The 72089-nt window shown below is 46.5% G+C and overlaps 1 protein-coding gene across 1 annotated transcript; it reads right to left on the bottom strand.

Annotated features, from left to right (window-relative positions):
- Window positions 1–35738: 35738 nt before the first annotated feature.
- Window positions 35739–39664, bottom strand: LOC123395486 (F-box/FBD/LRR-repeat protein At1g13570-like). Its single transcript, XM_045090491.1, has 5 exons — window positions 39441–39664; window positions 38788–38888; window positions 36939–37811; window positions 36686–36835; window positions 35739–36601 (listed from the first exon to the last, which is right to left on the bottom strand). The coding sequence occupies exons 1-5, from the start codon at window positions 39496–39498 to the stop codon at window positions 36197–36199; spliced, it is 1587 nt and encodes a 528-aa protein (XP_044946426.1). The 5' UTR covers window positions 39499–39664; the 3' UTR covers window positions 35739–36196.
- Window positions 39665–72089: the final 32425 nt, after the last annotated feature.

Here is a 72089-nt window from a genome sequence, read left to right as displayed (position 1 = left end):
TGACATCTAGGTCTCAAGGTAAACTCATATCAATGGCATAATCAATTAGCGAGCAAATAATAATAAGCCTCAAACGTCAACACTTCAATCAAAACAACTTGAAGCAGTACGAATAGATGGTATCTCGATAGCTCTTTCTGAGACCGCAAAACATAAATGCAGAGCACCTTCAAAGACCAAGGGATGACTAAACATTGTAATTCATGGCAATGAAGATCCAGTCACAGCCATACTCAATCACAGTTAAAAGCAAAGCATAAAAATGAAAGAGGTGCTCTCTAATTGGTGCTTTTGTAAGAGGAGGATGACTCAACAGGAACATAAATAGACATGCCCTTCGCAGAGGGAAGCATTGATTTGCATAGGTGCCAGAGCTCAAGCTTTGAAAACAAAGATAATAATTTTGGGTGGCATGCTTTCATTGTCAACGCAATGACTAAGAGTTCTCAACATCTTCCACGCTACACATGCTATAGGCGGTTCCCAAACAGAAAAGTAAAGTTTTGACTGCCCCACCACCAATCAATCACACTCCACGGCTAGCCGAATCCTCGGGTACCGTCCATACCAACATCAATCCTGGGGGAGTTTTGTTTGCAATTATCTTTTTGATTTGAGCTTGGAACTGGGAATTCCAATTACCGACCCCTTTCTCGTGAATGATACTGAATAAACACATATCGAGGATAACACACTGTCGGTGAATACTCACAACATATGCCATAGGTAGGCTAAAGTCGGTGAGAACCGAAGGGACAAAGGAGGGCGCTGGGAACGAGGTTGGTACAAGCATGGAACGCCCGATGTACCCAGGTTCAGGGCTCTCCGTAGAGATAAGACCCCTAGTCCTGTTGGAGTGTTTGATGTGTATGAACAGATTACACAGTTGCTCCTGGAGCTGTGTTGGGAGGAGGAAGAGGGGAGCAGCCGGCTCATCTCTGCCTCTCTCTATGTGGTTGGTGAGTGTGTAGTGTTGTTCGTCCGTGGAATGATCGGCCCCCCTGCATGGAGGACGACCGGGCAGTTTTATAGACGAACCCGCCGGCCTACAATATGGATAAAGGGTACAAGTGTGGGACCCGGCTGGCAGCCTCGCCGGCTGGCCAAGGGCCCACTAGAGTCTTGTCTTGTCACTTGAGGGGCCCGCCGTCTGCATGGTCTCGATTGGTAGTGGGACCCGCCAGCTGGCCAATGAAGCTCTCGCGTAAGGTTGACACCGAGCACGCGCTGTACGTCGAGCGTCGTCCAGCGAGATTCGTCATGGGTAGGTAGTACGACCGCCTCCACTGTTCCCCACGCCGAGTGCAGTAATGGAGTGGGAGTGCGATGGTCCGACACTATGCTAGGTGATGGATCAGAGCCGGGGTAGGTCAGCGGCGTGGCCGCCGACGCTCGTTCCTGTCGGACGCCCCGATCCAGTACCTTTGCTGATGCGTAGCTACCTTTAATCGTAAGGTCTCATCCTGACCTACGATCTGATGTGACTAGTGATCCCCAGCCGGATAGCCTGCTTGGCCAACCGGCTTGGGCACGGCCGCCTCGTTCCTAGTTGGCTGGCTGGACCAGGCCGGCCCACAAGAGGTAACCGCCTTGACTCTAGCCGGCAGGGGTTGCCTGGCCGGCCAGAGAGATGGCCGCCTCGTCCTCTAGCCGGTAGGCGCAGCCTAGCCGGCCAGAAGACTAGGGCCTTAGGAAACTGTATATGTTCATGTCCTTTGAGCCGGAAATGAAGGAGCAGGCTTCATGAGCCTACCCCGGGGTTACCCCCCCGACAGTAGTCCCCGAAGCTGGAGAGGCCTGCCGCCTGCGGCCGGCCGGCCTCACCGGCTTGATGATTTGTCTTGGTATTTTTGCTGCTATTCGGGACGAGGAGCGCCGGCTCCGAAACCGGCTGGCTTCGAAACGACGCCTCGGCTTCGTCGTAGGTCGCCCAGAGAGCGCCACGTGCCAGGCCCCACCTGACGTAATGATGGTGATTACTGGTGACGGGACCGGGCGTGGGCCCTGGGTCCCGCCACGACACCCCCTCGGCCTCCGCGCGAGAGATCCTCTGCGGATTTACTCCGCGGTGGTTGGGCTTAGGGAAGCGTTACCGCCCATAATACACGGGGTTGGTGGGGGTCCCGCACACACCGGATCCCCTCCCCACGACGCTTCGAGGGGGTTTAAATGGGATGCGGGGGTTCCGAGGAGGCCATTCGCCCCTCTTCTCGCCCCGCATCCACGCTCTCTTCCTCCCTGTGCCCAAAGAGAAAGAGCTCATCTTCTTCGTCTTCCTTGCCTTCGTCACCGCAAAGCCACCAACCCCTTCGAGTTTCAGCCGCCCGCAGCCATGGCCGGCGGCTCTTCCTCGAAAAGGTCCTCGTCGCAGAAGGCATCATCGCAGGGAGCCTGGCTGGGCAGCGAGGTCGGCGAAGAGCACATCGAGGCGCTCCATCTTCACCGACTGCTACCCCCAGCCTCCCAGGTGTTGGTGCGACTCCCTGGCGCCCAGACCGCTCCCGCACCTGCCGTGGGAGAGGTCGTAGTCTTCACCGAGCATTTCTACCGGGGCTTCGGGCTTCCGGCCAGCCTTCTTCTCCGAGTGGCTTCGCTTCTTTGGCCTGCAGCCGCATCACCTGGCGCCGAACTCCATACTGCAGTTGTCGGCTTCGTGATCCTGTGCGAGGGCTTTGTGGGGATCGAGCCCCGCGTCGATCTGTGGCGCAGCTTGTTCTTCTTCAAGCAGCAATCCATCTCCATGGAGAAGTCCGAGGTGGAGAAGCTCAAGGGACCGCGCCCGATGACTCCGCGGAGCCGCGCTGGTGCATCACCACTCGAAGTCGGGCTTCCCCAGATGCCACTTCAGGAATCCATCAAGAAGTGGCAGAAGGGCATCTTCTATGTGAAGAACGCCGACCCCGCCCTGGACGCCCTCAACATGCCCCCGTTCAACATCGACCTGCCAACGCGGTTGAACTGGGCGGCGAAGACCCCCAAGCCAATTCCCGAGGTGGCGCTGATCTGCGCGCACCTCGAGACCTTGGAGAAGAGCGGCCTCCTCGGCCGCGGCCTGCTCACCACTATGGTGACCCGCCGGATCCTGCAGCTGCAAAGGCGGCCACACCTGGTTTGCCAGATGAGCGACCGGCATGATCCCTGCAGGCTGTCCACCAAGAGGTTCACCCCCGGTGCGGTAGCGCGCAGGGTGAACCTGATCTCCACCGCTCGCATGGACGACGGCGGGGAGTGGTCGTGGGGGATGACCCCCTTCAACAGGTCCCGTCCGCCTCCAATGGTAAGTGGCTTCTTCGTTCTTCGTTTTTTGTCTTGAAGTCGGCCGTCTTGCTGAGCCGGCGATCGAATCCCTTTTCTTGGCTGTTCGAGAGTCTGTAGGGATCCCTCCGTTCGCCCGCTCCCGACGTGGACATGTTCGACGCCTCGGAGATTGAGGACGAGGGCATGATCGAATCCCGCTCGGACTCCTCCGCGGGCTCGGAGAACCCCCTGGAGTCGGAAGGGACAGAGCCGTCTGGTGAGTACCCACGGCCCTCCGTTGCAGACTGGACGGATGACGACGAGACTCCCTCATTCTTCTCTGGTGCAGCCTTCGAGGAGGACTCCGACGGGGTGGAGGAGGTCACCAGCCCGCCATTGACGCGCGGCCGGCGTCGAAGGGCCGGAGCAACCGCCGCCGACGAGGCGGCCGGGAGGAAGGGCGAGGGTGCCACAGCATCCAGGCCGGCTCCTGAGTGGCCGGCGCCGGGTCCTCCAGCCGGAGTACGGGCCGGTGGCGTCAAGAAGCGCCGTGGCGCTGGCCGGAGGCAGGTGCCCATGGTCGTGGGGTAAGATTCCCTCCCCCTTTTCCTCGCCTATCTTGTGGGAAGCTTCATTCCTTAAATCTTCGCTTGACAGGGAGGCGGAGGATGTGGAGGAAGACACCACATCCGCACCCGAGCGGGCTGACTGGGCAGTAGCTGATGCTGCCCAGAGGGAGCTTGAGACGCAGTCCAAGCGCCGGTGGGACATGGCCGCGGAGAAGATGGCCGTGGGCCAGTCCCGCCCCAGCCGGACCGAGAAGCCGGCGGAGAGGCGTGCGAAGGCTAGACATGACCCCTCCGTGCATGCTCACGCGGAGGAGCCAGCTAGCGAAGCGTCTTCAAGGCACGCCCCGAGGGCCGAGGGGGCCTAGCCCTCCAAGCCGAATGCCTCGGCGCTAGTGGATCTGGAGACGATCCCTGACTCCCCCAGGGCCGACGCGGCGCCCAACGTGCCGGAGCTGATCCTGAACGCGCCGGACGCGGCCCTGATGCGCCAGGGGTGGCCATGGATGTGCCGGATGTGGCCCATCTACCTCTCGTTGAGGAGGCAGCGCCGGCCGGGATGATGGCAGAGCCGGCCGCCGAGCCGGCACCTGGAGCCGGCGCCATCGTCGTTCCCCGCCATGGCCCAGTCGCGCCGGGAGCTAGAGGCCGGGTCGGGAGCCGGCCCATGAAGACATGGCGGGCGGCCAACCTGGCGCGCCTGCGACTGCCCGCCGGCACCGCGCTCACCGGCGTCCCGGAGCTGGTGTCGCTGTTTACCAGCGGTCGGTCCAAGGTGGAGCAATCGGCCCGCGTGGTGTGCAGCGATATGGAGCGCCTGGAGGCCCGCACCCAGGTAAGTGCCTCCTCTTTGGGTTTTGAATTTCTCCCCTTTTTTGCGTCGGTGGGGGCGCGACACAGCGCAACCACTGGGTGTAGCCCCCGAGAATCGGGCCGGCCGATCGTCGGCCGGTCCGAATCTCTTAGAGCTTCTTTTCCTTGTTTTGCTTCTTTAGTGGGGGCGCGCTAGCGCACCCACTGGGTGTAGCCCCCAAGAATCGGGTTGGTTAAGTTTTAACTAGGCCGAATCTTAATCCTGCTTCTTTTTTGCTTTTTGGCAGGAGCTTTATGATGCTCAGGCGCAGGCTTATAATGAGCTGCGAACTCAGCATCTCGCAGCTGATGGCCAGATCGCCGAGCTCGAAGTCCGGCTGGGCGAAGTTGCCACGGAGCGGGACGCTCTACGTGGTGCCGGCAACCGGCTCCAGGAGCAGCTGGCCCTTCTCCAGACGGAGAAGAAGGAGCTCGAGGCGGCCAGCCGGGTGGAGCTGGAGCAGCTGCGCAGCACGCTGCAGGAGAAGGAGGCCTCCTACTCTGCCGATGTGGACCGCCTTGCGTCGCTTCATCTCAAGGAGATGACCCTCAAGGACGCCGCCTTGAGGGAGAAGGAGGAGGCCCTTGTCCAGAAGCAATCGCAGCTGGCCAAGGCCTTGGAGTCTGTGGCGGCTCTCCAAGAGGAGGTTGCCCGCCTTACTCATGCGAGCAAGGTGCGGGAGCTCGAGGTCCTCGAGAGCGCCCATGAGATCGATGGCGCCTTCCATCATGAGTCTCTCTCCTTTGTTTTGTCTTCAGCTTTTTGGATGTCTCCTTTTCTTACTGCACCCTTGTGCCCTGGTTTTTCTGTCTCAGGTCTCTTCCCTGTGACCCAGGTCGCAGCCGACACTGCCGTCGAGGTGAGCCGTGAGGAGCGCCGTGCGGCTGGGCAGGAGGTAGATACTACCTCCAGCTGGAGTGTGGAGGATATCGAGGTGGGCCTCCGGTCCTGCCTGCATGCCCTGGGCGAGTCTGTGGCTCAGCTTCAGGTTGCAGGCTCGTTGATGGTGGCGGCCCTGTGGCCGGAGGGCGTGGAGCCAGCGTCGATGAGCCAACTCGCTCGCTGGCTTGCAGCTGGCGAGGAACGCCTGGACGCCTGGCGCGCCTCTGCTGCGCACGCTTGAGCTTACATGGCCCTGCGCTTGGCCAAGTCTTAGGAAAACTCGCTGCTCAGCGTGGCGGCTCGGAGGCGGAGCTGCAGGGCGTGGACGAGGCGCTGCGTGTGAGGGCCAGCGGCATCGGCGACTACGCCGCTTGGGACGATTTTGTTTTGGAGCGGGGTGAAGATGGCGGTGTGATCCCTGAAGATCTGCACGGCCTTCAGCCCTATGACCCCGAAGGCAGCTCCGGCGAGGCGGCCCATGTTGTGCAATCTGCTGCCGCCTCCAGCAGTGCGGCGTACGCCGACTCCGATGAGGATGGAGCCGGGAGCCCTCGCGAAGGAGACGGCGCAACCGCCTCGGGAGCAGCCGGGGATGGTGAAACCACCACTTCAGGAGCAGCGGCCGGGGCGACCGATGAGGCCGCAGCCCCGTAGCCGGTGTCCTTTTTGTTTTGTTCCACCCACTGAGGGATGTAATGAACGTGGGCCGTGGGCCAATGCTTTTTTGCATGTATGTATTCAGCATTATATTCGTATTCCCATGCGTGTTGTTTTATATCTTTATCTTTTGATTCCTGGTTGACTCCTTTTTCTCCAATCCTTGTATTCCCAAGCTTCCACCCCGCCAGCCTGACAGCCGGGAGCCGGACTATGTCTGGGTCGAGGTTTCTGACCTTTAGAATACAAGACTCCGATTTTTCGAAGCCATCAAGACTTAAAGATTAAGACATAAACCAACAGAGGCCGGCTTGAATGAGATCGTAAATTTGATCGAGCCGGCCCGAGCCGGCGACCCTTTTGTAGTTGAACTTTGCATGCATCCGGCCTTACCTGGCGTCACCTCGCAAGCCAGACGGCCAGAGCCAGTCCGCAAGCTCGTACGAGGTGACCAGGGATCGGCCGTCTTACACTATGTGTTCTCCTACAATATAGGGAAGGCGTCCGAGCGGCTAGCGAGCCCCCTAGCTTGTTAAAGCCAGCAAGGGGCGTGCGCTGCGTAGCCCCCGAGCTTGATGAAGCCATCAAGAGGCGTACGCGGTGTAGCCCCCGAGCTTATTGAATCCGGCAAGGGGCGTACACGGAGTGAAAACTCTCAATAAAAAGAAACATGAGGCATGCTCTTTTTATTGCATTTTTTGAGGGTCCCTGAAGAGGGAGAAAGATACATATGCATGCTCTTTCCATTGTTTGATACTTGCCTTCTAGCAATAGAACGGGCGAAGCAACGCCGCGTTCCATGGACGTTCCGTCTCCTGGCCGGAGTCGTCCCTCTTGCGCTTCCTTGGCTTTTGGGCATCGATCAAGTAGTAAGCGTTGTTGTGCAACGCCCTAGTGATGACGAAGGGTCCCTCCCATGGGGATGAGAGCTTGTGCTGGCCGGAAGTGCGCAGGATTCTTCTGAGGACCAAGTCTCCCTCCCTGAAAGAGAGAGGCTTGATCTTTTTGTTGTGGTAGTATCTCAGCTTCTGTTGATAGATGGCCGTTCGGCTCAAGGCCAAGTCCCTTGCTTCTTCGAGGAGGTCCACACCGTCTTCTCTTGCCTCCTTCGCCTCCGTTTCCATGTATAGGGTGACCCGAGGCGAGTCGAACTCGATATCCGTGGGAATAATAGCCTCGGACCCGTATACAAGAAAGAATGGAGTGAAGCCGGTCGACCGGTTGGGCATGGTGCGGAGGCTCCATAACACAGCCGACAGTTCTTCAATCCAGCAGCCGGCCGATCTGACCAGTGGTGCCACCAGTCTTGGCTTGATGCCGGCCAGAATCAGGTCGTTGGCCCTCTTCGCTTGGCCATTCGACTGGGGATGTGCCACTGATGCCAAATCGAGCCGGATGCCTACCTTGGAATAGTAGAGCGCCAGAGCGCCTTTGGCGAAGTTGGTGCCGTTGTCGGTGATGATGATGTGGGGAACGCCATAACGAACAGAGATGTCTGTGATGAACTTGACGGCTGTGGGGCCATCAAGCTTCTTGATAGGTGTGGCTTCAATCCACTTGGTGAACTTGTCGACGGCTACCAAGAGGTGGATCATTCCACCACGAGCCATCTTGAAGGGCCCTACCGTGTCCAGTCCCCATACAGCGAATGGCCATGACAGGGGGATGGTTTTGAGGGCCGAAGGCGGCATATGGCTCTTCGCGCTAAAGAATTGGCAGCCTTCGCATTTGTCGACCAGATCCACGGCCTCCTCGAGGGCCGTGGGCCAGTAGAATCCATGGCGGAACGCCTTGGCCACCAGGGTTCTAGAGGCGGCATGATGCCCACACTCCCCCTGGTGAATGTCTCTGCGGATCTCCTGCCCCTTTTCTGATTCGACGCAGCGTTGGAACACGCGGTCACACTGCGCCGCACCAGCTCACGATTGATGATGGCGTAGGCTGCAGACCTGCGCTAGATCTACCTCGCCTCCGCCTCATCTTGAGGAAGCTCGCCGCGTAGGAGGAAGGCCAGGATAGTTTGAGCCCACGACGGAGCCGACACAAGGGTCGCCTACACCTCGACCTGACTGTTAGGGGCTTATGTAACCCCCGAGCTTGACGGAGCCGCGGTCGTGGACTCAAGACAAGGTGTCTCCGGTGTTGCTACGGCAGCTGGCTCGCTGTCTACCTCCATGACGTCCACCCACTGGGTGTCGAGACGACAAGATTCGAGGCAGGGCGGAGCCGGAGTTGTTGTTGTAGCCGGTGCCGCTATTGGAGTCGGCGTGGCGAGCATAGCCGGCACAGGAACTGTAGCCGGCGTAGTTGGTGGAGCCGATGGCGCTTGCACTGTGGACTCGCCCGGTGCCGCTATTGGAGTCGTTATAGCCAACGTAGTCGGCATAGGAGCTGCGGCCGGCATAGCTGGTGGAGCCGACGACGCTTGCACCAAAGAGTCAGACGGCACGAAAATCGATGTCGACTCGAGAGAAGGACTGATAGACGGCTTATGGAGTTGCTCGAGGGAGACACCGGCTAGAATAGCCTGTCTCGTGGAGCCGATCTTTGCAAGTGTATCAGCCGCCTCATTTTCTGCCCTGGGAACATGGTGGAACTCACAGCCCTCGAAGGGGCCGCTGAGCTGCTAGATGAGGAAGCGGTAGCTTGCCATGTTGGCGTCCCTGGCGTCCCATTCGCCAGAGACTTGCTGTACCACCAAGTCTGAATCGCCGAAGCATATGATCCGCCGGATGCCAATCTCCTTGGCGAGCCGGAGGCCGTGAGCAAGTCCTTCGTACTCGGCGACGTTGTTGGAGGCGGCGAAGTGGATCTGGAGAGCATACTTGAGCTGGTCCCCTTTCGGAGACGTCAAGACGATGCCGGCTCCCAGTCCTGTCCGCATCTTCAAGCCGTCGAAGTGCATCCGCCAATGCGTGGAGTCTGGAGGTGGTGGCTCAAACTGGGTCTCGGCCCAGTCGACTAAGAAGTCGGCCACCACCTGAGATTTGATGGCGGTGCGGGGCTTGGACCGAATATCATGGTCCGCCATAGCGATGGACCATTTGGCAATCCTACCCGTGGCGTCGCGGTTTCCCATGATCTCTGAAAGTGGAGCAGTGCTTACCACAGTGATGGCATGCTCTTGGAAGTATTGCTTCAACTTCTTTGCAGCAAGGTAAACACCATAACACATTTTTTGGTAATGTGGATAGTTCTGCTTGGAGACGGACAAGACCTCGCTAAGGTAGTAGACAGGGCGCTGCACTGGCAGTGCCTTGCCCTCCTCCTTGCGCTGAACTACCAACACTACGCTAACCACGCGAGTGGTCGCTGCAATGTATATGAGTATGGGTTCCCTTTCAGACGGCGCTGCCAAGATTGGCAGGCTCGAGATGACCCACTTGAGGTCGCGGAAGGCTTCGTCCGCCTGGTCGTTCCACTCGAACTTCGTTGTCTTCTTCATGAGCTCGTAGAGGGGAAGGGCCTTCTCGCCAAGCCGGCTGACGAACCGACTAAGGGACGCCAGGCAGCCGGCAAACTTCTGGACGTCAAGGATTCGAGCCGGCCGCACCATCCGCTCGATGGTGCCGATTTTCTCGGGGTTCGCCTCGATGCCACGGGCGGACATGAAGAACCCGAGGAGTTTGCCGCCTGGAACCCCAAAGACGCACTTCTCCGAGTTGAGCCGGATCTTGTACTCGTGCAGGTTGGCGAACGTCTCCCGCAAGTCGTCGAGGAGGCTGAAGTGCTGCTTCGTCTTGACGATGATGTCATCCACATAGACGTGGATGTTTCTGCCGATCTGTGGCAGTAAGCACTACTGCATGCAGCGTTGGAACGTCGCACCAGCGTTCTTCAGACCGAACGTCATGGTGGTGTAGCAGTAGGCCCCGAAGGGCGTGATGAAGGAGGTCTTCAGGCGATCAGCTGGGTCCAACTTGATTTGATGGTAGCCTGAATAAGCATCCAGAAACGACAGCAATTCGCAGCCTACACTGGAGTCGATCACTTGATCTATCCTAGGCAACGCGAAAGGGTCTTTTGGACAGGACTTATTCAGGCTAGTGTAGTCGATACACATTCGCAAGGTGTTGTTCTTCTTCAGCACCAGGACTGTATTAGCCAGCCAGTCCGGGTGGAAAACCTCCATGATGAAGCCGGCTGCAAGGAGCTGGGTGATCTCTTCTCCGATCGTGCGTCGCTTCCCCTCGGCGAAGCGGCGAAAAGGTTGTTTCACCGGCTTTCCATCCGGTCGCACATGAAGTTTGTGCTCGGCGTACTTCCTCGGAACACCCGACATGTCCTTGGGGGACCATGCAAAGATGTCCCGATTCTCACGGAGGAAGTCGATGAGCTTGCCTTCCTATTTGGGGCTGAGGCCAGCCCCGATGGTGACGCACTGCTTGGGGTTGGCAGGGTCGAGTGGGACCTGCTTGATCTCTTTGGCCGGCTTGAAAGAGCCCTCGCCGGCAGTCTGGGACGGAGGAGAGGAATCACCGGATGCTCAGTAGCCTGGGCCACGAGCCGGTCGATCTGTCACTTCTCCTCAGCAATCACCAAGGTGTCGGCGAGGCGGCTACTATGTTGGGCACACTCGAGCGACTTCTTGTAGTCGCCAGCAACAGTGATGATGCCCTTGGGACCCGGCATCTTCATCTTCAGGTAGGTGTAATGCGGAATAGCCATAAATTTGGCCAGAGCCGGTCTTCCCAGCAGCGCGTGATACGGGCTGCTGAGGTCCACTACCTCGAACCATATGGACTCTCAGCGGAAGTGAGCTTTGTCGCCGAAGAGGACGTCTAGCTGGATCTTACCAATGGGCGAGCAGGAGTGCCCAGGCACGATGCCATGGAAGACAGTACTGGTCGGCAGGACGTCCGTCTCCTTGAGCCCGAGCTTGAGGAGAGTGTCGAGATAGAGGACGTTGATGCTGCTGCCGCCATCGACCAGCACCCGGGAGAATCGGCAGGTGAGCCTCTTGGAGGCGAAGGTGGGGTCGAGGACGAGCGCGTATGACCCCGGGTTGGGCATCACCGCGGGATGGTCCACCCGGCTCCATGTGATTGGTTTGTCAGACCAATGCATGTACTGGGGAACCGGGGGAACCGTGGCATTCACCTCGCGCCGCCTCTGACGCAGGCTGTGCTTGTCGTCGCCTTCACTGGTGAAGACGACGAATGCTCCGTCTTGATGAGGGTAGTCATCATGGAGGTGGCCGTCGTCGCAAGGCGACGGCGGCAGAGCCGAAGCAGGACCAGGAGCCCGTGCACGAGGTGTCGCCTGCGCACCTGGGGGAGGCGGCAGGCCATCCCCTTGCGACAGCCGGCGTGCAAAGCTGCACTGTCGAAGGGTATGGGTGGACGGCTGCGCCCCAGAATGTATCTTGCAAGGGGCGTCGAGCAGTTGCTCGAAGGACTGCCTGGGCAGCCAGTTGGTGTTGTTCCTGTTGGAACGCTTCTGCAGAGGGCCGGCTTGAGGAGCCAACGTCTCGCCCTCCATGCTGGCTACCAACTTGATGTTGGAGAGCGAATCCATCTGATCCGCCTTGCGCTTGTTATTGTTCTAGCCACCTCAGTTGTCCCCAGCCGGCTTGGGAGTAGCCGGCGTAGGGACAGCCTTGTCCGAGGCGGTCACCTTGACGCGCATCGCCGAGTCGGCCGTGGCGTACTTGTCCGCCTTGGCCATGAGCACTACCAGGGAGGTGGGCTCGGAGCACATAAGCTTGTGCTTGAGGAGGGTGCCGTCTCGGCAACCGTCGATGAAGTACTGGATGGCTTGTACCTCATGCACCCCCTCGCAACAGTTGCGGAGCTCTGTCCACCGGGTGACGTAGTCGCGAAGGGGTTCATCGGGCTTCTGGACGCACATGGCCAGCTCGCGGGGCCGGCCAGGGCGCTTGTAGGTGCGAGTGAAGTTGCGGACGAACGCCTCCTCGAAGTCCACCCAGGAGTTGACGCTGCCGGTCGGAAGGCTGTTAGGCCAAGTCCGAGCCGAGCCAGCCAACATGAGTGGCACGTAGCAGACTGCTACGCGCTTGTTGCCCCTCGCAATGCCGACGGCCGTGGTGTAGTCAATCAGCCAGTCCTCCGGCTTGGTCGTGCCGTTTTATTTGGGCGTGTCCCGAGGCAAGGTGAAACCTCGGGGGAACGGCTCCCCTCGGATCCGGGGGCCGAAGCAGGCCGGACCGACGGGACCGTCTTCCTCTAGGAGGGCTGACTCGGCCAGGACGATGAGACGCCGGCGGGCATCCCAATCGTCCTCGAAAGTGTGAGCACCAATCCGAGTGGCAAGAGGGGAGGCGCCTCGCGAACCAGAGACATGAGTTCTTCGCGGGTGAAGAATCTCACACTTCGAATCGCCCTCGTCGCCTCTGCGATGCAAGCCCGAAGTGTGCTTGCTCTGGCGCTGGGAGCGCTGGTCTTGGCTTCCCTCGCCCCTCCGGCCGGAGGGGCGATGCGAGGAAGATCCTTCCGCATGATGCTGACCGCTAGGGTTGCGGCGTGCTCCGGGGTTGGGTCCCGGAGACTCTGACTGGGCTTGACCGGGGTCAAGCCGAGTGTGTTGCTGGCTGGCGGCGTCAAGGAGATCCTTGACCCGCTTCTCCTCGAAAGCGCGCTCCTCACCTTCCAGGCTTGCCATCTCCTCCATGGCCGCCTGCCTGCTCGCATGTTGGCTGCAGGGGTCTCGTAGGTGGGCAGATCGCCACCTAGGACTTCGGCAATGAACCGGCCGCGGCTGCGGACCGATCCAAGCCGGCTAGGGGCCTCAGAAATCGGAGTGATGCCATATACGGAGTTATACTCGCGCTGCATGGCCTCCATCCGACGCTTTGTCGAGGCGACGATGATGCCCTCCTCCAAGATACGCTTGCGAGCCTCCTCCAGTGAGGCCCGGGCGTCAGTAGGGTTTGCGGAAGCAGCGACGGGTGTCTTCATGCCGGCGATGGCGTCCCAAAGAGTATCTGCGGTGGCAGCAGCAGGCTCACCAACGTCTGCTGATACCTTGCCATGGGCCGCGCTGGTGCCAGCGCCGATAACCATCACCTCGATGACGTTGGAGACGGCAGCAACGTGGTATGGGGTGAAGAACCCCACCGACGGCGGGGGGGCATCGAAGACGAGGACGCTGCCAGGATATACGTCATGGACACGCGTCTCAGCGATAGAGAGCGTGCTGAAGCTGGCACAGAGCGCCTCAACGTAGAAGTCCTCGCCGAAGTAGCGCGGACCGTCGTTGAGACGTAGGTCGCTGAAGAGAACGCTGAGGTTCTCCATAGCAGCGACGACGACGCTAGGAAGCGCCTCATCATCAGAATCTTCGTCCAAATCCACATGGCGGATGGGGACGTCGAACATCATCGATGTTGCCTCGTCGAAAGCGGGCTCCACGGGCACACAAACTGATCTGGACGTGATGCATCCGGTGGTGTAGGTGCGGGGCCCCGCCCAGCGTGTAAAGCCAGCCGATGCCGCAATCGGCCCCATGGTGGGCACCAAATGTCGGTGAATACTCACAACATATGCCATAGGTAGGCTAAAGTCGGTGAGAACCGAAGGGACAAAGGAGGGCGTTGGGAACGAGGTTGGTACAAGCATGGAACGCACGATGTACCCAGGTTCAGGGCTCTCCATAGAGATAAGACCCCTAGTCCTGCCGGAGTGTTTGATGTGTATGAACAGATTACAGAGTTGCTCCAGGAGTTGTGTTGGGAGGAGGAAGAGGGGAGCAGCCGGCTCGACTCTGCCTCTCTCTATGTGGTTGGTGAGTGTGTAGTGTTGTTCGTCTGTGGAATGATCGGCCCCCCTGCATGGAGGGCAGCCGGGGGGTTTTATAGACGAACCCGCCGGCCTACAATATGGATAAAGGGTACAAGTGTGGGACCCGGCTGGCAGCCTCGCCGGCTGGCCAGGGGCCCACTAGAGTCTTGTATTGTCGCTTGAGGGGCCCGCCGGCTGCATGCTCTCGATTGGCAGTGGGACCCGCCGGCTGGCCAATGAAGCTCTCGCGTAAGGTTGACGCCGAGCACGCGTTGTACGTCGAGCGTCGTCCAGCGATATTCGTCATGGGCGGGTAGTACGACCGCCTCCACTGTTCGCCACGCCGAGTGCAGTAATGGAATGGGAGTGCGACGGTCCGGCACTATACTAGGTGATGGATTAGAGCCGGGGTAGGTCAGTGGCGTGGCCGCCGACGCTCGTACTTGCCGGACGCCCCGATCCAGTGCCTTTGCTGACGCATAGCTACCTTTAATCGTAAGGTCTCATCCTGACCTACGATCTGATGTGACTTGTGATCCCAGGCCGGCTAGCCTGCTTGGCCAGCCGGCTTGGGCGCGGCTGCCTCGTTCCTAGCCGGCTGGCTAGACCAGGCCGGCCGAGAAGAGGTAATCGCCTCGACTCTAGCCGGCAGGGGTTGCCTGGATGGCGAGAGAGATTGCCGCATCGTCCTCTAGCCGGTAGGCGCAGCCTAGCCGGCCAGAAGACTTGGGCCTTAGGAAACTGTATATGTCCATGTCCTTTGAGCCGGAAATGAAGGAGAAGGCTTGATGAGCCTACCCCGGGGTTATCCCCCCGACACACGCCTAGCTTGGAAGATACCAATAGCCCCCTGTCACCACATGAGCAGTTCAGGCATGCAAAACAGATTATTTCTTTAAGATTTAGAGCGTGGCACATGCAAATTTACTTGGAACGGCAGGTAGATACCGCACATAGGTAGGTATGGTGGACTCATATGGCACAACTTTGGGTTTATGGGAGTGGATGCACAAGCGGTATTCCCGCTTAGAACAAGTGAAGGCTAGCAAAAGACTGGGAAGCGACCAACTAGTGAGCGACAACAGTCATAAAAATGCATTGAGATTAACTAACATTTAGTGCAACCATGAGTAGGACATAAATCACCATGAACATGAACATCATAGAGGCTATGTTGATTTTGTTTCAACTAGATGCATGAACATGCGCCAAGTCAAGCCACTTGAAACATTCAAAGGAGGATACCATCCTATCATACTACATCATAGTCATCTCAACATTGATGTTGGCAACCAAGAAAAACCATTATAAGCTCCTAGCTAAGTAAGCATGGCATAAGAAACTATGATCTCTAAGTTGTCATTGCAAACATGTTTCCCTCACAACAAAGCTGAACTACGCATAGTGAGCTAGTCATATTTACAAAAACAAAATAGATCGAGTTCATACCAGCTTTTCCAGGCTCAGTCACTTCATCATATATCGTCATTATTGCCTTTCACTTGCACGATCGAACGATGTGAACAATAATAAGAGTGCTCGTGCATTGGACTAAAGCTGGAATCTGCAGGCAAACACAAAGGAGAAGACAAAGTAATATGGCTCTTTGAAAGCTAAACAGGTATGCATGCAAGAGCCACTAAACAGTTTAACCAATATCTTCTACCTTGACCCAAAGAAAAAGAAAACTATCTATACGGGAAAGCTCCCAACAAGCAAAAGAAGAAAAAGAAAATATTTTTGGGTTTTCTCAAACTAGACAGACACACGAAAAGAAAACGAGAAAAAGAAAATAAAACTAGCATGGATGATATAGTGGCAAAGTGTGAACACCGACGAACAAATTGAAAGAATAAGCAAGAATGTAAAGTCGGTGAGAAACACGTACTCCCCCAAGCTTAGGCTTTTGGCCTAAGTTGGTCTACTCCCAAGGATGGTCCTGGCGAAACCCAAAATCATAATGGGGGTTATACGGGAGCGCTGCAGCCACTGCCTGAATAGCTGCCTCACGGAGACTAGCAGCCTTTGACTCCCTCTCATACTCCTCTGCCTCTCCTCTGGTTATGTAATTTCTCTGTTTTACCTAAAAGTCAAAGAAGGCAGGAGCAGGAAGGGTAATATGGAAAACACGATGTCGGTTAAATATCAAACGGTATAGGAGGGATTCCTCATCCCTCTCAAGGAACTGGTAGCGTGTCAAAGCGACGCGGTTAAGGAAAGTTGTATGGAGCGGGGGATCTCCTTCGCGGATGGGTACTCCAAGAAAATTTTCTATGCGAGTGGCATAGATGCCACCAAAGAAATCCCCTTCAATAGCATTCTTATTCAGCCTCCTTGCTATAATAGCTCCCATGTTGAAGCTTTTGTCACCCGTCACTGCGCTCTTAAGGATACTAAGGTCGGGTGCCCAGAGGTGACAATGCTCAATCTTGCCATTAATGCATCTGCCTATGAAGAGGGCAAAGTAATGCAAGGCAGGAAAATGAATACTCCCCATGGTAGCTTGCGTAATGTCTCTAGTTTCTCCAACCGTAATACCAGCGCAAAAATCTCTAACCGAAGATTTAGGAGGATCATTGAGGTTACCCCAAATAGGTATTTTGCAAATTCTACTGAAATCCTCTAAATCCATGGTATACGATTTATCATAGAGATCAAACAGTACCGATGGCTCTCGGCGAGCTGTAAATTTGAATCTACGAACAAAAGAGGCAGTGAGAGCAACATACTGTTCACATTTATTGGAGATGAATTCTTCGAGTCCGACGTTGTGAACAAGTGCATCAAACTCATCTTTGAAGCCTGCCTCAATCATAAATTCATCGCATGGCCATTCACATGGTTGTACCTGCGCGTCCCTAGGTTGGTAAGGATCAGGCTCCCGAATCGCAAGATGGGGACCTCTCTTGCTTGAGGAACCACCATGAAATTTTCTCCTGAACATCTTCCTTTTCTGAAATTTTCAATGACCCAAAGGAAAGGTGAACAAGGTTCAACTAAACTAGTCGCAACTACTCCAACAAGTGCCTAGAGACCATATGACGCATCAAAACTACTTGGAAGTGTAATTGGCAAGCATGGCGGAAATCTCAATCTCAGGTATCCTCCTCTTATTAGTCACAATATCTTTCATGTACTTAGCATACGGAGACGTCTTGAGCATATCAGTCAAACGCATCTGCAGAAAGACACGACTGGTCATTTCAACAAATCGCTCAAAATCCTCATCATCCTTTTTCTTGGATGGTTTTGGAGGAAAGGGCATAGGTTTCTGAACCCATGGCTCCCTTTCTTTACCATGCTTCCTAGCAGCAAAGTCATTCTTATCGTATCTTCTAGTCTTAGGCTGTGGGTTATCAAGATCAACACTAGGTTCAGTCTCCACATCCTTTTCATTGCTAGGTTGAGCATCTTCATGAACATCACTATTGATATTATCATTAGGCTCATGTTCATCACCAGATTGTGTTTCAGCATCAGAGACAGAGACGTCGTGTGGACTCTCAGGTGTAGCAGCAACAGGGTTGCCAGCGTGCAGGTTCCTATCATCTTTCTTCTTCTTTCTAGGATGACTAGGTCCATCAGTGCTAACTCCTTGAGAATCTTGTTCAATTCTCTTCGGATGACCTTCAGGATACAAAGGTTCCTGTGTCATTCTACCGCCTCTAGTGAGGACTCTGACAAAATTGTCATTCAACTCATTGAGCAAGTCATTTTGAGCTTTAAGTACTTGTTCTACCTGAGTAGTAACCATAGAGGCATGTTTACTCAGAAATTTAAGATTGTTGACGTTTCTGTCCACACAAGCACTTAAATGACTAAGCATGCGAGCATTCTGTTCCAATTGGCTGCTAACATAATCATTGAAACTCTGTTGTTTGGCAACGAAGTTATCAAATTCATCCATGCATAAGCTAGCAGGTTTATCAAAAGGAATATCACTCTCATCAAACCTACGCAGAGAATTTACTTCTACTACCTGTATCGGGTTATCGAGACCATGGATATCTTCGACAGGTGGTAGATTTTTGACATCTTCAGATTTAATGCCTTTCTCTCGCATAGATTTCTTGGCTTCTTGCATATCTTCACGATTGAGGAATAGAGTACCTCTTTTCTTCAGAGTTGTCTTAGGAGGTGGTTCAGGAATAGTCCAAGCATTCTCATTGCACAAGATGTTATTCAATAGAATCTCAGCTTGTTCTACAGTTCGTTCCCTAAAAACACTACCGGCACAACTATCTAAGTGGTCTTTGGAAGCATTGGCAAGTCCATTATAGAAGATATCAAGTATTTCATTCTTCTTAAGAGGGTGATCAGGAAAAGCATTCAGTAGTTGGATGAGCCTCCACCAAGCTTGTGGGAGACTCTCTTCTTCGGCTTGAGCAAAGTTGTATATTTCCTGCAAGGCAGCTTGCTTCTTATGGGCAGGGAAATATTTTTCAGAGAAGTAGTAGACCATATTCTGGGGGCTACGCACACAACCAGGAGAAAGAGAAGTGAACCAGGTCTTAGAATCATCCTTTAGCGAGAAAGGAAACAGCTTGAGCATGTAGTAGTGGCGGATCTTTTCCTCACTAGTGAATAGGGTGGCTATATCGTGTAGTTTGGTAAGATGGGCTACAACCGTTTCAGACTCGTAACCGTGAAAGGGATCAAATTCGACCAGAGTGATTAACTCAGGATCGACAGAGAATTCATAATCCTTATCGATCACAAAGATAGATGAAGTGGAAAACTTCGGGTTGTATTTCATCCTAGCGTTCAGAGATTTTTCTTTCCACTTGCGCAGAAGTTTCTCAACATCATAGCTATCCTTACACGCAAGAAAATCCTCAGCTATCTCTCCCTCCATAACATTGCGCGTATCAGGCATAACAGGCATAGTAGCATGTTCTACTTCAATAGTATCAGCAGTCTCAGAAGTATCATCACATCTAGCAGCAACTCTAGCAATTTGTGCATCAAGGGCACCTAGTGGCAAAGCACTATCAGGCATAGCATCATCAGGCATAGTATCAAGCATAGCATCATCAGGCATAGTATCAAGCATAGCATCATCAGGCATAGTATCAAGCATAGCATCATGGGCAGCAGAAGTAGCATCATCAAGCACAGGCGACATATCAAGATTTCTAGTAGGAGGCGAAGTCGCAAACTTACTCAAAACTGAAGGTGAATCAAGTGCAAATATAGATGGCAGTTCCTTACCTCTCCTCGTAGTGGAGGCAGGATTTTAGTTCTTGGATCTTTCGGATTCCTCACAGTGATCAGCGGACGAAAATCCCAAGTGACTCAGAGAATATAGATGTGCTTCCCTGGCAACGGTGCCAGAAAAAGCCTTGATGTCCCACAAGCATATGGGATCGCAACAGTTTTTGAGGGTAGAGTATTCAACCCAAATTTATTGATTCACACGACGGGAAGCGAAAGAATATTCTCAAGTATTAGCAGCTGAATGTGTCATATTCAACCACACCTGAAAGATTAGTGTCTGCAAGCAAATATCAGTAGCAAGGTAGTATGATACCAACGGTGCCAGAAACAGTCTAGTGACAAGGCAGACTATTCCTAACTGTTGTATCAATGGCGCCAACACGTTGACGGGGGATTATTATTGAGAAGAATGCTTCCCCGGCTACGGCTCAAACAAAGTCTTGCAACAAGTAACAGCGGAGTAGTAAGGAACAACAGTAGCAGCAGCGGCAAAGTAACAAGTAACAGCAGTAGTGATAGCAGCAGCACAGTAACAAGTAGCGGCAGTAGTGACAGCAACAGCAAAGTGGCCCAATCCCTTTTGTAGCAAGGGACAAGCCTAGGCAAAGTAACGTAGCGAGAACCAGTAGTAAAAGACTCGTAGGCAGTGGATCGGTGATGGATGAGTGTGACTGATGTGATTCATCATGTAACGGCTATAACACGCAGAGATATGTAACTAGCTCCCGTTCATCAATCTAATGTAGGCATGTAATCCGTATGTAGTCATACGTGCTTAGGGAAAAGAACTTGCATGACATCTATTGTCCATCCCACCCGTGGCAGTGGGGTCCTAATGGAAACTACGGGATATTAAGGTTCTCCTTTTAATAAAGAACCGAACCAACGCATTAACACGTGGTGAATACATGAACTCCTCATATTATGGTCATCTCCGGGAGTGGTTCTGGCTATTGTCACTCCGGGGTTGCCGGGTCATAACACATAGTAGGTGACTACAACTTGCAAGATAGGATCTAAAACACACATATATTGCCGACAACATAATAGGTTCAAATCTGAAATCATGGCACTCGGGCCCTACTGACAAGCATTAAGCATTGCCAAGTAGTAGCAACATCAATCTAGAACATAGTGGATACTAGGGATCAATCCCCGTCAAGAACTAACTCGATTACATGATAGATCTCATCCAACTCATCACCGTCCAGTAAGCCTACGATGAGATTACTCACGAACGATGAAGAACATCATGGAATTGTCGATGGAGAAAGGTTGATGATGACGATGGCAACGATTTCCCCTCTCCGGAGCCCGAAACGGACTCCAGATCTGCCCTCCAGATGAAGAACAGGATGTGGCGGCGCCTCCGTATCACAAAACGCGATGAAACCTTCTCTCCGATTTTTTTTTCCAGGCGAAACAGAAGATATAGAGCTGAGTTTGGGGGCGGTGGTGCCATGTGGGCCCCACAAGCCTGCACGGCGCGGCCATAGGGGGTGGCCGCGGCCTGTGGGCTTGTGGCCCACTGGCACGCCCCCTCAGGTGGATCTTTGTGCAGGTATTTTTATTTTATTCCAGAAAAAATATCCGTAAATTTTCAGGACATTCCGAGAACTTTTATTTCTGCACAAAAACAACACCATGGCAATTCTGCTGAAAACAGCGTCGGTCCGGGTTAGTTCCATTCAAATCATGCAAATTGGAGTCCAAAACAAGGGCAAAAGAGTTCGGAAAAGTGGATACGACGGAGACGTATCAAAGCCCTCTGTATCCGAATCCCCCCTCCGGCAGGGCACCAGAACGTGCCCCAGATGGGATCTTGTGGAGACAGAAGCTTGCGGCGGCGGAAAAGTACTTTCGATGATCTCCTGATTTTTTCTGAGATTTTAGGGAATATATAGGCGGAAGACCTAGGGCAGAGGTGGCCCAGGGAGCCCACAAGCCTGGGAGGCGCGGGTCCCCTGGTCGTGGCTAGGGGGCTTGTGGGGTCCCTGGTGGCCCCCTGCCCTGATTCTCAGGTTCCCCGATCTTTTTCTGTTTCGGAAAAAATCTATTTGGAAGTTTCGTTCCGTTTGGACTCCGTTTAAAATCCTCCTCTGAAAAGGGTCAAAAATACGGAAAAAACAGGAACTGGCACTTGGCACTGAGTTAATAAGTTAGTCCCAAAAAAGATATAAAAGGCATACAAAACATCCAAAGTTTGACAAGATAATAGCATGAAACCATCAAAAATTATAGATACGTTGGAGACGTATCACATCTCATCTCCAAACCCTAGTTCATCTCTTGTAACCAATCTCCGTCTCGCGACTCCGATTGGTACTTGTAAGGTTGCTAGTAGTGTTAATTACTCTTTGTAGTTGATGCTAGTTGGATTACTCGGTGGAAGATCATATGTTCATATCCTTAATGCTATTCAATACCTCTCTGGTCATGAACATAATTATGCTTTGTGAGTAGTCACTTTTGTTCCTGAGGACATGGGATAAGTCTTGCTATAAGTAGTCATGTGAATTTGGTATTCGTTCGATATTTTGATGCGATGTATGTTGTCTTTCCTCTAGTGGTGTTATGTGAACGTCGACTACATAACACTTCACCATTATTTGGGCCTGGAGGAAGGCATTGGGAAGTAATAAGTAGATGATGGGTTGCTAGAGTGATAGAAGCTTAAACCCTAGTTTATGCGTTGCTTCGTAAGGGGCTGATTTGGATCCACTAGTTTAATGTTATGGTTAGACTTTGTCTTAATTCTTCTTTCGTAGTTGCGGATGCTGGCGAGAGGGGTTAATCATAAGTGGGATGTTTGTCCAAGTAAGGGCAGCACCCAAGCACCGGTCCACCCACATATCAAAATATCAAAGTAGCGAACGTGAATCATATGAACATGATGAAAACTAGCTTGACAGAAATTCCTATGTGTCCTCGGGAGCGCTTCACCTCATATAAGAGTTCGTCCAGGCTTGTCCCTTGCTACAAAAGGGATTGGGCCATCTTGCTGCACCTTTGTTACTATTGTTACTTGCTACTCGCTACGAATTATCTTATCAGACAACTATCTGTTACCGATAATTTCAGTGCGTGCAGAGAATACCTTGCTGGAAACCACTTGTCAGTTCCTTCTGCTCCTCGTTGGGTTCGACACTCTTACTTATTGAAAGTACTACGATAGATCCCCTACACTTGTGGGTCATCACTTACCACTGAAACTACTCTCAACTCACGTGATGATCGGACTTGAGTTAGTGAATTTGGATCATGTACCACCCAAATGACTAGAGAGATGTACTTTTTGAGTGGGAGTTTATCACTAATTTGATTAGTTAAACTCTAATTATCATGAAAATTGTCAAAAGGTATTTGCGAATTATGATGTAGCTTGTGCTATAGCTCTACTGTTTTTTATATGTTCCTAGAGAAAATTTAGTTGAAAGATGATAGTAGCAACTTTGCGGACTGAGTCCATAAAACTGAGGATTGTCCTCATTGCTGCGTAGAAGGCTTATGTCCTTAATGCACCACTCGGTGTGCTGCACCTCAAGCGTCGTCTGTGGATGTTGCGAACATCTGACATACACGTTTTTGATGACTACATGATAGTTTAGTGCGTAATACTTAATGGCTTAGAAGCAAGGCGCCAAAGACGTTTTGAAACGTCACGGAACATAAGAGATGTTCTAAGAGATGAAATTGAGATTTCATGCTCGTGCCCTTGTTGAGAGGTATGAGACTTCCGACAAGATTCTTTGTCTACAAAGTAAAGGATAAAAGCTCAAGCGTTGAGCATGTTCTCAGATTGTCTGAGTACAACAATCGCTTGAATCAAGTGGGAGTTAATCTTCCAGATGAGATAGTGATGGTTCTTCAAAGTCACTGCCACTAAGCTGCTAGAGCTTTGTGGTGAAGTATAACATATCAAGGATAGATATGATGATCCTTGAGCAATTCGCAATGTTTGACACTGCGAAAGTAGAAATCAAGAAGGAGCATCAATTGTTGATGGTTAGTAAAACCACTAGTTTCAAGAAGGGCAAGGGCTAGAAGGGATACTTCATGAAACGGCAAACCAGTTGTTGCTCTAATGAAGAAACCTAAGATTGAACCCAAACCCGAGACTAAGTGCTTTTGTTATGAGGGGAACGGTCACTGAGGTGGAGCTACCCTAGATACTTGGTAGATGAGAAGGCTGGCTAAGTCAACAGAAGTATATTTGATATACATGATATTGATGTGTACTTTACTAGTACTCCTAGTAGCACGAGGGTATAAGATACCGGTTCGATTGCTAAGTGATTAGTAACTCGAAATAAAAGCTACGGAATAAACGGAGACTAGCTAAAGGCAAGGTGAGGAAAAGTATTGGAAGTGTTTCCAAGGTTGATGTGATCAAACATCGCACACTCCCTCTACCATCGGGATTGGTGTCAAACCTAAATAATTGTTATTTGGTGTTTGCATTGAGCATGAACATGATTGGATCGTGTTTATTGCAATACGATTATTCATTTAAGAGAATAATGGTTATTCTATTTGCTTGAATAATTACCTTCAATGGTTTATTGAATCTCGATCGTAGTGTTACACATGTAAATAATATTGGTGCCAAAAGATACAAAGTAATAATGATAGTACCACTTACTTGTGGCACTGCCGCTTGAGTCATGTTGGTGTAAAATGCATGAAGAAGCTCCATGCTGATGGATCTTTGTACTCACTCATTTTTGAAACGTTTGAGACATGCAAACCATACCTGTTGGTATAAACGCATGAAGAAACTCCATGCAGATGGATCATTTGGACTCACTTGATTTTGAATCACTTGAGACATGCAAAATCATACCACATGGAACAAGAAAGTAACTTGTTGGATGCAATACATTTTTTATGTGTGCAGTCCAATGAGTGCCGAGGCACACGATGGATATTGTTATGTTCTTACTTCACTGACGACTTGAGTAGATACAGGAGTATTTACTTGATGAATCACAAGTATGAAATATTGAAAGGTTCAAAGCTATTTCAGAGTAAAGATCGTCGTGACAAGAGGATAAACTGTCTACATATGATCATAGAGATGAATATCTGAGTTGCGAGTTTTGGTACACACTTGAGACAATTTGGAAATTGTTTCGCAATTCATGCCACCTGGAACACCATAGTGTGATGGTGTGTCCGAACGTCATAGCCACGCCCTATTTGATATGGTGCATACTATGATGTCTCTTATCGAATTACCACTATCGTTTATGGGTTATGCATTAGAGACAACCACATTCACTTTAAATAGGGCACCGCATATTTCCGTTGAGATGACACAGTATGAACTATGGTTTGGAGAAACCTAAGCTGTCGTTTCTTGAAAGTTTGGGGTTGCGATGCTTATGTGAAAAAGTTTCAGCCTGATAAGCTTGAACCCAAAGGGGATACATGCATCTTAATAGGATATCCAAAACGGTTGGGTACATCTCCTATCTCAGATCCGGAAGCAAAGTGTTTGTCTCTAGAAACGGTTCCTTTCTCGAGGAAAGGTTTCTCTCGAAATAGTTGAGTGGGAGGGTGGTGGAACTTCATGATGTTAGTGAACCGTCACTTCAACCAGTGTGTACCAGGGCGCAGGAAGTTGTTCCTGTGGTGCCTACACCAATTGAAGTGGAAATCAATGATGGTGATCATTGAGCTTCAGATCAAGTTACTACAAACCTCATAGGTCGACAAGGTCGCGTACTACTACAGAGTGGTACGATAACCTTGTCTTGGAGGTCATGTTGTTGAACAACAATGAATCTACGAGCTATGGAGAAGCGATGGTGGGCCTTGATTCCGACAAATGGTTGGAGGTAATGAAATCCGAGAGAGGATCCATGTATGAAAACAAGGTGTAGACTTTGGAAGAACTACTTGATGGTCGTAGAACTGTTAAGTAAAGATGGATATTTAAAACGAAGACAGATGATGATGGTGAAAAGTCACCATTAAGAAAAGCTCGACTTCTCGCAAAGATGTTTCCGACAAGTTCAAAGAGTTGACTATGATGAGACTTTCTCACTCGTAGCGATGCTAAAAATCTGTTGGAATTATGTTAGCAATTGTTGCATTGTTTGTGAAATATTGCACATAGGATGTCAAAACATTGTTTCCTCGACGGTTTCCTTGAGGAAAGGTTGTATGTGATACAACCAGAAGGTTATGTCAATCCTAAGGATGCTAACAAGTAAGCAAGCTCCAGCGATCCTTCTATGGACTGGTGCAAGCATCTCGGAGTTGGAATATACGCTTTGATGAGATGATCAAAGCTTTTGGGTTTGTACAAGGTTTATGAGAAACTTGTATTTCCAAAGAAGTGAGTGGGAGCACTATAAAATTTCTGATAAGTATATGTGGTTGACATATTGAAGATCGGAAGTAATGTAGAATTTCTGTGAAGCATAAAGGGTTGTTTGGAAGGAGTTTTTCAAAGGAAAACCTGGATAGAGCTACTTGAACATTGAGCATCAAGATCTATAGAGATAGATCAAAACGCTTAATAGAACTTTCAATGAAATGCATGCCTTGACAAGTTTTTGAAGGAGTTCAAAATAGATCAACAAAGAAGGAGTTCTTGGATGTGTTGTAAGGTGTGAATTTGAGTAAGACTCAAAGCCCGACCACGATAGAAGAAAGAGAAAGGACGAAGGTCATCCCCTATGCCTTAGCCGTAGACTCTAAAGTATGCCATGTTGTGTGCCGCACATGATGAGTGCCTTTGCCATGAGTGTGTAAAGGAGTACAAAGAGTGGTCCAGGATTGAATCACTAAACATCGGTCAAAGTTATCCTTAGTAACTAATGGACTAAGGAATTTTTATTGATTATGGAGGTGGTTGAAGTGTTCGTCGTAAAGGGTTGCGTCGATGCAAGCTTTGACACTAATCCGAATAACTCTGAGTAGTAAAACGGATTCGTATAGTAGAGTAGATATTTGGAGTATTTCTGAATAGCACGTAGTAGCATCATCCATAAGATGACATAAAGATTTGTAAAGCACACACGGATCTAAAAGATTCAGAACCGCTGACTAAAACCTCTCTCACGAGAAAGACGTGATCAAACCCCAGAACTGTATGGGTGTTGGATTCGTTAAAATCACATGGTGATGTGAACTAGATTATTGACTCTAGTGCAAGTGGGAGACTGTTGGAAATATGCCCTAGAGGCAATGATAAATTAGTTATTATTATATTTCTTTGTTCATGATAATCGTTTATTATCCATGCTATAATTGTATTGATTGGAAACACAAATACATGTGTGCATACATAGACAAAACACTGTCCCTAGTAAGCCTCTAGTTGACAAGCTCGTTGATCAAATATGGTCAAGGTTTCCTGACCATAGAAAAGTGTCGTCACTTGATAACGGGATCAAATCATTAGGAGAATCATGTGATGGACTAGACCCAAACTATGAACGTAGCATATTGATCGTGTCATTTTATTGCTATTGTTTTCTGCGTGACAAGTATTTATTCCTATGACCATGAGATCATATAACTCACTGGCACCGGAGGAATACCTTGTGTGTATCAAGCATCGCAACGTAACTGGGTGACTATAGAGGTGCTCTACAGGTATCTCCGAAGGTGTCCGTTGAGTTAGTATGGATCAAGACTGGGATTTGTCACTCCATGTGACAGAGAGGTATCTCGGGGCCCACTCGGTAATACAACATCACACACAAGCCTTGCAAGCAATGTGACTAAGTGTAAGTCACGGGATCTTGTATTATAGAATGAGTAAAGAGACTTGCCGGTAACGAGATTGAAATAGGTATGCGGATACCGACGATCGAATATCGGGCAAGTAACATACCGAAGGACAAAGGGAATGACATACGGGATTATATGAATCCTTGGCACTGAGGTTCAACCGATAAGATCTTCGTAGAATATGTAGGATCCAATATGGGCATCCAGGTCACGCTATTGGATATTGACCGAGAGGTGTCTCGGGTCATGTCTACATAGTTCTCGAACCCGCAGGGTGTGCACACTTAAGGATCGATGATGTTTTCGTATAGTTGAGTTATATGTGGTGGTGACGAAGGTTGTTCGGAGTCCCGGATGAGATCACGGACGTCACGAGGGTTTCCTGAATGGTCCGGAAATGAAGATTGATATATAGGAAGTTGGTGTTTGGATTCCGGAAAGTTTTCGGGCATTGTCGGTAGTGTACCGGGAGTGACGAATGGGTTCTGGGGGCCCACTAGGTGGGCCCGCCACGCCCTAAGGGGTCCACGTGGGTTTATTGGATGTACAATAAGGTATAATGGGCTGACAAAGTCATCCAAGGAAATCCCATGAGGAAAATGTGGAAAATCCAAAAGAGGTGGGAAAATAAGGAAGGAGTCCTAATCCAAGTGGGATTGGAGAAGGACTCCTCCCTTCCCCAAGTCAGCCAACCCAAGGAGGCCTCCTTGGCCGGCGCCATAGGGCTTTTCCCCACCCCTTGGCTCCTCCTATATATACTAGAGGTTTAGGGCTGATTTGAGACAACTTTGTCACGTGCAACTCAGACCTACACCTCGTAGTTCTTCCTCCAGATTCGATTTCTACGGAGCTCGGGCGGAGCCCTGTAGGAATAGATCATCACCAACACCGGCGCGCCGTCACGCTGTCGGAGAACTCATCTACTTCTCCGTCTCTCTTGCTGGATCAAGAAGGCCGAGATCGTCATCGAGCTGTCCGTGTGCTGAACGCGGAGGTACCGTCCATTCGGCGCTAGATCGGAACGGGTCGTGGGACGGATCGCGAGACGGTTTGTGAGACGGATCGTGGGACGGTTCGAGGGACGGATCGTGAAGACGTACCACTACATCAACCGCGTTTCTTAACGCTTCCCGCTGAGCGATCTACAAGGGTACGTAGATCTAATCTCCTCTCGTAGATGGACATCACCATGATAGGTCTTCGTGTGCGTAGGAAATTTTTTGTTTTCCATGCAACGTTACCCAACAGTGTGGTGGCACCCTCGTGTGGCCTCCGGTCTCCTCCAAAATCTTTCACATATTCTTTTGGTCCTGAAAAAACATAAAAAAGTTTCGAGGCAATTGGACTTCATTTGGTAATGTAAACCTGAAAAGCCAAAAACATATAGAAAACAACAACTCGCACTGGACACTGTGTTAATAGGTTAGTGCTCAAAATTAACTAGTAAATAAATACCCAAAAAGTATCCTAGAATGATAATATTATACCATGGAACACTCAATAATTATAGATACGGTGGAGACGTATTAGGAAGATACGTCACCATTTAGAGAGGTGGATGTTACCATGAAGGCACACAAACACCATGAAGGCTCACCCTATTCTCTTCTTGACACAACACCACGAAGGCGTTTATCAACCACTAGTGGTAAACCTTGGGGTGGTCCCTAAACCCTCACAAACTTACCGGGGGTAATCACAATGATTAGATTCCTCTCTGAATAACTCCAACACCTAGGAGTCTCCAACCTCCAATGGTAACAAGATCAAGGGAACGGCTCAAAACTTGCTCAAATCACATATTACATTGGTTGAAGGGGGGAGATGATCTATCTTTTAATTGGAGCAACACTCAACAATCCTCACAAATACACTCGGGATCTAGGATTTGGTGTAAGAACAAGAGAGTGAGAGAAATGGTGTTCACTATGAAATATAGTAATGCTTGGAGCAAGGTGACATGATGTAGAAAAAGTAAGACAAGAAATATGTTCATACCCTATTGTTTTATCCTTAAAGGCAACAATGCAAATACATGTCATGTCCCTTTCTATCACTGGGAGTGAGCACTACAAGATTGAATACAGACTTGTGGTGGTGGAGAAAGTGTTTCTGGTGGCTGTGTGTTGGTTTCCCAATTTTAGAGAATTTATGGAGGTGGAATTAGGTTATACGGAGCCACGAGGGGCCCACAAGGCAATAGGGCGTGCATACCAACCTGGGCGCGCCCTATTGCCTTGTCATCCCCTCCTATGTCTTCTGGTCTCCGTTCGAAACTTCTAGGGTCTCTTTTGTCTACAAAAAATCATCAATTTTTTTTGTAGCATTTGGACTTCGTTTGGTACTGTTTTCCTGGAAAAAAAACAAGCAAAAAACAAGAACTGGCGCTTGGCACTGGGTTAATATGTTTGTTCCAAAAAAGATATAAAATCACATATAATTTCATATAAAGGATCCAAGATTGATAATATAATAGCATGGAACAATAAAAAAATTATCAATACATTGGAGACGTACCAGCATCCCCAAGCTTAATTCATGCTCGTCCTTGAGTAGCTAAATGATAAAAACTGAATTTTTGATGTGACATGCTACCCGACATGTAATATCCTTTAAGTATGATCTTGAGAAATGATGAACTAATTGATATCAACATAATATCCATAAACAAAGAAGCATAATCATTCATATTCAAAACATACGATCCTTAAAGAATGTTATTCCCTACTCATTTTATCATATTAGCATGGCATGACTTCGTCTTCACTGCATAAGTAAAAATCATGAGCGCCTCAGTGTCAATTCAGGAAATTGGATCGTACTTCTAACACGCTTCAGCATTTTCAACTTCACTCGATAAATGAGTGTGAACCATGGATATAACATATGGGTGGAATATAGTATGGTGCTAGAGATCAAAAGGAGTCAAAGTGGAAAGAAATTCTTGCATCAACTAGGAGGATCAACGGGCTATGGAGATGCCCATCAATCGATATCAATGAGAGGAGTAGAGATTCCCATGCAATAGATGCACAGAGCTATGATTGTATGAAAGCTCAACGGAAGCTAAGTGGGTGTGCATTCAACTTGCTTGCTCATGAAGACTTTGGGCATTTGAGGAAGCCCATCAACGGAATATACAAGGCAAGTTTTATAACAAAAAATTTCCAATAGCATATGCAAATGACAACTCATGAGACTCTCTATATGAAGAACATGGTGCTCCCTCTAAGCACAAAGTGTGGAAAAGATATAGTAACACGACCCCTTCTCTCTTTTCTATCTTTTTTTTTGCTTTTTCTCTCTTTTATTTTCTTTTTCTTTTTTCATCTGTAGTCTCTTCCCGACTTGTGGGGGAATCATAGGGTGTGTTTGGTTGGAGGGATAGGATAGGGTGGTTGTGGGTATCCCCAACCAGGTGGCTGGGGATAGCCCTTTTTTTGTTTGGTTGTAAGGGTAGGGTTATCCCTTTTTTTGTTTGGCTAGGGTGGTTGGGAGGATGGACAACCAGGTGGCTGGGGAAACCGCGCCGGCCACCTCCCGCGCCGGCCGCCTCCCGCGCCAGCCGCGCCGGCCACCTCCTGCGTCGGCCGCCCTGCCGCGCCGGCCGCCTCCCGCCCTGCCGCGTCGGCTGCCCCAGAGTGGTTGCCACCGCCCGCCCGTTTTTGGCGGTTGGCCACATCCCTTATTTTGAGAATATTCCCAGCATCTGGTTGACTCTGTCCCTCCTCGCCCCAGATCCAAACGCATGGCAATCACAGAAAAAAGTGGTTATCCATGTCCCTGGGAGGATATCCCTCCAACCAAACACACACATAGTCTCCATCATCCTTTCCTCATTCGGATAGTGCTCTCATAATGTTGATCATCATACTTTTATTACCTTAGAATTCGATATGAAAAACTATACAAGATGACTCTATAATAATGTCTATGCCGTCGGCGTAGCCATGTGCCAGGAGACACCGCAAACTGCCACATGGCATATCTATGCCGACGACCTCTCCGTCGGCTCAGCTCCAGAGGTATGCCGACGGCCGCACCGTCGGCATAGGTGCGCCAGGCGTCTCGGTCTGGTTCGAAAGGCGCCCACCGACGGCGCCTTCATCTACCGTCATGTGGGAAGGTTTGCCGACGGGCTACCTGTGTTGGATGTACGGCGGCTGGCGTCGTAGGTGCCTATGCTGACGACATTCCTATGCCGACGAAACCAGCCACATACGCTGACGTTCACGATCCTGACGGCCCTATGCTAACGGTGGCCGTCGGCATACCCCTACGCCAACGCGATATAGACCTACGCTGGCCGTCGGCATATCCCTTCAGTCCCGTAGTGAATATAACATCTTATATTGTGGGACGGTGAGAGTACATGGACATCTAATTGTGCTTTAACAAAACTGATATAGATAGTCACATTTCAATGCACCAAACGAGATTCACAAACAAATAAAAACGCTACAAGTAAAAATGAAGAAAAATCATCCTCAGATTCATGTAAACCTCTTTCTAAGAATCGATTCAATCCACAGGGCCTTTCATTCATGACTCAATCAACGGGCCCTTTCATTCACTAAATAAAAAGGAGGATTCGACAGCCACAAATGTCGAACCACCTGCAAAGAACAGCCACATTCTGTAGACTTCCATGACGAAACAGCACCTTCTTCAAGGGGCAGCGTGCATCAATCGCCAAATGTTAATTTTTTTCACTGGATGACGGGTACAATTGAGCATCAAAAAACCTGAACAATGTGCAGTTGTCTTACTAAAGTAACATTAACATATCCATAACTCAGATAACAGACATTGCACAGCTAAGACAACTTGGCAGTTGACACCAAAGATTCAATGGCATGGCATCGGCTGCAAGGCTTCAGGATATTTAACTTGACCATAGAAGGTACTTTCCCGACAACGTATCTTCTGATGTCCAAGAGCACTTTCTGTGCCTCCACCAGGCTATCCCCATCCATGAGGGGTTGACACTTGTCAAATTTTGTGACACAGCAACTAGGACGACATGTGGTGTCCAAAGGGAGTGGAGTGATGTGGTGTCCAACGTAAGCCAGTGATCGTCACACTCTTGAGCTTGTCATAGCGCTGCTGCGGGATCTGCCTCAGATCATGTGAGGGCTCTCCCAGAATCCAAGCATGCCCCATGCTATGCTGGGATATCTGCATAGGAGCAATATATCAATGCCACTGCCCTCCAAAGAAACCAAGGTACCAAATACTTACGAAGGAAGGATGGAACAGCTTACAGCTAATAAGAAATTCCCCATGCAAGGAGAAGCATCGAGAAAAGAAACCAGAGAAAGATAATCATAAGCTCCGCAAAAAGCCATTCCCACTTATGAAATCTGCAAGAGCTTGAGGTGGAGAAACTTGCTAGATAGCATCGGTGTGTTCACCATCTGCATAAAGACATCTGAGACCTTAATTGCATTCCAATGTATCACATGTTTTATCGGCAGGCATAGCAAGTCCATAATAATCATTTAAAGTTTCAGAGTATACCTCATTCGATGATGATATAGTAAGTGTTTCAACATTTGGCGCAATAGACACAAGACTTTGCCGAGCATAACAGACAATGTTGGTCTGGCGGAGGCATATCATGCATAGGGTTTTCACTTGCAGTGAGCCCCCAAGTGAGATTTCACCTATGAAACCTTCAAAGTAAAAAGTGGTGAGATTTGGAGCATTGCTCTCTACCACCTGCAGCCTATCGCACTCGGCCACCTCCAGAAAACGGAGTCCCTGCAGCAGAGAAGGTATCTTCAAGGAAATTATCTCCTTGCAGTACCAGAGTTTCAAGCACACCAAAGCAGGAGAATTTAAAAGGAGACACCATAACTCATCGATCCCCAGTAATCCGCGTGTAATACATATGCAGTCTTGTCAGGCTTCTATGGCTCTAATGCCAATTGTCAAGCTATCCAGGGAGATCGCTCGTGTCCTCTCTCGCTCTGGATGAACTCAGGAAGGAGGACTTAGACAAGGCTTTTGCGCAGCGCATAACTTGCTGCTTTTCTCGTTTTTTCATTCTCTTTTATTCTGTTCGATCCTAACAAAAGCGTCCGGTTCTCAGTCCGCGGCCCCGCTTATGTTCAACGTGCCATCCAACGTCCGCGAGGTGGGCGTGCTCACCGCGGCCACCACCTAGACCTCGTGGCGCATAAGTCGCAGCCTCTGCGCCTTATTACCCGCGGGAGCAAAAGAACCGGGTCCAACTATGTTCAGAGTTTAACCACATATTTTCAACATGAATTTTCTCTGCGGCCTGAACTAAGCATTACTTGTAAGCAGGAGCAGACATTGATCTGAATAAGCCGAGGAAAGAGGCCTTTGTAATAGAGCATTGGGGAAAAGTTGGTTCCATGGTTGATTATAAAGAACCCTGACTAGGATAAGTATACCTTCAGTAGTACGTACCATGCAAATGCATGTCCTTGATCTCCAACCGGCCGGTTCATAAAGTTTCTGAATGCGGTAATCAGACCTCTATTGATATTACCATTGCTTTTGTCAGCGGCAGCAGCAATCAAGTTCAAATCCCCCATCTCGCAAAAAAAGGGGGGAAAAAAGTTGAAATCACCCACTAAAACCAGTGGGTCAGGGGAGTTCATGCAAAGCAGTTGCAAGTCATTTAGGAAAGAAATCTTGTACACAATAATCACGGTAATCTTATTTGAGCACATGAGGGAAATGAAATTTGTTGAGCATTGCACAGAGGTGTCATCAACATCATCAGACAAAGTAACTAGCAGGTGGCAGTGGCACCACAAATCTCATCTCAGATACTAGAGCGGGAATGGGAGCAACACTTGATAGCTTGATCTCTCTTGTAGTTGTAGACATACGACTCTGACAACATTTTTTGCATACTAATGAGCGACCGAACAGCTAGCGGTCCTCCTCACAGACGAATTTAGGCCTCTGATATTCCAAACTAGTGTAAGAAGTTGCAACGAACTACTGTAGAACATGCTCTTAATTAACTCAACACAACCGATCGAGAGACTCCTGGTCCTAGGACTAGCACGGCCGGATAGGAGCACGCTGGCCGCGTCGCCAAGTGCGCCGGCGATACGCTGCCCTGCCGGCCTCGATCGGCCTATAAAAATAGGCACGGAGGTAGGGGACCACCTCCACAAACACAAACCAAAACCCAAACCCAAACCTCCCGCCCGCAGCAATGGCGTCGATGGCTCTCGCCTCCCTGGATGCCATCCGCCTCTTCGTCGAGGCCAACGGCCGGGCCATCTTCTACGACAGCGTGGAGATCACGTCTGTGCGCGTGCGGGATGCGCGGGATGCGCTCATGCTTCTGCCAGAGCCGCGGCCTCAAGGTGCGGCGAGGCTTCTTCCGCCGTCGCCGCCGCGTGACGATGCGCCGAGGCCCATCAACGTCAGCAACCGCCCCCGCGTCAGCCACCGCGGGCTTCATGCTCGAGTCCACGGACATGATCCTGGACGATCTGCTCCGAGAGGTGGAAGCGCGACGCGTCGTCCAGGAGCACGTCGAGGGGCTGCGCCGCAACGCGCAATTCATCATCGACCGCGACGTCCGCCACGACCCTGCCTTCTTCTCCTTCGTCGACGATGTCGCCAAGGAGATGCGCGGCGTTGCCGACAAGCTCAAGCCGCCCTGCCGCAACTTCGCGCAGCTTCGCTACGCGCTCCAGTCGCTCAAGACGGACGTCAACGCGCTTCGAGACCGAGACGTCGTGCTCTCGACCCCGAGGACCGACCTGCCATCGCCTGGCCCCGCCGTGATCCTGGCCACCGGCGCAGGCCCCTCCGTCGAGCCGCTCACCGTGGACGAGGAGGAGGAGGTGCCCGCGTACGAGAAGACGCTCGCCCTGGACGAGGACGACGAGGAGGTGGCCGCGTCCGAGAAGACGCTCGCCCTGGAGGAGAAGGCGGCCGCATCGGAGAAGCAGAAGGCGCCTGCGCTAGAGGAGAAGGCCGCCGCCTCCGAGAACGAGATGACGCTCACCAACGCCGACCCGGAGGCACACGCCGCCTCCGTCGCCACCGCAGACGCGTTCCTCCCAGGCTCAACCGATGGACCCGCTCCAGACGCCGCCGGCGTGGACGATGATGACGTGGCGTAGTTCTCTACGATGCGACACGAGGTAGGCGAGAGAACGAATTTTATCGGATTCCATTTACAATCTGGTGAGTACATTGGCTTTAGGATTAGGATGTGGAACTTTATTTCTGCAATTCGAGGTGCATTGGCTTTAGGAGATGTCATAGATTGGAACTCTGTTTCTACTAAAGAGGTACATTGGATTAGGATGTGCATATTAAAACTCAGTTGTTTGGTTGTGGATTGAAACAAATCAGCAATTGTGCATGTTTGGTCTTTCTTTTTGTATGATCAGAATGCAAGTTTTTCAACTTGCAACATGATTGACAGACTGCTTGTCTGCACAATCACAAATAGAATTGTGCTTGTCTGATATGCAATTCTTACAACTTTTTTTTGGTTGATTATGTATTGGAACACATCAGTAGGTGTCCTTGTTTGGTCTTTGTTCTTGTGTTGTTGTGGGTCACAACAGCAAGTTTTTTAACTTGCAAGCTGATTGACGAAGTGCATGAAATAAATTTCTCATGCACAATCACTTTGACAAATACACCTGTCTGTCCTATGGCTACATGTCGTGTGTCACTGTACAATTGGATTTCAGTTTGTTGCATACTCTCAATGTTCTCCTGTATTATGTTTTGTTTATCTTCTTTTTCCCACCAAGCAGCATAGTTGTAAATTGTAATGTTTGTAACATAAAAGTTTAGCCTCCGTGACAATATTGCTCTCACACTCCCTCCAACCAACAATGTAACATCTTATATTATGGGACGGTAGGGAGTACATGGACAAACAGAGAGATTCACAGATATAGATACTCACATTTTGATGCACCAGACGAGATTCACAAACAAACAAAAACGCTACAAGTAAAAATGAAGAAAAATCATCCTCAGATTCATGTCAACATCTTTCTGAGAATCGGTTCAATCAACAGGGCCTTTCATTCACTAGATAAAAAAGGAGGATACGACACCCACAAATGTCAAACCACCTGCAAAGAACAGCCACGGCCTGTAGACTTCCTTGGCGAAACAGCACCTTCTTCAAGGGGCAGCGTGCATCAATCGCCAAACGTTGGAAGCATGCACTGGATGACGGGTACAATTGAGCATCAGAAAACCTGAACAATGTGCACTTGTCTTACTAAAGTAACATTAACATATGCATAACTCAGATAACAGACATTGCACAGCTAAGACAACTTGGCAGTTGACACCAAAGATTCAACAACATGGCATCGGCTGCAAGGCTCCAGGATATTTAACTTGACCATAGAGGGGACTTTCCCCGCAACATATCTTCTGATGGCCAAGAGCGCTTTCTGTGCCTCCACCAGGCTATCCCCATCCATGAGGGGGTGACACTTGTCAGATTTTGTGACAGAGCAACTAGGATGACATGTGGTGTCCAAAGTAAGGCAGTCGAGTGATGTTGTATTCTCGAGGATATGACATGTTAGCTCAACCAAGCTCTTTGCTGAGCAAAAGCCAGTGATCGTCACACTCTTGAGCTTGTCATGGCGCTGCTGTGGGATCTGCCTCAGATCATGTGAGGGCTCTCCGAGAATCGAAGCATGCCCCATGCGATGCTGGGATATCTGCATACGACCAATATCAATGCCACTGCCCTCCAGAGAAACCAAGATACCAAATACTTACGAAGGAAGGATGGAACAACTTACAGCTAATATAAAATTCTCCAAGCAAGGAGAAGCATCGAGAAAAGAAACGAGAGAAAGATAATCATAAACTCCGGAAAAAGCCATTCCCATTGAAATCTGCAAGAGCTTGAGGTGTAGAAACTTGCTAGATAGCATTGGTGTGTTCACCATCTGCATAAAGACATCTGAGACCTTAATTGCATTCCAGTGTATCACATCTTTTATCAGCAGGCATAGCAAGTCCATAATAATCATTTAAAGCTTCAGAGTATACCTCATTCGGTGATGATATGGTAAGTGTTTCAACATTTGGCGCAATAGACACAAGACTTTGCCGAGCATAACAGACAATGTTGGTCTGGCGGAGGCATATCATGCATAGGGTTTTCACTTGCAGTGAGCCCCCAAGTGAGATTTCACCTATGAAACCTTCAAAGTAAAAAGTGGTGAGATTTGGAGCATTGCTCTCTACCACCTGCAGCCTATCGCACTCGGCCACCTCCAGAAAACGGAGTCCCTGCAGCAGAGAAGGTATCTTCAAGGAAATTATCTCCTCGCAGTACCAGATTTTCAAGCACACCAAAGCAGGAGAATTTAAAAGGAGACACCATAATTCATCCCCAGTAATCTGTGTGCAATACATATGCAGTCTTGTCAGGCTTCTTAAGCAACCAAGACCAGCCGTGGGACGCAAGGTACAGTAACACAGGTTGAGATATTGAATTGAGTTTCCGCTCCCGTTAGATAATAGTGAACATGGAAAGTTATACACTGAAACGATGGGTGGAGCAGTCTCGAAAACAATGCTGGGTAGAGGCAGAGTCAGGATCAGTTCTTCAATCCCTGGAGTAACAGCAATACGAAGCCAGCTATCAAGATAGGCGAAGTCAATGTTCTCACAACTATAGAGATTAAGGTCTAGTGCCTTCATGCTGATGCCTGAGCGATTTTGCATAATCAGGTCAATCTTGCTGATAAGATCTCTTGTTATTACATCCCTAGACGCATTTCTATTCAAGCCAAGTGTTTCCAGACTGAATTTAAGGTTGGGACGGCTTATCCAGTTGTGTCGGAATGTGTGCGATGCGCAAGCGGCACGAGCAGCATCTCTAAGTGTCATTTTGGCATGAATATGCCGCAAGATATCCTGCATGCAGCAGACATAGGAGAATACACACATTAGAATTATAGATGCAAGAAAATAGATTGAAAACCCTCAAATAAAATCATAAAATAGCAATCCCTAAGAACAAATGGTGATTTAGTCTGCCTATTTGAATTAGACATCATAAAGGGAACAGTGCAACCAGTGATAGTGCGAAGACATACATGGAAGCATGGGTACATTTTTTTTTCTTTTTGAGAAAGGAAAGCCCTGATCCGGGCTGGTCAACGCCTCGGGAAGGTAATGAAGTATTCAGAGGAAATGATTATGTAGTAAAAAGTGTTTATACCCCTATCTTTCTAGTCCGAATGTGCACCCTCCGTATTTTAAGCTTGGCTATAATTCTGGGTATACTCTATTAGTTTGTATCTTCCTACCTCTACTCCAGGAGAGGTATATAACATAGGTTCCCAGGTTTTTGGATGTTGTGTCTTTCAACTGAACTCTTGTATGCCAGCACCACGAGCCTGATGCTTGCACCATAGCCAAATGCGTCTTAATTTTAGAAAGAAGGAATTTCCTCTTATTACAAATTGCAGAGGTAGAAAATTAGAAACATCTTGTTTAGACATAATTGGGTTTTTAATGGAGATTATTGGTCAAGTTGGCTGGAGAAATTCAAGGCACATCCTGCCATCCTCTTCCCTGTGAGGACATGAGGAACCTAGTAATTCTACATGAATTTAACTTCAATAGTAGATTTCCTCTTAAACTCTCATGTACTTTTTTACTCCCTGAATATAAGTCTTTTTAAAGGTTTCACTAGAGGACTACATACGGATGTATATAGACATACTTTTGAGTATAGATTCACTCATTTTGCTTCGTATGTAGTCACCTTGTGGAATCTCTAAAAAGACTTATACGGAGTATTTAGGAACGGAGGGAGTATAAGATTCCCTCCAAGTGACATTGACAGAAATTATGAGCTAATTCTTTAAGTATCAGCATCATGTACCTCTGGGAGATCGGGACATGATATTCCTGTGTCAACATCATAGTTATCATCTTGCTGGCAGTGCAGACTCTTTCTTTTGGCCACCAAAGCAACCGGTCCACCTGCAATAGACCACAGTTATGGCGAGAACAGGCTTTCGAATGCAAGCTCAAGGATACCGCGTCTTGCACATCAGAGATCCTATTTCTGAAAATAAAGAAGATTTCCCTCTAGGTGCTGGTTATCCGAGAGGATTGCATCTTAGACTCAACACACTTAATGGATGCAGCCTTCTTCCCCTCCAGTAAAAATAGCTTTTGAATTATTTCTACTCTAATTTCTTGGCAAGGCATTCTCTTCAAGCAGAAAGCCACCATTGGCACTTAAGAGGGGACGAGGACAGAGATTTGGTGGCCAGTTTACGTTCATATTCCCCAATTTTGTGCCCAAGTAAACATAGGCTGGCCGACTTAGTAGATCATCCATCCAAGTGATGGAGCTTCATCCAATTCCCACCCAAACAGAATCCCCACCTATACTGCCACACACACAAATCAACAGTTCTTCCTCTACCAATAGATCTATGTAACACACTAAGAGAATGTATACAAAACAAAAGCAAATAAATAACTGAGAGGCAGAAAGAGGGAGGGAGTGCAAGCAGGAGCCTTTACGGTCTTGGATTCGCCGGCGGCAGCGCTGCCTCTGTCCCTTCCTGGACATGAGCCTCATCAGTGTCGAATCCCGCGCGAAACGACGTTTAGCGGCCGAGACAGCAGGGGGCACGGAGGGCAATCGAGATTTTTCAAGCCCGGGCCTCGACCCAAGACGCGAGGAGATCGCGCCGGCAGGGCTAGGGTGGAGTTTGGTCCGGGGTCTTCTAAAGTGGCTTCAAAGAGTCCAGTATTTTGGCAAGCCAATATCAAAGGCTCATAATAAACCGAAATATTCTGTCCGGGTCTATACAATTCAAGTTTTTCACTTGAATATCAAATTTACAACATCATTACTATTCATTACAATAGTAGTGTATTTCTGTTGAGTATGATGTATTACGGAATGTATGTTTCTTCATGTTCGTTACATGTCGAGATTAATACATTTATTTGCAATTGAGATTTTCAATTTCTTGCAAATATTGATGCAAAATTCAAAGTGAATTCTTCAAATTGATGTTTTGGGATCACAAGGTAGTGTGTAGATCTACTGCTTTGCAAATTATCACCACTATTGACAAAATGCTCTCCCACACATTTTACTAAGTCATGACATAAGGCACTACGAGTGAGTCTACTGACTTCATCAGATTATACTCCCCTAGTGCTGCGAGATCTACTCCATTTTGGAGATTATCTTCGAGGTGTCATATTTAACAATTTGAGATTCACATTAATGGTTTCAAGATAACTTCTTGAAATACCCATTAATTTTACTAAGTTCATTACAACATCAACCATGATGGTCTTAAATTTACTGTAGGTAAATTAATTATCTCTGGTTTACCCATAGAGGTAACATATGGCTATAAGGCATCAGCCGTACTAGTATTTGCTCCTCCGAAGCATTTATTGTTGTTGTTCACTAAAATATTTTACTCTCATAGTAAATATTGTTCTTGCACACTTTGCTTGAATATGTAATAGCAAACTACGAAAATATTTGCATATACGTATGATTACCTTCTATTACATTGGTAAAACACATGGCAATGATTGAGTGTCTCAACACTTTCGCAAGGTCCACACCACATCGTGGTTGTAGTTTCATAGTGACTAACCAATGTTAAGAATGCAAGTCTGTACGTTTTGGCAGTGGCTCTAAAGTCATAAAATGAAGTCCAAAATATTAGCAATAATTTCATCACATCTGTTGTACTGAAGGATACACCAAGGTTCACCAAGGATCACCTTGGCCATGATTGTTCCCAAACAAATCATTTATTCATTGATGCCACTTACTCCTAGTAGTAAATTAAATAAATGCATTAGCATTCTCAAGTAACACATGGCTAACATTTCCAAATACACCAAATGCATGATTTGGTGGGAGTATTTATTTTAAGATGATTCATGACATCAGTCATTATATCCACATGTGGCATTGTTGCCACTATAACTCCACCTTGAGAAAATGTGACATGGCTATTATCTTAATAGCTAATATATGCATATGCATTTTATAAATCACCAACTTCACTTAGTTATCAAACTAAGTACATAATGGATGAATATTTATTCACCTTGAATATTTCCCTTAAGAGAAACATGTTGCCATGAGCACATTTGGAATGATCACCCAATAACTTTTCAAGGCCTCAAGCCTATCGCAACTTACAAATTTGGTAATTATAAAATCAACTTGAAGTTGAGATCTCATGATCTGACATTTTCATATGCAGATCCGGTTGAAAAGCCCTTGATACACTTTATATCTCCTTATGATGGTATTACCATTTTCATGGTAAAGAAACATGTTATTTCTTCAAATCATCAGATTCATCCAACGGGTGCTTCAAATATTTGCTTGTATTGAGAATACTATGCAAGTTAGTGGTCACAAAATAGAACCATGAGGAATTCAAAGTAAAGTGGAGGCTAAAGACAACCAATGACAGAATTATCTTTTAATTGGGAATTGATCATTTCCAAATGATCACAAAGACAACTCTTAAGTTTGTCAAATGTGTGGTTACATAAATATCGTACATATGATTACCAAACCCTCAAACATATGGTCAAACCACACCATGAGTTTATTAAAAGGCAAATAAGTTCATTGGGGTATATGAAAATTTGCAAACATACGACCATAAACTATTCTCGTAAATGATGTTCTCAAATCTTCATCAGAAGGAGAACCAAAAATATAGTGCAACAAAAGACTGGTCAATTCGATTGCGCCTATGATATGTTTGCATAATTCATTTTTCAATAATATGGGAGATCTCATGTAATATCCCGATTATTCCCAAAATATTGTTTGCTTATAGTTGTACTACTACATGTAGTATAATGTCCAACATCCTATTTCTTGGACATCATGTTTGATAAATTTTGAATGTATGAATCAATTCATACTTAGTTTTGTTGCGTACAAAATAATTTTCTAAATCTTACAAAATATTTGGTTATAAGCCTTACAATCCTGGTTTGGGGTTGATTAGAAAATTATGGACAATTCTATTGGTCACAACTGAACAGGTTGCAAAATTTCCAAAATCATCAGATTTTATGTGCACCACATGTGTGATAGGGGAAATTAATTTAAGGCACTCTCACCTTACAATTCTAAATGAGCAACTCATTCTTCCCTGAACACATTCAGAAGATATGTGGATTACTCAAACATTATGTGGTATTATATAGATACTTCATGGTACTCATTGAAACATTTATAAAATGATTTTCACTGTGTCTCTTCTGTCACACAAAACCATGAATGATATAACTAAATCAGTTGCTCAAATTCTCAAAGTAAGAGCAAGTTATCCTAAACAAGGGATAAATCCACTCGAATGGACAACTTTGTTGAACTCATTTCACAAGCAATGCCTGATTATACATAATACTTTATGTACATACCCAAAATGGTTTAGTTCAAAATCTTATCAAAGATAATGAAATTAATAATATGACCAAACTTATAGAATCATAATTTACTAGCCTCATGCTAGACAAATACGGCATTACACACCGTAAGTATGATATAAATCATACCAACTGCGTAGCATACTACTTTCCCCTTGTAATAATTACGTGGAAATCAACAAAGTATTTCCTATCTGTGATAATTCGGTTACATACCGATATCACCACTCCAGCATACATCAATGGGCTCTCACAGAAAATTAGGGATCTATGTGAGGAATAAAAAAATTATTCGTCAATCAAAATTATTCATAACCCGTATGCTGATTGCATCAGCAATAAGGACATTTCTGGCATTAGGGGGAGATAAGTACCACAAAGAATGCCAAGAAATAAATTTGAAAGGTTATTCACATTCAGTCCTTATATCCACGTACTCAAAGAATCTGAACTCGAAGTTTAGAATCACATATTTGCAACGCATTGCAAATCTGCCACATACATTTACTGATGACAAAGGTGTCACTCAATTTTATATTCCTGCAGTAAAGTGTCGCAAAGAGTGGAGGTACCTGATAAACCACTCTTCTCCCCAAATGAGAGAAAGAGGGGGAGAAATCTGACCACATGAGATATAATCTCGCATATGCTTCCGCGAAAACAGAGGAAATCAAATCCTCAACTAGTAAATGTAATTCAACATCAAGTTGAAAGACACCTCACTGGATGCTCATCATCCAAAGCCCGACATAAATGTGCACAAATGTTTTGGTGTTGGGACATCGAAACACATTGACTCCATTGTTGTAGGAAATCGCAAGGAGTTAAAAGGAATAAATACATTTCTACAAATTTCATTGATTCCTCCAGAATCATATAACATAAGTCTACATTTGTTGACATATATTTCTTCTCAAAAATGCTAAAACCTTTTGGGCCCTGAACCAAAATCCATGGTAGAGTGCCTCTTGTACTCATATTGGTTCACGTAAAAGGAAGCAAGTAATGAAGAATAGCACTCGCTCTGCAAACGAGTGGTATTTACCACAGTAATACCTACTCCACATAAGTATCTTTCTTATAGAATACTAAAACTTCTCATTCATAGACAAAGTAAATGAGGTGGTGAGAAAGCGAGGGTTGTAGCAAAAGGGTTCACACAGAGACCCGACATCGATTATGATGTAACATACACTCCTGGTATGAGTGGAATTAAGTTTCGATAATAAATATCATTGGCAGTACAAATAATATTATCCATGCAGTTAATGGATGCAGTAACTACGTACTCATATGAGTTACTCATTTTGAAAATTTATAAAGAAGTCCCTGATGGGCTTACAATTCCAAATCCAAAATAAATCGCAACATATTTGTGTAAAAATTTAGAAGTCACTCTATGGCTCAAAATAGTCGGAAATCATATGGTACTACCGACTAAATGATTATCTTCTTCCAAAGGATTACTCAATGATGATTGTTTATGTGTTAACAAAGGAATACCAAATTTGAATTCCTTATATCACCTCAGTGTATATGATGATTTCATCATCAATGTCTCTACAAGACCTAAACAAACATAAAATCATCTCAAGACGGAAAATTTGGATTCAACCAAATTTAGCTTAAGTTTACAACTTGAGCATTCTCTCAAGAATACATATCAGTCTACATATATCCAAACATATACGAGAAGTTCAATTTGGATATATCATATCAACAAAAGACATGTATGGTCATACTACCTTTGATAAGGTACAAACCATTCATACCTAGGGGTGATAATGAAGTGATACTAGGACCTGAAGTTCTATATATCACTAATGTCAAAGAACTCATATACTTGCAAACTACGTCAGGCCTAACACTATATTTGCTATCTTTATTCAGAGTGCAACCCTCAACAAAAGGTATATGGTTGATATAAGTAATATCATCTTATATCTGAAGATTACAGTAAATCTTGGATATTTCCATCAGGAAATAGAAGATATGATGTAATGATATTGGCTCTTTATTTGATCTCAACGATGCCATATCAATGACTAAATTTGCTGGAATAGCCTTCACATGGAAGTCATATAAATGGATTTTAGTGGTTATTTCCAGTTATCATTCTAACATAATTGCTTTATCTAAAGGCATTGCAAAATATGCATAACTTAGTAGAATGGTTAACCACACTCAAAATCATGTGGTTGAGATTCGTCAGAATCACATAACTTGATTTATCAAGATACTTCCATTTGTGTTACTCAATACCTATAGGTTATATGAAGAGCAATATCATAAATCACATTGCTCGGAAATTACTTAGCCTCACGGATTATAGAAAAGTGAGGAAATAATTTGCAAACAAACTACTGTTATAATCCAACAGATTATACACAATCTCATGTTCATGTAAATGGAATTGGTATGAGACATCCTTCATATTTGCAAAGTTCAGGGGGAGTAATCTCCCAAACTATAACCTATTAACAATCATCAGATTGCATATATTGTACTCTTTTTCCCTTGATGATTTTTCCCTATTGGTTTCTCATAAAAGGTTTTTAACGAGACAATATAAACACAAGTGTCTTTATATGCCATATCATTTTCTCTTTGTATTTTTCCCATTGGGTTTTAAAGGAGTTTTCAATGGCATGTACGATTGCACTCTTTTCCCTTATGAGTTTTCTCTCAAAGTTTCTCATAATGGTTTTTAGTGAGGCAATATCTTCTCAAAGATCATATGTCATACTTTCTATTTTCCCTACCAGGGTTTTTAAAGGAAGTACTCAAGACATATTAATTGTTCTCTAAACTTATCAATGAGTTTTCTCCTTCTTCAAAGGTTTTTCTCATATGAGTTATCAAGAGACAATAATCATCATATGTTGCATCATTTTCTCCTTATTTTTCCCCACTGGGTTTAAAGGAGTTTTAGCAACATATCTACTATATTCTCCTCATATTTTTCCCACAGGGTTTTTGGGGGAGACTCTCAAGATTATCTGGAAGATTTCTCAAGATGGAAGATCTATATGCAAGAAGCTTTCAACGATGAAACATTCAAGGAGCGGTGTTGTACAAGGGGGAGTGTTAGAAATTAATTAGTAGATTAATTTAAGGGATATGTCCAACCCGAACAGTCGTGTCTCCTCTTTGTGTCTATTGCCAACAGGCACCTGTTCTGGAGGGATGCCTCCGAACAGACACCTCTTCTTTGCACCTCTTCCAGATGTATATATACTTGAGAATCAATAGAAAGAGGACTGCTGGTCCATTCACTTTCATTCAATCTCGTTTTCGTTTAACAAAACCAAGGGAGGGCGATGGATGTCGGTGGTCTATGGACCACAAGAGGATAATGAGAAAATCCAATTCATGGAGGAGCTTTACGCACGGCGCATGTTTTGCCCTGGCCGTGGCTTGTTATTGGAGATTTTATAATCTCATTTTGAATGTGGCAGACAAAAGCAATGCCAACCTGGATAGGAGAATGATGGGCAGATTCAGGGTTTGTGGACTCAAATGGCCTCAAGGAGCTTTTTTGCATGGTCGTGTTTTCACTTGGAGCAATGAGGGGGAGGTGCCTACGCTCACGAAGATTGATAGAGCTTTTGTCTCGGTAGACTAGGAGCTTGACCACCCGAACGACATGTTGGTGGCTTCGCTCGAGCGTAGGATAGCGAGACAACGGTCGCGAATCAGATGGCTTGTTGAAGGAGACGCCAACACTAAATTGTTTCACCTTGTGGCCAATGGTAGAAAGCTGAGGAACTTTATACCGGCGCTGCAGCATGGAGACATGGTCATAACCGAGCAAAGTGGCAAAGAAGAGGCATTCTATAATGCTTACAAGGAGCTTTTGGGCACGTATCAGGTGAGAGAGCACTCGATTGATCTAGATTTCCTGGGCATAGTTCTGCTGGACCTCTAAGAGCTGGATGCTATCTATACGAAGGAGGAGGTCTACTCGGTCATCAAGAGCATGCCGGCTGTGCGGGCGTTAGGTTCGGATGGCTTCATCGGACTATTCTTTCATAGAGCTTGGACCATAATTAAAGAAGATATCATGGCAGCGATTCACAAATTCCAACTTGGAAATGGGAGAGGATTTGGGAGATTGAATCAGGCTATCATAACTCTCATTCCTAAAAGGGCTGATGCATGCCGGATTGGAGACTTACGTCTGATTAGTGTCTTACATTGTATTTCGAAGATTATGGCTAAATGATGGCCTCGAGAATTTGCCCGCGGATGGGTGAGCTGGTTAGTATCAATCAATTGGCATACATTCAAGGAAGGAACATACATGATAACTTCATGCTTGTACGACAAGTGGCCAGAAATCTGCATAGGAGAAAAGCTAAAGGAGTGATGGCGAAACTTGACATCTCTCGTGCTTTTGACTCTCTATCATGGTCGTTCTTGCTCGAGGTGCTTAGGGCGAAAGGGTTCTCTTCGCACGGGTCTTTCTCGACTAGCGATCATCCTGTCTACAGCTAGCTCGCGAGTTCTAGTGAATGGTTCTCCTGGGAAGAAGTTCACACATGTCAAGGGGCTGCACCAAGGAGATTTGGTATCCCCCTTGCTCTTTGTTATTGCGATAGACGCACTTACTGCTATGGTAGTGAAAGCACAAGAGTGGGGAGCGATCAGTGCCATGCCAGGTTGCTCTCCTTACCAGAGATTGTCGATTTATGCTGATGATGTCATCCTTTTCATCAGACCTACCACCGCTGACCTGAGCTTTGCCAGATTAGCTTTGCAAATGTTGGGCACCGCTTCGGGATTGCATGTCAACTTCGCCAAGTCTTCTGCCATTATGATATGCTGTGATGAGACAGACACAGAGAGAGTTGCGGGTGCTCTGCCGTGGCGCATGGATACTTTTTCGTGCAAATATCTTGGCATGCAGCTCTCCATCAAGCAGCTCACCCGCTCAGACTAGCAGCCAGTGGTGGATGATGTGCTAAACTTTTTGCCAGGATGGCAGCGTGGGATGGTTACAAGGCCTGGTAGGCTAATGCTAGTAAACACGGTGATCACAGCTAGACCCACACACCACATGCTGGTGGCGGGCGCGCCAAAATGGGCCCTTGATCGTGTGGACAAAGGTTGTCGTGCATTCTTCTGGGCGGGATTGGAGCATATTCATGGAGGCAGGTGTCTTGTTTCTTGGCAAAGGGTTTGCCGGTCCAAGCAAATTGGTGGTGTGGGAGTGTTGGACCTGAACAAACACGGGTTGGCTTTGAGACTGAGATGGGAATGGCTTAAATGCTCTAACGAGACCGGGCCAATAGCTCCTGTGCGACGTCTTTCCTGCGAATTGGATGGAATGGGACGTTGTTCGATGAAATAGCTCTCGTGCGACGGTTTGCAGGGAGAAAATAGCTCACGGCCACACATGCGATAAAACCTTAGTCAACTAGTCCAATTTGCGTTAAGTCATGTCTTACCTAATTTGGGCCCAAATTAATTAGCACCGCATCTCGTGAAACTGCCCGACTAGAGTTGTTCGAAACTGCCCAACATCTTCAGCTCCAGCGGCGGCTACGGCGGAGGAGCCCTCTTTCTCGGCGTAGCCCCCTTTCGGCGGCGGCGGCGGCCATGGTGGTGAGTGAATTCGATACTCTAGTCCCAATCCCCTCCGCCTTGTAGATCTGAGCTCTCTGTTTTGCTTGGTGAAATCGATAGAAGGTGAGAGGGGGCGGCACGGTGAGAGGAGCCCGTGGTCAGGTCGAGAAGGAGCCGCCAGATTCAGCTTCGAACAGGTAATGCGCCTCCCTTCCCGCCCATTTTGTGAGTGCGATTGAAGGCAATCTTTGCTTTGTCTGACGCTGCCCGCCCGCCTATAACAGAGGGAATGCTGCTGAAACATTTGAATTTGCAATCAATTTCTTTCCATCGACGGCAAAATTAGTTGATGGTAGCATTGAGAACATCCAGAGAGACACAATTGTGAAATGGGAGGTTGATTGTGCAGAAATTGATCCCATTGACATACAGTCGATGGAAGAGAAGGCAGTGAGGAAATTGGTGGAGAAAATTGGGGAAACTGTGCTTTGGGGTCCAGAGCAAGAGGTTTCACTATTGCGGTATGATGATTTCAAAGGAGAGTATGTCAGAATTGAAGATGGTGAAGATATTGTTGTTGAAATCGATAGGCAAGAGGGCTGGGCAAGCCTCAGGGCTGAATTTTTTGCTGAGCTCGTTGATCTGAATATTGACTCGAAGGTAGGTTATGTGCCGTCACACTTGGCTATGCAGAAGGCAGATGATGATTGGGCTTCGCAGAGGCATATCGTTCCCATTATTACGGATCTAACAGTAATAGCCGATGGAGCTAATGCACATGTAGAAGAGGGAAATGTTAATGTTGTTGATTGGAATGCAGTTGAGTTGGAGGAGCCTACTGATTTGGTCATTGCACCAATTGTTGATACTGAGATGGCCAAACTATTTGGCATTCTAGTCGATGACAGAGATGAGGAGGAGAGAGATGAAGCTAATACAAGTGATAATGATGACTGAGAATTGAGTGATGTAGATGAACAGTTGATGAAAGATGCTGCAGATGATGTAGATGATGCACATGATGAAGAGCTAGTGCATGTGTATGACAAGGAAAACCCTGTCATTTGAGTGGGGAAGTTGTGGCCAAACATGGATGAGTTCAGGTTGTCTTTCAAGACTTATGCAGTCAGACATCAGTTTGATGCCAAGACAATTTGGACTGATAGAAAGAAGTTTTATGCTAAGTGCAGAGGTTTTGATGGTAGTGGTAGGAGGCTTGCAAGTGGTACATATCTGCTAGACTGCAGCCTGATGGAAGTACTGTCAGGGTTAACCAAATCCCTAATAAACATACTTGTCTCACAAGTTCACAGAAAAAATCAAGCATGACATCACAGATTTGGGTTGCAGAAAAGATAACTCCAATTTTGGCCAAAACACCCAACACTACTGCAAAAAGACTCCAAGTAGACTTGGAAAAGTTGTACCCATTAAACTGCATTATACCACAGTGTGGAAGGCTAAACAAAGGGCAATGAAGAATTTGTATGGTGATTGGGCAAACACATTTAGGCTGCTTTTCAATTTCAACGCAGAGGTGGAGAAAAGGTCACCTGGCAGTGTTGTCGAGATAGATACTAAGGTATCAGAGGATGGCAAGGTTTATTTCTCCAAAAAATTTATGGCTTTAAAGCCTTGCATCGATGGCTTCAAAGCAGGATGTCGTCCATATTTGAGCATAGACTCATCATTTTTGACAGGCAAGTGGAATGGTCAGTTGGCAGCATGTAATGCTCTAGATGGACATAACTGGATGTTTCCAGTTGCTATTGGCTTGTTTCAGTCAGAGACAGAGGCTTCATGGACATGGTTCATGATGCAGTTGAAAAGATGCTTAGGGCCAGTGTCACCTTTGGCAATACACACAGATGCATGCAAAGGTCTAGAAAATGCAGTTAAAAATGTGTTCCCACATGCTGAGCAAAGGGAGTGCTTCGGCCATTTGTGGATGAATTTGATCAAAAAATTCAGAGGAGATGAATTTGGGAGAATGTGGCCAGCAGCAAGATCTTACACTAAACAGACACATTCATATCATCTTAGTATGGTAATGGCAACATGTGAGGAGTTTGGTACATGGTTGAACACCTACCATTCTTTATTATGGTACAGGTCAGGATTCAACACTGCCATCAAGTGTGACCATATCAACAACAATTTGGCAGAAAGTTTCAACAACAAGGTGAAGCAGCTAAAAGATTTGCCTGTGCATGACATGGTTGATCAAATCAGGATCATGCTCATGCTGCTGTGGGAATTGAGAAAAAAGATTGCTGATTGTCTGCAAGGTGATAAACTTCCAGGAGTGGTGCAACAGGTGGTCAATAGAAGCAGAGGTCTTACACATTTGTCTGTTGAAAAATCATCATTGTGGGGTGCTAAAGTTAGAGATAACAAGACTGGAAGGAGGCATGTTGTTAACACTGAATTGCATGATTGCAGTTGCCTCGAATGGCAGGCCACTGGTAAACCATGTGATCATGCCATTCTATTCTTAGCCGGCCAACCAAAGATAAATATGCATCCATATCTGCATGAGTATTATTCGGTTGCAAAATTCAGAGCTGCATATGCAACTCCAATTCCACCTCTTACAGATTAGGAACAGTGGCCAGAAGTGCCGCTTGAATATTCCATGTGTCCTCCTCTAACAAAAAGAAAGGCAGGCAGACCTAAACAGAGTAGATTCGAAGCATGGTTTGAAAAAGGTGGGAGTAGTAAGAAGGGCAAGAAGGACAAGAAAGATGCAAAGCCAAAAAGGGCTCAAAAGGGTAACAAAAATAGATGCAAAAGGTGCCAAATACTTGGGCACAGAGAGGGATCCAGACTATGCATTTTCTCTCCTCCTAATCCAAGAAAGTATGTGCTTGTTTATCTATGTTTGTTCATATTCTAATTTTGTTTAAATTATAAATATGTGGCATGCTTTGTTGTTTTCAGGAGGAAGCTTCCAAGTCAGCCTATTGTTGTCGAACAGTGTTGGCCAACAAAAAGAGCAAGAATGAGTGGCAGCAGAAGGCAAACAAGTCAGTGGATGGAACAGTTTGGTGCTGCAAGTGACGAATTTGAAGCTGTGCACACTGTCGAAACTGAAGCTGTGCACACTGTCGAAACTGAAACTGAAGCTGTGCACACTGTCGAAACTGAAGTTGTGCACACTGTCGAAACTGAAACTGAAGTTGTGCACACTGTCGAAACTGAAGTTGTGCACACTGTCGAAACTGAAACTGAAGCTGTGCACACTGTCGAAATTGTCGAAACCGAAGCTGATATCGAGTTTCATGAGGCGATAGCATCGAGTCCAGTGAAGAAAACCAAGATGATCAGTGAACTTGTGTGTGCAGTACAACCAAAAACAAGAAATGCCAAGGCGAAGAAGGGTACACGGTGTGGTCGGAAGAGATAGAAGTGTTGATCATTTGAAATTTATGGCATGTAATAAAATTTGTTGGGCACTATGTACCCACATGTTTCCATCAAACTTGTTTGATTATTATTGTTTTCAAACTGAATTTCAAATTTGATAAAAAATAAAAATTTTGGTTTAAATTCAAATTTGGAGTAAGTTGAACTTTTGACTCGGGTATGATGTTTCAATGCTACCACAACAACTCAAATATGGTTGTTATGTCATCATTGTGAGCTCTTTTGTCAAGTTAGAGCCATGGTCATGAAAAATGTGTGACAAACGACCTCATAAGGTAGGGTAAACGTCCTCTTCTTAAAGGCATTTTCTTGCAAATGTATATAAACCATGTTCATATATATTTTTGGTTGTTATGCAACATAATAGGACTATGGGCACAAGTTTTGATTTTTTTTTGATTTTTTTTGAATTATTTGTGCTCATTTGAAAAATAGTCAACTTTTTCACAAAAACGTTGACCGACTCAAAATCAAAGTTTATATTTTTGTTTGCTAAGTATGTGATGTAAAATGACAATGTGTGCTGGTTTTATATTTTTTTGATTCTTTTTGAATTAATTATGTTCAACCCTAGCTCATTTCGTCGATATCGTGAACGTGTGAATTTTGGTTTTAAACTTTGCATATAACACGTTTCCATTTTTGTATAGCAACTCAGTTGAATAAGTACACAATGTGCGCTGGTTTTGTATTTTTTGAATTACTTATGCTCTACCCTAGATCATTCCATCAATAACATGAATTGTGTGAATCTTTTTCATTTAAACATGGATATAACATGAATCAATTTTTTTATAGCAACGTAGTTGCATCAGTACACAGTGGGAGAAAGTTTCATATTTTTTTGATTTGTTTTTGAATTTTTTGTGCTCAACCCTAGCCCACTGCAACCCTAAACCCCGAAAACCCCATCCTAAACCCCTCCATAGTACATTGTACATTGTAACAAAATCCCATCTTCTTGAAGGCATTTTCCTGCAATTGTATATATACCATGTTTATATTATTTTTTTGATTGCTATGCAACATAATAGGACTATGGGCACAAGTTTTGATTTTTTTTATTTTTTTTGAATTATTTGTGCTCATTTGAAAAACAGTCAACTTTTTCACAAAAACGTTGACCGACTCAAAATCAAAGTTTATATTTTTGTTTGCTAAGTATGTGATGTAAAATGACAATCTGTGCTGGTTTTATATTTTTTTGATTTTTTTTGAATTACTTATGTTCAACGCTAGCTCATTTCGTCGATATCGTGAACGTGTGAATTTTGGTTTTAAACTTTGCATATAACAAGTTTCCATTTTTTTATAGCAACTCAGTTGAATAAGTACACAATGTGCGCTGGTTTTGTATTTTTTGAATTTTTTTTGAATTACTTATGCTCTACCCTAGATCATTCCATCAATAACATGAATTGTGTGAATCTTTTTCATTTAAACATGGATATAACATGAATCAATTTTTTTATAGCAACGTAGTTGCATCAGTACACAGTGGGAGAAAGTTTCATATTTTTTTGATTTTTTTTGAATTTTTTGTGCTCAACCCTAGCTCACTGCAACCCTAAACCCCATAACCCCGGAAACCCCATCTGAAACCCCGCCATGTTTATAGCCGTCGATCATTGCTGAGTCAGCGGTTGGATCTGACCCCGCCATGTTTGTGATCCGCCCGTGATCCGCGTGTGCTGATTGGCTGGCGAGCGGGGGTTTGGATCGAGGGCCCCAGTGAGGGCCTGTCCGTTGGATCTAGTCAGTTCGGTGAAGATCCGACGCTTGGAAATGAATCGGTGCATGGATGTGGCGTACGCGCCTCTGACTTCGTCTGCGTCGTTGTTGCATGACACACGTCGGTTTTTCTGCATGCATGCACGCGTCACATCAGAGCCATTAGCAGCGCAATCTGAATGGCCTCTGAATATGAGGGGGGCATGCTCGACGCGGTGCACCGACGAAAGTTTGAACGGCGGGCGTGCTTGACGCAGTCCTCGACGCAGTGTGTGAATCGGCGACGCACCCTTTCATCCAATAGGCAAACGCAAATGGGCGGCATCCATTAATTGCTGCAACTGAATCGACGAACCGCAACCGACGCAGCCCGCCCAAAACCTGCTATTTAACCCTCCTCTGCCCCGTGCACATCTTCATCTTCCTCCTTGCCCTCCTCACATCCAAGCAACCGCAAGCCCCGGCATGGAGTTCCACGGCCCGACGTTCCGAGCGCCCGGCACCAGGCCGGAAAGGATGTACCCCGCTGGGGTCATCGTGGAGAACCAACTCCGGGTCTGGGCCATGTCGCGCTGGCGGGGTGGACGGGAGTTCGCGGGGTTCTTCCTTCGCGCCCTCTATCGCCACCTCCGTGTGGGAACTCCGTAGATGTTCACCATCGACGAGTCTCGCATGGGAGGAACGGGCATGATCGTGCGCTTCCGCAACCCCTACGACGCGTATCACCTCCTCGGCCGTGTGTGGTTTGGCGGGTGCGAGTTCATCTGCTTCACCACCTACAACATCTTCACCGACCTCGACAACATCTGGCCCAACGAGCACGCCATGCACACCCTCCCCTACAACCTCCCGCCGGCCGACGACGACAAGTGAAGACGCGCGCCCGTCGCCCCTCCATGTCGGGTTTATCTTAGTTTAATCTATCTATCGTATCTGTAATGTTGAACACTATGTTATCTGTAAGTTTATTGTAATCGCCCGTACTATTGTGCCCTACGTACTGTTGTGCCAGTTTTTGTGATGCCCGTGTTTATATCGGGCCCGTTTATATCTTATCTATGTTGTGCACATCTATGTGTTTATTTGGGGCTATACTGTAAGTTTATATATTTATCAGTGACCGTGACGGAGTGCACCAGGTATTGGGCTCATCCTTTCTTATCACCATTCATGGTTCTGTGTTTATCTTGTCACCATTCACCAGGAACTAATCTATCGTTTGGTTGACCCAGGAGCAGCAGGGCCCGGAGCAGCAAGGCAGCAATGGAGGGGGGGACAATGGAGCGCAGCCGCAGCGACAAGGGGCTCCGGTTTGGCAGCCAGAACCTGTTCCAGTCGGGCCCGTTCCAGCCAAAACAGGCGATTCTGTAGAAAAGAATGGGCACAGCGAGTAAGGGCCAGAAAAGTGTTGGAATTATGCCCTAGAGGCAATAATAAATGTAAAGTTATTATTATAATTCCTGTATCAAGATAATAGTTTATTATCCATGCTATAATTGTATTGAATGAAGACTCATTTACATGTGTGGATACATAGACAAAACACCGTCCCTAGTATGCCTCTAGTTGGCTAGCCAGTTGATCGATGATAGTCAGTGTCTTCTGATTATGAACAAGGTGTTTTTGCTTGATAACTGGATCACGTCATTGGGAGAATCACGTGATGGACTAGACCCAAACTAATAGACGTAGCATGTTGATCGTGTCATTTTGTTGCTACTGTTTTCTGCGTGTCAAGTATTTATTCCTATGACCATGAGATCATATAACTCACTAACACCGGAGGAATGCTTTGTGTGTATCAAACGTCGCAACGTAACTGGGTGACTATAAAGATGCTCTACAGGTATCTCCAAAGGTGTTAGTTGAGTTAGTATGGATCAAGACTGGGATTTGTCACTCCGTGTGACGGAGAGGTATCTCGGGGCCCACTCGGTAATACAACATCACACACAAGCCTTGCAAGCAATGTAACTTAGTGTAAGTTGCGGGATCTTGTGTTACGGAACGAGTAAAGAGACTTGCCAGTAAACGAGATTGAAATAGGTATGCGGATACTGACGATCGAATCTCGGGCAAGTAACATACCGAAGGACAAAGGGAATGACATACGGGATTATACGAATCCTTGGCACTGAGGTTCAAACGATAAGATCTTCGTAGAATATGTATGATCCAATATGGGCATCCAGGTCCCGCTATTGGATATTGACCGAGGAGTCTCTCGGGTCATGTCTACATAGTTCTCGAACCTGCAGGGTCTGCACACTTAAGGTTCGACGTTGTTTTATGCGTATTTGAGTTATATGGTTGGTTACCGAATGTTGTTCGGAGTCCCAGATGAGATCACGGACGTCACGAGGGTTTCCGGAATGGTCCGGAAACGAAGATTGATATATAGGATGACCTCATTTGATTACCGGAAGGTTTTCGGAGTTACCGGGAATGTACCGGGAATGACGAATGGGTTCCGAGAGTTCACCGGGAGGGGGCAACCCACCCCGGGGAAGCCCATAGGCATTTGGGGAGTCACACCAGCCCTTAGTGGGCTGGTGGGACAGCCCACAAGTGCCCTATGCGCCAAGGATAAAAATCAAAGGAGAAAAAAAAAGGAGGAAGTGGGAAAGGGGAAGGACTCCCTCCCACCAAACCTAGTCCAACTCGGTTTGGGGGGGAGAGTCCTCCCCCCTGGCTCAGCCGACCCCTTGGGGATCCCTTGGACCCCAAGGCAAGGTCCCCCTCCCTCCTCCTATATATATGGGGCTTTTAGGGCAGATTTGAGACGACTTTCTTACGGCTGCCCGACCACATACCTCCATAGTTTTTCCTCTAGATCGCGTTTCTGCGGAGCTCGGGCGGAGCCCTGCTGAGACGAGATCATCACCAACCTCCGGAGCGCCGTCACGCTGCCGGAGAACTCTTCTACCTCTCCGTCTCTCTTGCTGGATCAAGAAGGCCGAGATCATCATCGAGTTGTACGTGTGCTGAACGCGGAGGTGCCGTCCGTTCGGTACTAGATCGTGGGACTGATCGCGGGATTGTTCGCGGGGCGGATCGAGGGACGTGAGGACGTTCCACTACATCAACCGCGTTCTCTAAACGCTTCTGCTGCTCGATCTACAAGGGTACGTAGATCACTCATCCCCTCTCGTAGATGGACATCACCATGATAGGTCTTCGTGCGCGTAGGAAAATTTTTGTTTCCCTTGCGACGTTCCCCAACAGTGGCATCAAGAGCCAGGTTCATGCGTAGATGTCTTCTCGAGTAGAACACAAAAGGTTTTGTGGGCGGTGATGTGTGTTTTGCTGCCCTCCTTAGTCTTTTCTTGATTCCGCGGTATTGTTGGATTGAAGCGGCTTGGACCGACATTACTCGTACGCTTACGAGAGACTGGTTTCATCGTTACGAGTAACCCCCTTTGCTCAAAGATGACTGGCAAGTGTCGGTTTCTCCAACTTTAGTTGAATCGGATTTGACCGAGGAGGTCCTTGGATGAGGTTAAATAGCAACTCATATATCTCCGTTGTGGTGTTTGCGTAAATAAGATGCGATCCTACTAGATACCCTTGGTCACCACGTAAAACATGCAACAACAAAATTAGAGGACGTCTAACTTGTTTTTGCAGGGTATGATTGTGATGTGATATGGCCAACGATGTGATGTGATATATGATGTATGAGATGATCATGTTGTAATAGAAATATCGACTTGCACGTCGATGGTAGGCAACCGGCAGGAGCCATAGGGTTGTCTTTATACTAACATATGTGCTTGCAGATGCGTTTACTATTTTGCTAGGATGTAGCTTTAGTAGTGATAGCATGAGTAGCACGACAACCACGATGGCAACACGTTGATGGATGATCATGGTGTGGCGCCAGTGACAAGAAGATCGTGCCGATGCTTTGGTGATGGAGATCAAGAAGCACGTGATGATGGCCATATCATGTCACTTATGAATTGCATGTGATGTTAATCCTTTTATGCACCTTATTTTGCTTAGAACGACGGTAGCATTATAAGGTGATCTCTCACTAAAATTTCAAGACGAAATTGTGTTCTCCCCGACTGTGCACCGTTGCTACAGTTCGTCGTTTCGAGACACCACGTGATGATCGGGTGTGATAGACTCAACGTTCACATACAACGGGTGCAAAACAGTTGCGCACGCGGAACACTCGGGTTAAGCTTGACGAGCCTAGCATGTGCAGACATGGCCTCGGAACACATGAGACCGAAAGGTCGATCATGAATCATATAGTTGATATGATTAGAATAGGGATGCTTACCACTGAAACTATACTCAACTCACGTGATGATCGGACATGGGATAGTGTAAGTGGATCATGAACCACTCAAATGACTAGAGAGATGTACTTTTTGAGTGGGATTTTGGCATATAATTTGATTAAGTTGAAATCTAATTATCTTGAACATAGTCTAAGTCCACTTTGAATATATTTGTGTTGTAGATCATGGCTCACGCAAGTGTCATCCTGAATTTTAATACGTTCCTAGAGAAAGCTAAGTTGAAAGATGATGGAAGCAACTTTGTAGACTGGGCTCGTAATCTTAAGCTAATCTTACAAGCTGGAAAGAAGGATTATGTCCTTAATGCTGCGCTAGGAGATGAACCACCCGCTACGGCTGATCAGGATGTTAAGAACGCTTGGTTAGCGCGTAAGGAGGACTACTCAATAGTTCAATGTGCAGTCTTGTATGGCTTAGAACCGGGACTTCAACGTCGCTTTGAGCGTCATGGAGCATTTGAGATGTTCTAGGAGTTGAAGTTTATCTTTCAGAAGAACGCCCGGATCGAGAGGTATGAGACCTCCGATAAATTCTATGCTTGCAAGATGGAGGAAAACTCGTCTGTCAGTGAACATGTGCTCAAAATGTCTGGGTGCTCAAACCGTCTAGCTGAACTGGGGATTGAACTCCCGCAAGAAGCTATCACTGACAGAATCCTTCAATCACTGCCGCCAAGCTACAAAGGCTTTGTGTTGAACTACAACATGCAAGGGATGAACAAGTCTCCCGGCGAGTTGTTTGCGATGCTAAAAGTCGCAGAGTCTAAACTCCGTAAAGAGCATCAAGTGTTGATGGTGAGCAAGACCACTAGTTTCAAGAGAAACGGCAAAGGCAAGAAGGGCAATTCGAAGAAGAGCGGCAAGCCTGTTGCCAATCCGCCGAAGAAACCCAAGGCTGGACCTAAGCCTGAAACAGAGTGCTTCTATTGCAAGGGTATGGGTCACTGGAAGCGCAATTGCCCCAAGTATCTGGCAGATAAGAAGGCGGGCAAAGAAAAATCAGGTATATTTGATATACATGTTATTGATGTGTACTTAACCGGCTCTCGTAGTAGTGCCTGGGTATTTGATACCGGTTCTGTTGCTCACATTTGCAACTCGAAGCAGGAACTGCGGAATAGACGAAGGCTGGCGAAAGACGAAGTGACGATGCGCGTAGGAAACGGTTCCAAGGTTGATGCAATCGCCGTCGGCACAGTGTCACTTCAACTACCATCGGGATTAGTGATGAACTTAAATCATTGTTATTTAGTGCCTGCGTTGAGCATGAACATTATATCTGGATCTTGTTTATTGCGAGACGGTTACTCTTTTAAGTCTGAGAATAATGGTTGTTCTATTTCTATGAGTAACATCTTTTATGGTCATGCACCGAATGTGAGAGGATTGTTCATATTGAATCTCGATAGCGATACGCATATACATAACATTGAGACCAAAAGAGTTAGAGTAAACAATGATAGCGCCATATTTTTGTGGCACTGCCGTTTGGGTCATATTGGTGTAAAGCGCATGAAGAAACTCCATGCTGATGGACTTTTGGAGTCACTTGACTTTGATTCACTTGACACGTGCGAACCATGCCTCATGGGCAAGATGACTAAGACTCCGTTCTCCGGGACAATGGAGCGTGCAAGTGACTTGTTGGAAATCATACATACCGATGTGTGTGGTCCAATGAGCGTGGATGCACGCGGCGGATATCGTTATTTTCTCACCTTCACTGACGATTTAAGTAGATATGGTTATGTCTACTTAATGAAGCACAAGTCTGAAACATTTGAAAAGTTCAAGCAATTTCAGAGTGAAGTGGAAAATCATCGTAACAAGAAGATCAAGTTCCTACGGTCTGATCGTGGGGGTGAATATCTGAGTTTCGAGTTTGGTACTCACTTAAGACAATGTGGAATTGTTTCACAGTTAACACCGCCTGGAACACCACAGCGTAATGGTGTGTCCGAACGTCGTAATCGTACTTTGTTAGAGATGGTGCGATCTATGATTTCTCTTACTGATTTGCCGTTATCATTTTGGGGTTATGCATTAGAAACAGCTGCATTCACTTTAAATAGGGCACCATCGAAATCCGTTGAGACGACACCGTACGAACTGTGGTATGGCAAAAGGCCAAAGTTGTCGTTTCTTAAAGTTTGGGGATGTGATGCTTATGTCAAAAAGCTTCAGCCTGAAAAGCTGGAACCCAAAGCGGAAAAGTGCGTCTTCATAGGTTACCCAAAAGAGACAGTTGGGTACACCTTCTATCTCAAATCCGAGGGCAAAGTGTTTGTTGCTAAGAACGGAACTTTTCTCGAGAAGGAGTTTCTCTCGAGAGAATTGAGTGGGAGGCAGATAGAACTTGACGAGGTTGTCGAACCTCTCATCCCTCTGGATGGTGGCGCAGGGCAAGGGGAAACCTCTGTCGTTGCGACGCCGGTTGAGGAGGAAGTTAATGATGATGATCATGAAACTCCAGTTCAAGTTTCTGTTGAACCACGCAGGTCGACGAGATCACGCGCTGCTCCAGAGTGGTACGGTAATCCCGTCTTATCAATCATGTTGTTAGACAACAATGAACCTGCAAATTATGAAGAAGCAATGGTGGGCCCAGATTCCAACAAATGGCTAGAAGCCATGAAATCCGAGATAGGATCCATGTATGAGAACAAAGTGTGGACTTTGGAGATACTGCCTGAGGGCCGCAAGGCTATTCAGAACAAATGGATCTTTAAGAAGAAGACGGACGCTGACGGTAATGTGACCGTTTATAAAGCTCGACTTGTGGCAAAGGGTTTTTCACAAGTTCCAGGAATTGACTACGATGAGACTTTCTCTCCCGTAGCGATGCTTAAGTCCGTCAGAATCATGTTAGCAATAGCTGCATTTTTCGATTATGAAATTTGGCAGATGGATGTCAAAACGGCGTTCCTTAACGGTTTCCTTAAGGAAGAGTTGTATATGATGCAACCCGAAGGTTTTGTCGATCCTAAAAATGCTGACAAGGTGTGCAAGCTCCAGCGATCCATTTATGGACTGGTGCAAGCATCTCGGAGTTGGAATAAACGCTTTGATGAGGTGATCAAAGCATTTGGGTTTATACAAGTGGTTGGAGAATCTTGTATTTACAAGAAAGTGAGTGGGAGCTCTGTGGCGTTTCTAATATTATATGTGGATGACATATTACTGATTGGAAACAATGTAGAGCTTTTGGAGAGCATAAAAGGTTACTTGAATAAAAGTTTCTCTATGAAGGACCTAGGAGAAGCTGCTTACATACTAGGCATTAAGATCTATAGGGATAGGTCAAAACGCCTGATAGGACTTTCACAAAGCACATACCTTGATAAAGTTTTGAAGAGGTTCAAAATGGAACAGTCCAAGAAAGGGTTCTTGCCAGTGTTACAAGGTACGAGATTGAGTAAGACTCAGTGCCCAGCAACTGATGAAGATAGAGAGCATATGCGCTCCGTCCCCTATGCTTCGGCCATAGGTTCTATCATGTATGCAATACTGTGCACTAGACCGGATGTTAGCCTGGCCATAAGTATGGCAGGTAGGTTCCAGAGTAATCCAGGAGTGGATCACTGGACGGCGGTCAAGAATATCCTGAAGTACCTGAAAAGGACTAAGGAGATGTTTCTCGTGTATGGAGGTGACGAAGAGCTCGCAGTAAAAGGTTACGTCGATGCAAGCTTTGACACAGATCCGGACGACTCTAAGTCGCAAACCGGATACGTATTTATTCTTAATGGGGGTGCAGTAAGCTGGTGCAGTTCCAAGCAAAGCGTCGTAGCAGATTCTACATGTGAAGCAGAGTACATGGCTGCCTCGGAGGCGGCTAAGGAGGGTGTCTGGATGAAGCAGTTCATGACGGATCTTGGAGTGGTGCCAAGTGCACTGGATCCAATAACCTTGTTCTGTGACAACACTGGTGCCATTGCCTTAGCAAAGGAACCAAGGTTTCACAAGAAGACCAAACACATCAAACGACACTTCAACCTCATCCGCGACTACGTCGAGGAGGAGGACGTAAATATATGCAAAGTGCACACGGATCTGAATGTAGCAGACCCGCTGACTAAACCTCTTCCACGGCCAAAACATGATCGACACCAGAACTGTATGGGTGTTAGATTTATTACAATGTAATTCACATGGTGATGTGAGGGCTAGATTATTGACTCTAGTGCAAGTGGGAGACTGTTGGAATTATGCCCTAGAGGCAATAATAAATGTAAAGTTATTATTATAATTCCTGTATCAAGATAATAGTTTATTATCCATGCTATAATTGTATTGAATGAAGACTCATTTACATGTGTGGATACATAGACAAAACACCGTCCCTAGTATGCCTCTAGTTGGCTAGCCAGTTGATCGATGATAGTCAGTGTCTTCTGATTATGAACAAGGTGTTGTTGCTTGATAACTGGATCACGTCATTGGGAGAATCACGTGATGGACTAGACCCAAACTAATAGACGTAGCATGTTGATCGTGTCATTTTGTTGCTACTGTTTTCTGCGTGTCAAGTATTTATTCCTATGACCATGAGATCATATAACTCACTGACACCGGAGGAATGCTTTGTGTGTATCAAACGTCGCAACGTAACTGGGTGACTATAAAGATGCTCTACAGGTATCTCCGAAGGTGTTAGTTGAGTTAGTATGGATCAAGACTGGGATTTGTCACTCCGTGTGACGGAGAGGTATCTCGGGGCCCACTCGGTAATACAACATCACACACAAGCCTTGCAAGCAATGTAACTTAGTGTAAGTTGTGGGATCTTGTGTTACGGAACGAGTAAAGAGACTTGCCAGTAAACGAGATTGAAATAGGTATGCGGATACTGACGATCGAATCTCGGGCAAGTAACATACCGAAGGACAAAGGGAATGACATACGGGATTATACGAATCCTTGGCACTGAGGTTCAAACGATAAGATCTTCGTAGAATATGTAGGATCCAATATGGGCATCCAGGTCCCGCTATTGGATATTGACCGAGGAGTCTCTCGGGTCATGTCTACATAGTTCTCGAACCCGCAGGGTCTGCACACTTAAGGTTCGACGTTGTTTTATGCGTATTTGAGTTATATGGTTGGTTACCGAATGTTGTTCAGAGTCCCGGATGAGATCACGGACGTCACGAGGGTTTCTGGAATGGTCCGGAAATGAAGATTGATATATAGGATGACCTCATTTGATTACCGGAAGGTTTTCGGAGTTACCGGGAATGTACCGGGAATGACGAATGGGTTCCGGGAGTTCACCGGGAGGGGGCAACCCACCCCGGGGAAGCCCATAGGCATTTGGGGAGTCACACCAGCCCTTAGTGGGCTGGTGGGACAGCCCACAAGTGCCCTATGCGCCAAGGATAAAAATCAAAGGAGAAAAGAAAAAAAAAGGAGGAAGTGGGAAAGGGGAAGGACTCCCTCCCACCAAACCTAGTCCAACTCGGTTTGGGGGGGGGAGAGTCCTCCCCCCTGGCTCGGCCGACCCCTTGGGGATCCCTTGGACCCCAAGGCAAGGTCCCCCTCCCTCCTCCTATATATATGGGGCTTTTAGGGCAGATTTGAGACGACTTTTCACGGCTGCCCGACCACATACCTCCATAGTTTTTCCTCTAGATCGCGTTTCTGCGGAGCTCGGGCGGAGCCCTGCTGAGACGAGATCATCACCAACCTCCGGAGCGCCGTCATGCTGCCGGAGAAATCTTCTACCTCTCCGTCTCTCTTGCTGGATCAAGAAGGCCGAGATCATCGTCGAGCTGTACGTGTGCTGAACGCGGAGGTGCCGTCCGTTCGGTACTAGATCATGGGACTGATCGCGGGATTGTTCGCGGGGCGGATCGAGGGACGTGAGGACGTTCCACTACATCAACCGCGTTCTCTAAAAGCTTCTGTTGTTCGATCTACAAGGGTACGTAGATCACTCATCCCCTCTCGTAGATGGACATCACCATGATAGGTCTTCGTGCGCGTAGGAAATTTTTTGTTTCCCTTGCGACGTTCCCCAACAAAAAGAAGCAGCCAGAACCTGTTCCAGCCACTATTCCACGCATCACAGTCGTTCTCAAGCGAGTAAGCCCCAGAAAAGGAGTAGTCAGGAGACGTGCACGACGTTCCTCAAGTGTAGTTGCCCCGTGTAGTACTTGCTCTGTAGATTTTACACTTATATCTTGCAGGCCGCTTAGGCCATGTTTGTAAATGGGCCCGTTTGTAAATAATACAAATCAGATTAGATGTTAAGATAAATGAACTTGGATTGTTGTATATAATCCGTCGTTTTTATTTCCTATTGAAAATCATACATGACTAGTCAAATAATTTTGGGCCTGGTTAGTCCTATTGAAATCAGTAGTACCTTTTGTAAATTACACCTTTGGGGCTGGTTATAATCCGTCGTTTTTATTTTGGGCCCAACATCTATTCGCCAGCCCACGAATAATTTTTTTGTACTCAAACTGAACTTTCTTTGGTCTCGCACTCGGCAGCCCAATTTTGTTTTTTTACTACAAACTGAATTTGGGTGTGTACTCTGTTAACTGAAGAACAAAAAAACGCAGGAAACACAACATGAAAACTGAATAATTTGTGTTCCAAACTGCTAATTCATTTAAGATACATGAACTTGTCATGGCGCACAGATCACATCATCTACACTGGACAGACCTAAATGCCCCCTCTAATGACGATGAATAGCAAGTAAAACATAAACAGAGCAATGACGCAGCAATAAAAAAACACTGCCATGATATTTGCTTGCTTCTGCAAATCGATCATCTCCCTTTGATTTTTCTTTATCTTCTTCAGTTCATCGGTCAGTTCAGACTCCAAGTACCTCGCCACCGGCACAACTCTGCCCGCCCCTCTGTTCGAGCTCCCCCAATTCTCCATCTGCGGCACCCCGCCCAAATTGAGCTCCCAGGTTGCGGCCACGCTAGAATCAATGTAGCCCTCAGATTTAATCCTGTGAACATATTCATCAATCCACTCGAAATGTGTGCATTTCTTCATGATCTGCAAACCACAAAATGAACCCTAAATCTCAAATTCGAGGAGAAAAAAATATATGGAGAAATCAAAGCAAACAACAGCGAAAGAACGGGCTTAGAACCGAGATCTAACCTTGCCATCCCTTCCTGCCATTGGTTTGCTCAAGCATTTCACAAACTCCCGCCCAAGATTGCCATTCTCATCAGTCTTAGTCACCAACCGTTTGAGAGGCTCTGGGCGTGGGCAGTTAGGGCACCTTGTGAGCATCACTGGACCATACTGACGCCAGTTTGATTGCGTGGCCGAGGAGGTGGACATCTGCACTAGGTCGCCGGAGACCCGAGGAAGAAGAAGAATGGGGAAAGGGGAAAGCAATGGGCGGCGGCGGACGGACGGGCACGGGCGGAATCGCTTCTAGCCGCGACGAGGTAGGTCCCGTGCTTACTAGACAAGTGGTGGGTCCCGCGCTTACGTGGATACATTGTGGGTCCAACCCATAACAGCTAATGAGGATATCAGTTCAGCTTAAGGGCCATGTCGCACAGGAGCTATTGACTCGCTCAAAAGTGTCACTGCCGAGCCATTCTGTCGAACAACGTCCCATTCCATCCAATTCGCAGGAAAGACGTCGCACAGGAGCTATTGGCCCAACGAGACCAGGCCCTGGCAGGGCTTGCCGCTAACAATGGATGCCAAATTGCACGCGGATTTCAACAGCCTAGTTCATTGGAAGGCGGGAAATGGAGAGCGAGCACTATTCTGGAAGGATTGTTTGATCGATGGGTCCTCTATAAAAGAGCATGCACCCTTGGTTTTTGAGCGAATCCGCACGCAAGTGGTGAATAGGCGCATTGTCCGTTAGGCTCTGCTCTCCCATTAATGGGCAAATGACATTACTCGAAATCTCTCCGTAGATGGGATGTTTCAGATCATCCATCTTTGGGAGATCATGATCAACATGGTCCTTGACCCGATGCAAAGTGATACCCCTATTATGCGAAACTGTAAATGTAGTTTACAGTTCGCACGAAGGGGTCTATATGGACTGAAAATCATTGCGGCAGAGCAGAACCTGAATCATAAACCGTAAAATTTGAAGAAAAAAACTTTTGTACGTGAAATTTAACGGGAAAGATGGACGGAGCATCGATCGTTCATACATACCATTAATCATTCATTTTACATAGCATAGATAGATACATCATTGCTAGCCGGAGCTAAGCTAACCCTACCGGAGCTCACCGGAGCTAACTACCCTACCACACTATGCAAAATAGAGCTCATCAGAGCTTGTGCGATAGTTGTCCAGTGGCAGCACTCAGTCATTGTCGGAGGAGGAGGAGAGGTCGACGTATATGCACTCCTGCTAAGTGGCTGCCCGACGCCACTCCTCCACCTTGTTGCCGAAGGTGAGGGCCGACGCGACACCTGATACGTCTCCAACGTATCTATAATTTTTGCTTGTTCCATGCTGTTATATTATTATCCTTGGATGTTTTACAATCATTTTACTACAACTTTATATTATTTTTTGGGACTAACCTATTAATGGTTGCAAAATTGCATAAATTCTTGTTTCACACTTTTATTTGTAGGAATTAATTATAAATTGTTGCAAAAAATTTACACAGGGTTGTCACGTAAATTTTATAGCATGTCCTAATTTTCATAATTGTTTGAGTAACAGAAGTACAATGACACGGTTTCCATAAATTTCTACAAACGGTTATGTTTGGATAGATTGTTGTCATAGTTTTGTTATCTACTTATCCTGTAGTTTTCATAGCCTATATTGACAGATGTAAATTGTGGAAATGATAGTAAACGGTAGATGATGTTTGCAATTATTATGCAACTTGTCTTGGCAGTACATAAAGAGTTGATTTATTATTATGTGCACTAACCTATCTTACGAGTTTTTCCAAGTTTTGTGTGGATGAAGTTTTTGAGAATAGGTGAAACCGGGATACGAAAGGATTGAAAAAGATACACAAGCTCGAGCTTGGGGATGCCCAAGGCACCCCAAGTAAATATTTCAAGAACTCTCAAGCATCTAAGCTTGGGGATACTACGCATCCCACCTCTCTTCACCAACTATCCGTTAGCCTATGTTGAGCCTAAATTTTTATTCATTCACATGATGCGTCCTATTCTTGGAGTGTTATTTATATTTTGTTTGATGTTTAAATAAAATACTCAGATCTGAAAATATATTTTTCGAGGGAGAGAGAGTCCTCACATAGCTCCTTAATTGTGTTGACTACTCATTGATCTTCACTTATATCTTTTGTGAGTAGCTTGTCATTTCATCTAATGCTTCACTTATACCTTTTTGAGGGATGAAATCTTTATTCTCTTGTGCTTCCTTTAAATTGGTTTGAGCATGTCAAAAGGTCAAAAGAAATATATGAAACTAGTCCCAAAGTAATAGATATCCAAGAGGGATATGATAAAAAACTTTCATGAAGATCATGGGACAAATTAAACTTGATTCTATGTAATACTTTTGAAACATGATGGTAGTAATATGTGAGTCATGTTAGTGAGTAATTACGCTTTAAGTAGGAATGTTGGTGTTAAGGTTTGTGATTCCGTATGCATGCACGAAAGTCAATAGTTATGCAATGAAGTTTCATCCTACTATGGTGCATTATTCGGTGTTAGTTATGACTCAATGCTCACTTATGCGAATTTTCGTTTCTTGGTTTGATTGCTTACCAATCTATTTGCTAGCCTTCATTTGTACTAAATAGAAATACTACTTGTTGATTCAAAATCCTTAAACCAAGTTTTGCCTCATGAGTCCATCATACCTACCTGTATGCGGTATTTCCATGCCGTTCCAAGCAAATTTGGATGTGCCATCTCTAAATTTTCAAAATAATTTTTCTCTTTTGTGTGCTTGTACCGCTCATGAAACAGTGGGGAGTATCCAACATTTTTCCGTGCTAGGTGGGTTATTCGTACGATATGTGTTGATTCACTATCATTCACGAGAAAGTGGTTGGTATTCGGGATGCCGAGTTCCATGCTCAAAAATCAAATCAAATATAATGAAACAAAACTCCCCCAAGAATGTTGTTGGTATGGACGGTACCCGTGGATTCGGCTCGTCGTGGAATGTGATTGATTGATGAAGGGGGAGTAAAAACTTTACCATTCTGTTTGGGAACCTCCTATAATGTATCTAGCATGGAAAGTATTGTGAGCTACTTTGTCGTTTTCGTTGACAGGAAAAGCATGCTACTCAAAATAAATTTTCTCTCTCAGTTAAAACCTTGAGCTCTCGCACCTCTACAAATCCCTACTTTCCTCTGCGGAGGGCCTATCTATTTACTTTATGCAATTTTTATTTTTCTTTGAGTCTCCATCTTCTCTTATAAGCATCAACCAGGGAACACTATGATCGTACTTGAGCATTGGGCAAAGATAATATTTGAATGTGTTTCATGAATGGATCAATGATTGAGCATGATGGGCTAGGGATAACTTTCTTTACTATTCATATTTTGAAAGACATGGTTGCTTGTTGACATGCTTGAGTATTGAAGTCATTACATTAAAACTAGACTATTGCTTTGAATCATTTACAAGTCCAAATGTACATGCTATACAAAGAAGAAAAGAATTTGATGAACATGTTAAATAGCATTCCACATCAAAAAAAATTATCATTTACCTACTCGAGGACGATTAGGAATTAAGCTTGGGGGTTCTCATACGTCTCCAACGTACTTATAATTTTTGTTTGTTCCATGTTGTTATATTATCATTTTCGGATGTTTTACAATCACTTTACTACAACTCTATATTATTTTTTGGGACTAACCTATTAATGATTGAAAAATGCACAAGTTCTTGTTTCACACTTTGATTTGTCGAAATTAATTAGAAATTGTCGAAAAAACACAAATGAAGCCTTGTTGGAGGACTCTGACTCTCGTGAAATCTGTCCACAAACAGTTTTTAGAGATTATCAGTTTGACCCCAGAATAATGCGTCAAATGTAAAAAGCTAAAACTAGGAAAGTGTGGGAAATTTTATGACAATGATTCTGGACTACAAATTTGTCTAAAAAGGAGTTCGTATGTGATCTGGAGACCCATTTTACTGAAGAAAAATATCTGATTACGGGACCACGATAATTGTTGACGTGATTGAGTCTAACTCTTAGCATATCTCATATATTCGGCCAAGCCACAACTTTGGAGACTCGTGAGGGCTGTGAGGAGACCCTAGGAAGGTTTTAGAGGTGCCAAAGAGCCATTGGATCAAGGGTCTATCCATCGGAGGGCCATAGAGCACCACATAGGCACATATAAGGAGAGAAAACCCTAATTATGGTGAAACCACTGAGAGCCACGAATTTGCCTCTCCCTTCGCAGCTGCCAAGAAGGGGAGAGGCTCCTCCATTGCAGCACCAAGACCAAGTAAGAAGGAGGGGCAAGGGGTCGTCGCCCGTTGCCGGTGCCGTGGCCGCCATCGCCTCCATCTCTTCGGGGTTGCACCTCTCCATCAACAAATCTCTCGTTCTCACCATGATAATGTGTGAGTAATCCTCCTCGGGGCAGAGGGTATGTACTACTAGGTATATGTTCAATCTCTCTCTCTCTCTCGTGTTCTTGAGATGGCACGATCTTGATGTATCACGAGCTTTATGAATATAGATGAATCATATGGAGTTTTCCCCTCTCTATTTTCTTGTGATGAATTGAGTTTTCCCTTTGAAGTTTTCTTATCGGATTGAGTCTTTAAGGATTTGAGAACACTTGATGTATGTATTGCGATGAGATATCTGTGGTGGCAATGGGATGTTCTATTGATCCACTTGATGTATGTTTTGGTTATCAACTTGCGGGTTTCGTGACCTTGAGAATCTATGCGTAGGGGTTGGCACATGTTTTCGTCTTAACTTTTCGGTAGAAACTTTGGGGCACTCTTTAAAGTTCTTTGTGTTGGATTGAACATGATGAATCTGAAATTATGTGATGCATATCGTATAATCATGCCCAAGGATACTTGTGATGACATTGGAGTATCTAGATGACATTAGGGTTATGGTTGATGTGTATCTTAAGGTGTTATTTTAGTATAAACTCTAGGGCTGTTCGGGATACTTATAGGGATAGCTCATAAGATTGATCAGAAAAGATAACTTTGAGATGGTTTCGTACCCTACAATAATTTCTTCATTTGTTCTCCGCTATTTGTGACTTTGGAGTGAACTCTTTGTTGCACGTGAGGGATTTATATATGATTCAACTATGTTAGTATTGTTGAGAGAACTTGCACTAGTGAAAGTATGGACCCTAGGCCTTGTTTCTAAGCATTTATACAACGTTTTGCTCGTTGTTTACTATTTCTTACCTTGTTGTTTTTATATTTTTAGATTACAAAAACCTATATATATACCATCCATATTACACTTGTATCACCATCTCTTCGCCGAACTAGTGCACCTATACAATTTATCATTGTATTGGGTGTGTTGGGGACACAAGAGAATCTTTGTTATTTGATTGCAGGGTTGCTTGAGAGAGACCATCTTCATCCTACGCCTCCCACAGATTGATAAACCTTAGGTCATCCATTTGAGGGAAACTTGCTACTATCCTACAAAACTCTGCGCTTGAAGGCCCAACACGAGTCTACAAGAAGAAGGTTGAGTAGTAGACATCAACACCGTGCTCGTAGAACACGGTGTCGACCTGCTCGTCCCTCTGACAGCGCTGCCGGTCCTCTTCCGCCTCCCGTGTACTTCATGCTAGCAGCACGGGCAAAAGGGTGTCTGATACGTCTCCGTCGTATCTACTTTTCCGAACTCTTTTGCCCTTGTTTTGGACTCTAATTTGCATGGTTTGAATGGAACTAACCCTGACTAACGTTGTTTTTAGCAGAATTGCCATGGTGTTGTTTTTGCGCAGAAAAAAGTTATCGGAATGACCTGAAAATTTACGGAGAATTTTTCTGGAATTTCTGAAAAATACTCGCGCAAGAATCAACGGAGGAAGTGGAGCCGTGAGCCCACAAGCCCACCAGGCGCGCCCCCCCTATGGCCGCGCCTGGCAGGCTTGTGGGCCCCACAAAGCTCCACCGCCTCCAATCTCACCTCTATTTAGTACGTTTAGTCCAGAAAAAAATCAAGGAGAAGAGTTCATCGCGTTTTACGATACGGAGGCGCCGCCACCTCCTGTTCTTCATCTGGAGGGCAGATCTGGAGTCCGTTCTGGGCTCCGGAGAGGGGAGATCGTCGCCATCGTCATCATCAACCTTCCTTCATCGCCAATTCCATGATGCTCTTCACCGTTTGTGAGTAATCTCATCGTAGGCTTGCTGGACGGTGATGGGTTGGATGAGATCTATCATGTAATCGAGTTAGTTTTGATGGGGATTGATCCCTAGTATCCACTATGTTCTAAGATTGATGTTGCTACTACTTTGCCATGCTTAATGCTTGTCACAAGGGCCCGAGTGCCATGATTTTAGATCTGAACCTATTATGTTGTCGCCAATATATGTGTGTTTTAGATCCTATCTTGCAAGTTGTAGTCACCTACTATGTGTTATGACCCGGCAACCCCGGAGTGACAATAGCCGGAACCACTCCCGGAGATGACCATAGTATGAGGAGTTCATGTATTAACCAAGTGTAATCTGTTGGTCTGGTTCCTTATTAAAAGGAGAACCTTAATATCCCGTAGTTTCCATTAGGACCCCGCTGCCACGGGAGGGATGGACAATAGATGTCATGCAAGTTCTTTTCCCTAAGCACGTATGACTACATACGGTATTCATGCCTACATTAGATTGACGAACTGGAGCTAGTTACTTATCTCTCCGTGTTATGACTGTTACATGATGAATAGCATCCGGCATAATCATCCATCACCAATCCAATGCCTACGAGTCTTTTCCTACTGGTCCTTGCTATGTTACTTTGCCGCTACTACTGTTGCTCCTGCTATTGTTACTCTGTTGCTACTGTTGTTACTCTGCTGCTACTGGTTACTGTTGCTACTGCTGCTATCACACTACTTTGCTACTGATACTTTGCTGCAGATACTAAATCTTTCAGGTGTGGTTGAATTGACAACTCAACTGCTAATACTTGAGAATATTCTTTGGCTTCCCCTTGAGTCGAATCAATAAATTTGGGTTGAATACTCTACCCTCGAAAACTGTTGTGATCCCCTATACTTGTGGGTTATCAAGACTATTTTCTGGCGCCGTTGCCGGGGAAACACAACTATATTCTATGAGTCACTTTGGATTTACTTCTGCTGGTCACTATGAGGAATCCGATAGATCCAAGAACTAAAGTCTTGCCTCAACTATGAGGACAGGTAAGGAACTGCCATCTAGCTATGCACTTGATTCACCTTCAGTTATGAGTAAGTTTGCGACATCACCTCCTGCTAGAAATCTTGATACTGCTTTGCCTGATGATGCTATGCTTGATACTGCTTTGCCTGATGATGCTATGCTTGATGCTGCTTTGCCTGATGATGCTATGCTTGATGCTGCTTTGCCACTAGGTGCATTCCTTGATGCACAAATTGCTAGAGTTGCTACTAGATGTGATGATACTTCTAAAACTGCTGATACTATTAAAGTAGAACCTGCTATTATGCCTGAACTGTGTGATAAGCCTGAGCGTTATGTTATGGAGGGAGAGATAGCTGAGGACTTTCTTGCATGTA

This window comes from Hordeum vulgare, chromosome 5H (genome assembly GCF_904849725.1).
Source record: "Hordeum vulgare subsp. vulgare chromosome 5H, MorexV3_pseudomolecules_assembly, whole genome shotgun sequence".
Lineage (NCBI taxonomy): Eukaryota > Viridiplantae > Streptophyta > Magnoliopsida > Poales > Poaceae > Hordeum > Hordeum vulgare.
The sequence above is the reverse complement of the archived record's forward strand: the minus strand, read 5'-3'. Positions and strand labels throughout refer to the sequence as shown.

What these genes read in the sequence shown, in the direction of transcription:
- LOC123395486 (XM_045090491.1), bottom strand. Translation starts at nt 39,498, where the DNA reads ATGAGGCTCATGTCCAGGAAGGGACAGAGGCAGCGCTGCCGCCGGCGA. An exon ending in CATGTCCCGATCTCCCAGAG is followed by an intron (nt 37,812 to 38,787) that starts GTACATGATGCT and finishes TGCTGCATGCAG; the next exon opens with GATATCTTGCGGCATATTCA. An exon ending in TGGAGAATTTTATATTAGCT is followed by an intron (nt 36,602 to 36,685) that starts GTAAGTTGTTCC and finishes GGTCGTATGCAG; the next exon opens with ATATCCCAGCATCGCATGGG.